This window comes from Dendropsophus ebraccatus, chromosome 14 (genome assembly GCF_027789765.1).
Source record: "Dendropsophus ebraccatus isolate aDenEbr1 chromosome 14, aDenEbr1.pat, whole genome shotgun sequence".
Lineage (NCBI taxonomy): Eukaryota > Metazoa > Chordata > Amphibia > Anura > Hylidae > Dendropsophus > Dendropsophus ebraccatus.
In genome coordinates, this window is record NC_091467.1 from 10,289,337 (window position 1) to 10,361,425 (window position 72,089).

At 44.4% G+C, this 72,089-nt stretch overlaps 2 protein-coding genes across 3 annotated transcripts; one reads left to right on the forward strand and one right to left on the reverse strand.

The window, feature by feature from the left end:
• The first annotated feature begins 4,261 nt into the window (after positions 1 to 4,261).
• AHCY (adenosylhomocysteinase) lies at positions 4,262 to 29,052 on the forward strand. Of its 2 annotated transcripts, none has more exons than XM_069952429.1 (10): positions 4,262 to 4,369; positions 7,468 to 7,658; positions 8,025 to 8,100; positions 15,426 to 15,578; positions 15,982 to 16,094; positions 18,402 to 18,609; positions 20,052 to 20,139; positions 20,306 to 20,423; positions 22,292 to 22,486; positions 28,784 to 29,052. In XM_069952429.1, the coding sequence occupies exons 1-10, from the start codon at positions 4,342 to 4,344 to the stop codon at positions 28,913 to 28,915; spliced, it is 1,302 nt and encodes a 433-aa protein (XP_069808530.1). In that variant the 5' UTR covers positions 4,262 to 4,341; the 3' UTR covers positions 28,916 to 29,052. The 2 variants fall into 2 exon arrangements, with proteins under 2 accessions (XP_069808530.1, XP_069808528.1); XM_069952427.1 differs by lacking the exon at positions 28,784 to 29,052 and adding an exon at positions 23,364 to 23,537.
• A 15,366-nt stretch (positions 29,053 to 44,418) lies between these two features.
• On the reverse strand, positions 44,419 to 58,546 carry LOC138772820 (agouti-signaling protein-like). Its single transcript, XM_069953538.1, has 4 exons — positions 58,509 to 58,546; positions 50,595 to 50,741; positions 50,166 to 50,227; positions 44,419 to 44,632 (listed from the first exon to the last, which is right to left on the reverse strand). Exons 2-4 carry the CDS (start codon positions 50,737 to 50,739, stop codon positions 44,465 to 44,467), a joined length of 375 nt encoding a protein of 124 aa, XP_069809639.1. The 5' UTR covers positions 50,740 to 50,741; positions 58,509 to 58,546; the 3' UTR covers positions 44,419 to 44,464.
• Between the last annotated feature and the right edge of the window lie 13,543 nt (positions 58,547 to 72,089).

Below are 72,089 nucleotides of genomic sequence, written 5' to 3' on the forward strand. Positions count from 1 at the left end.
AAAATACAAGCGGGATTCAGCCCCATTGACTTCTATAGGATTTCTCTAGCGGAATCTGCCCAAAGAATTGACATGTCAATTCTTTGGGCGAAAAGAGGATCTGCGGCAGAAAACTCTGCAGTGTGAACAACAGAACGGAAATCCCATTGAACACGATGGGACATTGCTCTGTTCCTATTTTACTGGAGGAATTTCAAGCAGAGTCGGCTGGAAATTAAGCACGGATTCTGACCTTTAGGGTATGTGCACACTAAGAAACATGTGCAGAATTTCAAGTGGAATCCACATGAAATTAGCCGCAAATTCCACTTCAAATTCTGCCTGTAAAATTTAAGCTGTAAAATTCTGCCTGTAAAATATAAGCTGCCCATGGTGAGACTAACAATTCCTTCCATACTTGTTATTATCTATTCAGTCTCCTTCCCCGAGTTCTGAGCTGCTGCTTTCTAATGAAGACACAAAAAACTGTGTGTGAGCTTTTCTTTCTGTCTCCACCTCCTCCCCCCTCCTTTTGAGACGGCTGATGTAAGTCCCTGACTGGCTTTATCTGCAACTTTATAGCTTCTTGTAGCTGTATAAACGGCACTCTGGCTTACACGTACACATGGCAGGCCCATTGACTTTAATAGATGTAGTCTATTTTGATTGAGATGAAAACCCCTTTCCAGGTACCTGGATGAACCTCGGCATTGTACCCTAACGTGATGTGAATGGAGCCTAGTGTGTATAGGGGTGAGATAGTAGACTTCATGATGTTGAATTGTAACAGGACTGATTCTCTGTTGCAAGGATCAGGGAATGTTCGTTACTTGTGGAGGAAACAGCAATACAGGAAAGGGTTCTTTACAGTTAGAGCAGCTGAGCTATGTATTGCCCTGCTGCCCCAAGAAGGAGTAAGGGTAGAGACACACACAGACTGTTGACCGCATGTAGCAGCCAATCGGTGCATGATTTTGGGTAAACATGTTTGCTGATTGGCTGCCTCATTCTGCCCCAGAGTACAGGTATTTCACTCATATAGGAGATACTAAGGCAGCGTCCAGAACGATAGATACTTACCTAATGATAAACGCCATTACAGGTCATAAATAATGGAACACTGAGTGATGTATAATTCAACAGAGGAAGGTTCAACTTGACGGACATGAGTTTTTTTTTTCCAACTTAAAGGACTATGTAACTATGACAACAAGTAGAGCTTGGTCAAGGATTGATAGTCACATTTTGCTAGAAATAATTATAAAATTATAAAAGGCGTCGTTCACCAACAAATATTTTCTGGTGTCAGCAAGTGCCAATGATTTGTAATTTACTTCTATTAAAAAATCTCCAGTCTTCCAGTACTTATCAGCTGCTGTATGTCATGCAGAAAACAGTGTATTCTCTCCAGTCTGACACAGTGCTCTCTGCTGCCACCTCTGTCTATGTCAGGAACTGTCCAGAACAGTAGCGAATCCCCATAGAAATCCTCTCCTGCTCTCCAGACTGAAAAAGAATACATCACATCATGAAGGACAAACAGCAGCTGGTAAGTATTGGAAAATATAAGATTTTTTTTAATAGAAGTAAATTGCAAATCTCTGGCACTTTCTGGCACCAGTTAATTTAAAAGATTTTTTTTTTTAGCTAAACTACTCCTTTAATGGGGTGAAAAGAAATTAAAATAAAATATTGACAGAAAGTTATACAGATTAGTAAATTACCTCTATTTCAAAAGCTCTAGTACTTATCAGCTGCTGCATGTTCTGCAGGAAGTGGTGTATTCTTTCCAGTCTGACACAGTGCTCTCTTCTGCTACCTCTGTCCATGTCAGGAACTGTCCAGAGCAGGAGAGGTTTTCTATGGGGATTTGCTGCTGCTCTGGACAGTTCCTGACATGGACAGAGGTGGCAGCAGAGAGCACTGTGTCAGACTGGAGAGAATACACCACTTCCTGCAGGACATGCAGCAGCTGATAAGTACTGGAAGATTGGAGATTTTTAAATAGAAGTAAATTACGAATCTATATAACTTTCTGACACCAGTTGATTTAAAAACATGCCCCCCCCCCTCCAGAGTAACTTTTCAATGTCTTTGTCCCCCTAACATGGACTTCTCTAGTAGCAGATGAGGCTGAATCAGGACACCGGATCCAACAGCAGCCATGGAGACATGTTCTTCAGGAATAGTATGTAACAGGAGCGCTGTAAGTGAGCTCAGTGTGTACTCAGGTACAGGATAGGCGGCACTTGCACTGGCTGTCATGTAATAGCCGCAAGGTGACCGTGTGTCCCCATCATCACCTATGGCTTCATATACTGTCATGCAGCGCTGACCGCGCACCCTGCGTCACCTCTGTCCTACAGTCTTCTGTTAATAGATAAACCTTTAAGCTAAGGTCACCTATATATTAGTATTCATTGTAGTGATGATGATGATGATGATGAATGAGGCGTGATAGTCACCCTCCGGCTGGTGACACAGGAGCCGTCATGTTGTATGATAAGCATCGATGACATCAGGGAGCAGGAAAAATGACATCTTACTGCTGGATTTTCCATCTGCTTTTAGTCAGACCCAGAACGGCTAATAACCAGGTGGCCGCTCAGAGAGATGAACAGCTGGATAAAAGGGCCCAGATCTGCAGGGACGCCTATCTATATATAGTGCCGAGCTGGAAGGGTAGCATTATCTCCATCATCTCCTGCGCTGGGCGGAAACACTGGGCATAATGTAAGATTATAGAAGTATATGTACGTCATAATGGAGAGAATAGGGGACAAGGGAGAATCTCAAAAACCTGCGCAATGCTGATCTAGGGGAAAAAAATAATAATAATAATAAAAAAAAATTACAATGGTGCCTTGGATTAGGAGCATAATTCGTTCCAGGACCGCACTTGTAATCCAATCCACTCTTATACCAAAGCAAATTTTCCCATAAGAAATCATTCAAATGCAGACAATTGGTTCCAGACCCCAAAAATAATGATTTATTATTCTGAATTACATGTAAAACAGATGAAAAACATTCAGAAAAAGCAGAATATGTGATATTATAAGTTACTGTACAGTAATGGAGAGGATGGGAAACACAAGGGCGGACAGAGACTGCAGGGAGCATGAAGGAATGAGCAGGGCAGATGTGGGCACAGTATAGCAGCACTTTGTCCGGGGAGAAAGGGGTTACAGCTATGGAGAGATTACCTCCACAGTCCTGTCCCCTGATGTAAGCCCCAGCCTGAAGTGGATCTGCTATGATTTGGAAGGTGAGGGAGACTTCCTGGGTCAGAGTACAGGGCTGTAGACCTCGCTATTCAGTGTGTCAGACTGGAGAGAATACACTTCCTGCAGGACATACAGCATCTGCTAAGTACTGGAAGACTGAAAAATTTTAAATAGAAGTAATTTACAAAGTTATATAACAAGTATATTTGTTGTTGGAATACCCCTTTAAGTGGCACTTTACATCCCACAAATGGCCCGCTGAGGGTTGTGAGCACTCTGGAGCTGTATAGCAGGGTTATACTGATACTGGATGACTATAGATGGAGTTCTTCTATTTATCTATAGGGCGGTGACTTTATTTGGCATTCTGCTTGTAATTAGGCCCTGTATACTGTATCAGTGCCAGTAACAGGTAGTACAGAGGGCATCACAGGGCTGAGTCTGATGCCCAGTGGCACTGTACTATGGTATTGTTGCCAGGATCATCACTATAATTTAAGGATGAGGAACCTTTGGCCCTCCAGCTGTTGCAAACTACAATTCCCATCATGCCTGGACAGCCGAAGGCTGTCCAGGCATGATGGGAATTGTAGTTTGCAACAGCTGGAGGGCTGAAGATTCCCCCTCCCTGCTATAAATGCTGCAGCTGTATACACTTGTCCTGGTGCGTTCACACCTACAGGAACCGCAGCAGATCCGCAGCAGATTTGATGGTGCAGATTTGATGCTGTATTCAGTTACTTAAATGAAATCTGCTGCGGATCCGCTACGGATCCGGTAAGTGTGACCGTACCAGCTGCAGATGAACAATCATTAATTGGAACACAAACACCGGCCCTCCGGAACCTTTGGACCCAGATCGTGACGTCACGACGAGTCAAGGTCCGCCGGTCCTAGCCAATCAGAGAAGCGAGGGCGGGGCCCTACGTCGGCGCGCTTCCCACTACGATAGGCTATACCGCTTGTCATTCAAACAAGCCAGACGCCGGGGCTCTCAGTCAGATGACACAAGCCCCGCCCTCTTTTTACCTTATATGGCTTAGAGCGGGTTATTCTTAAAGGGACCTCACCAACACGCCTTCTTTTCGGCTGCTGCTCCCCCCGGGTTCGGTGTTCGGTCTCCTCGCTCTTCATCATGTCTGATAAGCTGCACTACAAAGTCGGTAAGCGGCGTATCTCTTGTCATAGACAATCCATTCATTGCATTTTGCTGTCCCATTGATTGCGTTTGCCTGCCAGGCTGGTGGAACTACAACTCCCAGCAGGCACGTGACGTCCAGATTGCATCATTCGCAGGGAATTGCTATCCAGGTGTCATTGGTGCATGCTGGGAGTTGTAGTTCTACAACACAATCTAGACTGGTAGTCTCTCGCTAGTTGTGACACTATATAGTTGCACATGCTGGGAGTTGTAGTTCCACAGTACAGTGTAGACTCATCTCTCCAGCTGTTGTGACATTATAAATTGCATGCTGGGAGTTGTAGTTCCACAGTAGCTGGAGAGACCACTAGTCCTAGATTATGTTACGGAACTACAACTCCCAGCATCTTCAGTGACACCTGGACTGCCTCATTTCTTGTGACTTGCCCCGCTGACTGCAAATACCACCAAATTATGTGATCTAGATATCATGTGCATGCTGGGAGTTGTAGTCCCTCAACACAATATAGACTAGTGGTCTCTCCAGTTACTGTAGAACTACATTTCCCAGCATGCAAAGTGTCACAACAGCTGGAGAGAGCAGTCTAGATTGTATTGTGGAACTACAACTCCCAGCATGCACATGACCTCTAGACTGCATCACTTGCAGGGATTTGCCCCGCTGACTGCCAATCCCAACAATTGATGCGACCTAAGTGGCATTGGAGCTTGCTGGGAGTTGTAGTTCCACAACACAATCTAGTCTAGTGGTCTGTCTAGCCCTTGTGACTCTGCAGTTAACATGCTGGGAGTTGTAGTTCCACAACAATCTAGTCCAGTGGTGTCTCCAGCTGTTGTGGCACTACATTTAGCATGCTGGGAGTTGTAGTTCCTCAGCAGCTGTGTAATACTTTGTGCCGGTGTGATCACTGTATCCTAATGGTATTGGGGTCTGTGATGCTGCGTTTACACGAAGCGATATTTCACCCAATCGATCGTTTAACGAGTTTGAAGCAACGATTTGGTTTTTATAGCGATCAGCGTTTAGACGGAGAAAAGTTATTCCGATCGTTTTTAAGATCGCTTAAGCCCAACTCGCTCATAGGGCGAATCGGTGAACGACTGTTTACACGAAGCGATCTGCAAATTTTTAGTGTACGACCAGCGACAATTTGAGAACACGCTGAACAGTTTTTCGCTCGTCGCTTGATCGTTGGCTGTGTTTACACGAGCTGATTATCGCGAAAATGCGATCAATAATCATTCCATGTAAACGCAGCCTTATTGTTAGTTTTGCTGGTGCAGTCTCCTCTATTGTTTGCATTATATACAGACAGCTGCAGCATCCCAGGAATACACTGTAATCACTATGACAAAGCCCTGGCCTCCGGAGCTGTAATCATGGCTCTGCACTGCTTCATGTGCACACCACGCTGCCGCCTGACCAGCTCAGCACACAGCAGCCCCCTGGGACTTGTAGTTTCTCAGTAGATGCAGCTGGCGGTTTACCTCAGGCCGTGAGACTTCAATTCCCAGCATGCATTGCAAAGCACATGCTGTAATAGGAGCTGTCAGCCGCCCGGGAGCGGATCTCACAACCTGCTGCCGCCTCTTATACAAGAGATTAGGTTTATGTAAGCTAGATATATAACCGTGCCTGGATTACCGCACAGGGGTGTCTAGTCTGACGTGTAATCTTGTTTAGTCTGTGCATGTCGGCGGAATGAATGGAATCTACGCTGCACAAATAATTAAATTCTTCCAAATCAACTGATGCCGGAGATTTGTAATTTACCTCTATTAAAAAATCTCCAGGCTTCAAATACTTATTAGCTGCTGTATGTCCTGCAGGGAGTGATGTATTCTCTCCAGTCTGACACGGTGCTCTCTGCTGCCCCCTGTCCAGAGCAGGAGAGGTTTTCTATGGGGATTTGCTGCTGCTTTGGACAGTTCCTGACATGGACAGAGGTGGCAGCACAGAGCACTGTCAGACTGGGAAGAAAACAACACTTCCTGCAGGACATACAGTAGCTGATAAGTACTGGAAGACTTAGTGTTTTTTTTTTTTTTTTTAAGTAAAAATAATTTATAAATCTCTGGCACCAGTTGATTTGAAATATATATATATTTTTTTCTGACCCCTTTTAAGAGGAATGGGGAACCTTAACCCTCCACTGGACTTGCTAAGAGCCCTGATGGTGTCCTGTGGTGTACGGCATGGGATCCTTTACACTTTGCAGGATGAGGTCTCCATGGATTAGACTTGTTTTTCCAGCAAATCCCACAGATGCTCGATCACATAGACGTCAGGGGAATTTGGAAACCTAGTCAACAAAGTAAGACCGTGGTCACATGACTGTGCCTTCCAGGACGCCTATATGTCAGAATACATCATATACATCACAATGAGATGCTGCTGCCGCCCTGTGGGGGAGATTTATCCAACATGGTGTAAAGTGAAACTGGCTCAGTTGCCCCTAGCAACCAATCAGATTCCACCTTTCATTTTCCAAAGAGTCTGTGAGGAATGAGAGGTGGAATCTGATTGGTTGCTAGGGGCAACTGAGCCAGTCTCACTTTACACCATGTTGGATAAATCTCCCCCTGTGTGTTCTGTCTAGGGATGAGTGCAACCTGAACTCTGGTTGAGTTTTCGCAGCTATGCAAACGTCCGTAAATACGAACGAGTAATCGTCTTCCCCCTTCTTTGCTGATATGTGAAAAATATGGCTGTCTTCAACACTTATCAGCTGCTGTATGTCCTGCAGGAAGTGGTGTATTCTTTCTAGTCTGACACAGTGCTCTCTGCTGCCACCTCTGTCCAGAACAGTAGCAGTAACAGTGACCCTCCAGCTGTTCTAAGACTACAACTCCCATCATGCCCTGACAGCTGAGGAATACTTCATTCTAGACTGGCGGCCCCAATGTGCGTAGAAGCTGACTCTCTTGCTCTGGCTTATTGCCCTGCCATGTTCAGTCTGCAGCTTTCTCTGCCCCAGGCTGTTGACTCAGCTCTTGTTCATGTGAACGATATGAGACAGGCTGAGAAGCCTCTTTAACCTCTTCTTGTTCTGACTGTATAAAGAGAAGCTAATACCACAACCTCTCTCTCTTCATTAGCCGATATCTCCCTGGCCGAATGGGGTCGTAAAGCGATTGAAATTGCCGAAAATGAGATGCCCGGGCTGATGAAGATGAGGGAAATGCATTCCGAGACCAAGCCTTTGAAGGGGGCCAGGATCGCGGGATGCCTGCACATGACTTTGCAGACGGCTGTCCTGATCGAGACCCTGACAGCGCTGGGAGCCGAGGTATGTCACCTGGGGCTTTCCAGAGAATGTCCGGCACTTGATTACTGGTGGCTGAAGAAGTTGGATGCGGCCCTAGGGAGTCCTGGAAAACATGGATACAGTGTAGAGTTCTTGTAAGCCAATGTGCTCCGGGTTGTTACATAGAGCCGGGAGAAGCACTTGACTAAGTGCTTCACTCTGATCTTCATATTGTTTCAGGAGATCTATAGATGTACAATGGAAACGTGTCATTCAGCATAAGAATTAGTGGTGGGCGGTCTGACCACCCAGACCCTGACTGAATAACCGCACCTGTCCACTGTTCTGAGGTGACGGTGCCCATTAAGGTGCCACTTTGTATTAATGTTTGCGGTTTTCTCTGTATAGGTGCAGTGGTCCAGCTGTAACATCTTCTCAACTCAAGACCACGCTGCTGCAGCCATTGCCAAAACTGGTGTGCCAGGTGAGCCAACTCATAGCCTGGTAAGGGGTGGTGATGCACATTAACTTAAAGGGAATCTGTAATCTCCCGTGCCCTACCGAAGGTGCTGGCCGTCCCCTAGTGAGCATGGTGACTTTTGGTCATTTTCTGTGCAGTGGATTTTACACAATCTCAGGTCTCCTACTGTACTGAAGAGAAAAAGAGGAGGTTTGTGCCACACTCTGGCCGCCTCTCCACTCCTTCCTCCTCCCTCTTCTTCATGAATAATCAATGCTGCCCGGCCTCCTGCTCACTCAGCTGTCAGTGTCTCTGATTGCAGATCAGTCCTCTGTTTCTTTCAGACAAACTGCCTACACTCAGATGTAGTTATATCTCTGATCCCAAATGTGTATGGGCTGTGGTCTAGGGGTAACTCACCTGTCTAGTGACCTGCCAGCAGTTCATTCTCTGGTTCAAATCCCCTGATGGAAATGAAATAGAGGTCTTCATTATTATTATTTTTTTTTCGCATTATTGAATAATTTTTAAGGCTATGTTCACACAGTGTTTTGCAACCAGGAGTGGATTGAAAACACAGACTATGTTCACACACACTAATGAAATTGAGTGGATGACAAATAACAGGCATTGTTTTAAAACAACGGCTGTTAAATGGCAGCTATCCACTAAATTTCCATCAGGGGATTTGAACCAAAGAATGAACTGCTGGCAGGTATCTAGACAGGTGAATGACACCTAGACCACAGCCCCAACACTTTTGGGTTCAGAGATTCAGCTACATCTGAGTGTTTCTTTCAGAAAAAACCTGCCTACAGAGAACTGATCTGCAATCAGAGACACTGGGTGACAGCTGAGCGAGCAGGAGGCTGGGCAGCATTGATTATTCATGGAGGAGTGGAAAGGCGTCCAGAGTGCGACACAAACAACTCCCCTTTTGACTCCATTACAGTAGGAGATCTGAGATTCTCCGTGCAGTCGATTATGCACAAATTGCCCAAAGGTACCATGCTCACTAGGGGACTTCCAGCTGACCTGGGAGCTGACAGATTCCCTTTAAAGGGGGTTATCCATGATTAACCCCTTCCAGACCAAGGATGTAACTGTACGTCCTTGGTCGGATAGGGGTATTCAGAGCGGGGCCGCGCTGCGATCCTGGGTGTTATTACCCCAGGACAGCGGCTGTTAGTGGGCGCAGTCCTATCGCCATGACTGCTAATGAGCTGTTTAGATGCAGCTGTTATGGCTGTAGGCTGCATCTAAAAATACAAAATTACTCTCACCGGTAATTCACTTTCCACGAATCCTTCATGACAGCACCATGATTGGAGGATGCTCCGGTCGTCTCTATAGGGACAGGAACACAGACAAGTTTAAAAGGCCCCTCCCTAGGCACACCCCCAGTGATTCTAAATTATAAGTAGAGGTGCACCCAATTTCCTTCAACCCATCCATCGGGCGGGAATTAATGTGGTGCTGTCATGAAGGATTCGTGGAAAGTGAATTACCGGTGAGAGTAATTTTGTATTTCCACAGCATGCTCCTTCATGACAGCACCATAATTGGAGACCTACCATATTAGTAGTCTCAGGGAGGGACAACTGCTTGTAGGACTTTTCTGCCGAATGCACAGTCCTGATCTGCCGCGACGTTCAGTCGGTAATGTTTAATGAACGTATTTATGCTTGACCACGTAGCTGCTTTGCATATTTGGTCAGGTGATGCGTCCGCTTTTTCTGCCCAGGAAGAGGAGACCCCACGTGTTGAGTGAGCTTTGATGCCAGGTGGAGCAGGTTTATTTTGTGCTCTATAGCCCTCTGCTATTGCCTGTTTTATCCACCTGGCTATTGTATCCTTGGATACCTTCTTCCCCCTATTCTTACCCTGGTATTGTACAAATAGATTACCTCAATACAACCAGATCATGGAGAATTGATGATAGTGTATTATGACCCTTCTCACGTCTAAACAGTGAAATTTCCTTTCCTTGTGATTAGCTGGAGTGCTACAAAAAGACGGGAGTATAATATCCTGATTTCTGTGAAAATCAGTATTTACCTTGGGAGTAAATGTGTAGTCATGTCTTAGTACTATCCTGTCCTCTAAAATTTTTAGGAATGGTTCTCTAGAGGATAGAGCCTGGATTTCTCCGACCCTTCTAGCTGTAGTGATGGCGACTAAGAAGGCAGCCTTGATGGAGAGCAACTTTATGGATATTTCCTCTAAAGGCTCAAAGGGATCTTCTGTCAGAGCTACTAAGACCGTGTTGAGATCCCAGGAAGGAAACTGTTTCCTAGGGGCAGGTCTAATCCGAGATACTGCCTTGACGAATCTGCTAATCAGTTTGTTCTCCATCAAGGAAGTCTCAAAAAAACTAGATAAAGCCGAAACTTGTACTTTTAATGTACTAAGACTGAGACCCTTATCTAGGCCTTCTTGAAGAAAGTCTAGAATAGCTGGTACATCCGGACTTTCCAAGTCAGGAATTTTCGGGTTATACCAGTTCACAAGAAAGTTATCCAATATCTTTTGTATATAGCTGAGGTAGAACCTTTTCTACTAAGTAGAAGGGTAGATATTACTTTATCAGACAGGCCCTTACGTACTAGTATCTCCCTTTCAGGAGCCATGCAGCTAACTTTAGTTTTTCTACCCCTGGATAGACTACTGGGCCCTGGAGTAGGAGATCCTTCCTCACTGGAAGAGACAGAGGACCCTCTACTGCCATTTCCTCCAACATTGGGAACCAATTTCTCTTTGACCAAAGAGGGGCTACTAGGATCACCGTGGTCCGACTTTCCCTGATTTTTCTCAGTACTAGAGGAATTATCGGGAAGGGAGGGAAGGCATAAGCTAGATTCATGTTCCATGGAACCGACAGAGTCCAGCATCCAAGGACTGTCTACCCGGCTGAGAGAACAAAAGACCTCTACTTTCTTGTTTTTTTGAGATGCGAAAAGGTCCACCTGAGGTAACCCCCATTTCTGAACTAGCATCTGAAATACTTCCTGATTCAGGGACCATTCCCCTGGTAGTATTTGCTGGCGACTTAAATAGTCTGCCTTTACATTGTATATGCCTCTTAGATGGACTGCTGTAATAGATAAGACATTGTTTTCCGCCCAGGTGAAGATGTTGTCTGCTACCCTCTGAAGGTGAAGGGACTTTGTGCCTCCCTGGTGACGTAGATAAGCTACGGTTGTCATATTGTCCGAGAGTATCTTGACGTGCTGATCCTTTAGAGAGTCTTGAAAGTGTTGGAGTGCTAGCCAGGCCCCTAGAAGCTCTCTTAGGTTTGAGGAGCAAACTGAAATCTCCTGTGACCACTCGCCCTGGGCATAAAGTCCTAGACACTGAGCTCCCCAGCCTGAGCCGCTGGCGTCTACTGTGACCGCCACCACGGGTTCCTGAACCCATAGAACTCCTGCCTGTAAATTTTTGGGACAGAGCCACCAGGAAAGGGACTCCTTTACCTTCTGCCCTACCAGAACTTTCTTGTCTAATGACCTGGGATTCCTGTCCCAGGATGATAGAATCCGATTTTGGAGTATTCTCGAGTGGGCCTGACTCAGGCTACGCAGGTTATGGAGGTCATAAGGCCCAGTATCCTCATGCACTGTCTGAGGGAAGCCCTGTCTTTGGCTCTGAATTCGGAGAATTCCTGTAGGATGCGAGTCTGTTTCTCCACAGGTAGAAAAGAGGTCTGTAGCTGAGAATCTAGTAACACCCCCAAAAATACCTTCTGTCTGGTTGGAACTAGTTCTGACTTCGGAAAATTTATTATCCAACCCGGCTGAGTAATTAGCTTAATTACTGAGCTGAGTTGAGACAGGAGGTTTTCTTTTGACTGGGCTACCAGAAGGAAGTCGTCTAAATAAGGAAATAGACAAATTCCTTCTTTCCTGAGATGGGCTACCATCTGCCCATCTCTATCACCAGCTTCGTAAATATCCTCGGAGCTGAGGATATCCCGAAGGGGAGACAACAAAATTGGAAGTGGCGCACCACTCCCTGCCAGAGAACCGCAAATCTGAGATATTTGTGATATCTGGGGTGTATTGGGACGTGGTAGTAGGCATCCTTCAGGTCTATTGAGACCACGAAGGAGCCCGACGGGATCAGGGAAATGATCGTCTTTATCGTTTCCATCTTGAAACGGCGGTAGACAATCCATTTGTTCAGAAACTTTAAATTGATTATTGTTCTGTACGTTCCGTTCGGTTTTTTTACTAAGAAGAGGCTGGAGTAATAACCCTGCCTCTCCTCTGGAACTGGAACTGGCACCACCGCCCCTAGGGAAATCATATCCTCTACCCCCTTGAGGATTAGATTGTTTTGGTTTATAGATCCCGCATCTGTAATGAGAAACCTGGTCGGAGGGAGGCTGCTGAATTCTATCTTGTAGCCAACCTGAACAATGCTCAGGGCCCAGGGGTTTGAGGTGATGTTCTGCCAGTCCTGGGCAAACTGGAGGAGCCTTCCCCCGACCAGGGATCCGTCATTGTTTTGTGGAGGTGGACTGATTTGTGTTGGGGTTGAGAAGGAATCCTCTCCCTCTACCTCCCCCTTTGGGGTAACTCCACCTTCCCGTTTTTCCCTTCCCCCTATAGTCTTTAGGGGAAAAACGGGTTTTCCGAAAGGGTTGTTTCTTCCCTTTGGATTCGTCTGGTAAATCCTTCTTTTTATCTGCTGCCTTATCCAGGATTTTGTCTAATTCTGCACCAAATACATACTCTCCTTAAAGGGAATAGAGCATAGCTTGTTTTTGGACCATGTGTCACCAGACCATTATCTTAACCAGAGGGTCCTACGGACTGAATTTGATAAGGTAGCTATCTTCGCACCAGACCGAATAGACTCGGCCGAGGCGTCGGCCAAAAACCCGGTGGCCATCTTTAATAAAGGCAGAGTGCCCACAATTTTTTCTCTAGGGGTTTTGTTGGATAATAGGACCTCAAGCTGGTTTAACCAGACTGACATGGCCCTAGCTATTGATGTGGCTGCAATATTTGTTTTAGTTATATAGGAGGTGGCTTCCCAGATTTTTTTAAGTAAGGAGTCACCCTTCCTATCCATTGGGTCTCTCAATTGACTGGAGTCCTCAAAGGGGATAGAGGTCCTTTTGGCTACTTTAGCTACTTGGACGTCTATCTTAGGGATCTCATCCCAGATATTTGTTTCTGTTTTACCAAACATAAGGCGATTCTTAATCTCTTTAGAGACAGAAAACCTTTTCTCAGTTTGTTCCCATTCCTCCAACACCAAATCCTTCAGGTTTGCATTAATGGGAAAAACCGTCTGTTTTTTTCGCCTTCAGGCCCCCAAACATTTCATCCACTACTGAACTTTCCTGAGTAGTCTCTTCCAAGTTCATGGTCTCTCTAACCGCTTTAATTAGGGTTTCAATGTCAAGAGGAGTCAAAGAAGTATTTTTTAACGGCCACAGGAGTATGAAAAATGTTCTCAACCTCCTCTTCATCATCATTATCAGGCCTCTCTCCCTCCTCCAGCTCTATATCAGAGGTCACATGTACAGCGTCATCAGAGCTGGACGAGGAAGTAGAGATCTGTCTAATCCTCTTCCTAGGAACAGGATCTTTTTTAGGTTTAGAGCCAGAACTAGAGGGATTAACCCCCCCATCTCCTCCTTTACAATAGATCTGATGTCCTCCATAAGGGACTGTTTCTCATCTCTTAATACATTAGAGATACAGGAGGGACACAGTTGTTTGTTATAAGATAGCTCTAATGCGATGCTGCACATAACACATCTTTTTCTGGCTGACTCTCTCCTTGGGGTCTCCAGCTCTCCCTAAAAAAAAAACCAGAGGAGGAGACCTAATTACCCCCAGGCTAAGTCCACACAAGTCACATTTTGTGGGTAAGTACCCTACTCACTGCCGGCATCCCGGACTCCGGATTGCGGACTTGCTCCATAGCTGCAGGGGGAGAGACAGAGCAGACCTTGCAGCTGAACTTTATGGAGTTCTCCCGCGCGTGCCACCGTGCCGAACGCCGATTCCGGAAGTGTCGCGGAGAAGCCGCGGCGTCACTTCCGGTGACGTCACCAAGATGGCCGCCCCCACCGGAACGCGCGCGATCTTGCGTGGAGACTCCTGCCTCTCCGGAGTAGCGGAGGCATGGATACTCGGGAGGCCTCTGCCAGAGGGGCACCGAGCACCGGATGGCAAGGGAGGAAGGAGGCCCCACAGACCCCGATCGACCCGCTCACCAGGAGGCTTAAAGGGACCCCGCCGCCGCAGACCGCCTTGGTAAGACTTCCGTAAAAACGAAGTTGCTGTCCTCTCTGTAGGGACAGGAAGCACTGGGGGTGTGCCTAGGGAGGGGCCTTTTAAACTTGTCTGTGTTCCTGTCCCTATAGAGACGACCGGAGCATCCTCCAATCATGGTGCTGTCATGAAGGAGCATGCTGTGGAAAGCTATTTATCCCTCTCCATGGTGGTTTAGTGGGCAGATCTGTTCAACTTGCCGGGCCTCAGCGTCGGAATGACTCATATCCCAGCTTGGTAATCTACTGATCTGGTCTGCAGCAAACCAGACCAACAGAGCACCGATCTAATGGATTGGTGCTCTGTAATATACGCAGCATTGATCTCAAAGGGAGATCTATGCTGTGTATATAGAAGTTCCCCAGGGGACTTCTAATTACTGTGTAAAAGAATTTACATTTTCATAAAAAATCCCTTCTCCTGATAAAAATTTAAATCGCCCCCCTTTCCCATTTTATAAATAAACCTATTTTGTATCGCTGCGAGTGTAATTGCCCGAACTATTAAAAAAAATAAAAACATAGCTACTTTTTTGCAGAAAACAGCTTCCCCCCCCCCCCCATGTCCAGACCTTAAAAAAACGCAGCCTTATGGTTCTGGACTTGGAAAGGCTTTTATAAAGCCCATATTAACAGAGGTTCCTGATCACTCAGCACTTGGTTTAGTCAAGGTATTAGTTTGTCAAATGTTGCTGTCCCCTTAAAAAAAAACAAAAAAAAAAACATTGTAATACAGAGCCAGGAGAAGCGCTGTGCTGAGCGCTTCACTCCTTCATTAGCATTGTTGGAGAAGGAATCCATAGATAATTATAAAACCTGAGCCGGGGAGTGAAGTGCTCTTTAGGCTATATCTATTGATCAGTGGGGGTCCTGTATCCCAACCAATTAAAAATTCTCAAAGATTTTATATAGTATATAGTGACAGTAACTCTTCAAAGGATACCTGTCATCCTAACAAGACTTCTGCTATGTCAGTCTCTTATAGGGATAGATATTAATCTAGGGTTTAGGTGGGGATCCATAATATCCTGTATTAATGAAACATTCTGGTCTGTTACAGTCTATGCCTGGAAAGGAGAGACGGATGAAGAATACATCTGGTGTATTGAGCAGACCCTGTTCTTTGCTGATGGCAAACCCCTAAACATGATCCTCGATGATGGTGGAGATCTTACCAACCTGGTTCACACCAAGCACCCAGAGTTACTGAAAGGTGAGGACCCCATCAGCCTTCTGTAGGCGCTGCTCGTACTGGTGTTGTGACAGTGTAGGTTACTCTGTTACCACCAGGGGGCAGTGTTACACAGGCTGTGCAATAGAATGTGCTGAAATAACCTGCATGTGCTCTAGCTGGGAACCCTACTTAATAGTGTTTTGTGTGTGTGTTTTTTTTTTTTTTTTTTTTTTTTTTTTTCTATAGTTAACCTTAAAAAAAACACAAGAAACCCCCAATTCTTGATGATTATTATTTAGGGTGGTTATACACTTATAACTTAAAATAAAATGTTAGGAACTGTCTACAGCAGGAGAGATTTTCTGTGGGGATTTTCTACAGATCTGGACAGTTCCTGACATGGACAAATTTATTAAATATAATATTGGTTTTTATTTTTCAGGCATTAAAGGAATTTCTGAAGAGACAACAACTGGTGTTCACAACCTGTACAAAATGAAGAGCGAGGGGACCCTGAAGGTTCCTGCCATCAATGTCAATGACTCTGTAACCAAGGCAAGTACTTATTTTTATATATATATATATATATATATATATAATTATAATTTCTAAACCCTTTGGTGAGGTTAAGGTTCCTTAACCCCTAGATGACCTAGGGCGTACCTGTATGCCTTGAGTGACTGTCCCCAGATGACCCTGGGCGTACAGGTGCGTCCTGTGTTATGAAGCGCGCTCCGGTGCGAAGCTTGCTTCATAGCAGGTGGGGGCTGGCTGCAATCAGTAGCCGGGCCCTCTCTGTTAATGGCAGGCTGCACCGATCCTGCCACAGCCTGTCATTAACCCCTTAAAGTCACCTGTCACTTTGAGACCCTCGCAGTCAGACCGCTGGAGGTCTCTTACCTTCCTCAGTGCGGTCCGATCGGCAATCTACTCATTGAGTCTGCCACAGCCAGGCTCAATGAGCAGAGCGCCTATTACACTGATCAATGCTATGGCATAGAAGTGAACTGTGAATGCAATATAATGATGGCATGTAATAGTCCCCCAAGGGGACTTAAAATGTGTAGTAAAAAAGTAAATGTTTTAAAAATACCCCAAAGCCCCTCCCCCAATAAGTTAAAATCACCCCCTATCCCATAATATAAATAAAACGTATAAAAATTATATACTGTAGCGTGCATAATTGTCTGGTCTATTAAAAGATAACTATTGCCACCCCGTACGGTGAACGAGAGATCATGGTGCAAAAGACAAAAGCAAAAAAAAAAAAAAAAAAAAAAACTTGAACATTAGAAAATCTGTGTAAACCTGCATGGTTGTGTTCAGACTGTCCTATAGAATAATTGTATCATGTCGCTTTTACCATATAGTGCATTACATAGACACAGGAACCCCCCGGGAGGAGGGAAAAAGTGAACGTGCAAAAATGAATATTGGGGCCGTCCGCTGGGTCACTTTGAGCTTGGTCCTCAAAGGGTTAACCTCTTAAGGACATAGGACGTACGTCCTATGTCCTCATTAGCACTTCAAAGCGGGGCCGCGCGGCGGCCCCGCTTTGAAGTGCCGCGATCCCGGGTGCCGCGTGTAGCCCGGGACCGCCGCTATTAGCGGGCACGGTCCGATCGCCGTGCCCGCTAATTAGCTAATCGGAGGCAGCTGTCAAAGTTGACAGCTGCCTCCGATTACCGGAGGCAACGTTTCCCTGGTGTCTAGTGGGGGAGATCGCTCCTCCGGGACCTTGTCCCGGAGGAGCGATCTCCGTTACTGATGCCGGCCGGGGACGCGTCCAAGATGGCGCCGTCCTCGGCTCGGCACTCGTTTGTTTCCGGCTGCAGCAGCCGAAAGCAAACGAGTGCCGATCTCATGGATCTCTGCAGCATATCTATGCTGCAGAGATCTCTATGAGAGATCAAAGTGTATATACTAGAAGTCCCCCAGGGGGGCTTCTAGTATATGTGTAAAAAAAAAAAAAAAACGTGTTGTTAATAGTAAAAAGCCCCCTCCCCTAATAAAAGTCTGAATCACCCCCCTTTTCCCAGGTTTTAAATAAAAGTAAACAAATAAATAAATAAATAAACATGTTTGGTATCGCCGCGTGCGTAATCGCCCGAACTATTAATTAATCACATTCCTGATCTCGTACGGTAAACGGCGTCAGCGCAAAAAAAATCCCAAAGTGCAAAATTGCGCATTTTTGGTCGCATCAAATCCAGAAAAAATGTAATAAAAAGCGATCAAAAAGTCGTATATGCGCAATCAAGGTACCGATAGAAAGATCACATCATGGCGCAAAAAATGACACCTCGCACAGCCCCATAGACCAAAGGATAAAAGCGCTATAAGCCTGGGAATGGAGCGATTTTAAGGAATGTATATTGGTTAACAACGGTTTGAATTTTTTACAGGCCATCAGATACAATATAAGTTATACATGTTACATATCGTTTTAATCGTAACGACTTGAGGAACATATACAACAAGTCAGTTTTACCCCAGGGCGAATGGCGTAAAAACACATTTCCCCCAAATAAAAGAAATGCGTTTTTTTTTTCAATTTCACCACACTTTGAATTTTTTTCTGGTTTCGCAGTGTACTTTATGCAAAAATTCAGCCTGTAATTGCAAAGTACAATTAGTGACGCAAGAAATAAGGGCTCATGTGGGTTTCTAGGTGGAAAAATGCAAGTGCTATGACCTTTTAAACACAAGGAGGAAAAACCGAAAACGTAAAAACGAAAATGGGCCATGTCCTTAAAGGGTTAAATCTATTGGTCCACAATGTTGCACAGTGACATTATAGGATTTTCCTTGCACCATAGACGTGTCCTCTATAATATCTATATTCTTTCTTTCTCTTTACAGAGTAAATTTGATAACCTGTACGGCTGCAGAGAGTCGCTGATCGATGGCATTAAGCGCGCCACCGATGTTATGATCGCGGGGAAGGTTGCGGTGGTTGCGGGGTATGGAGATGTTGGGAAGGGCTGTGCTCAGGCACTGAGAGCCTTTGGGGCGAGAGTCATCATCACAGAGATCGACCCCATCAATGCTCTGCAGGCGGCTATGGAAGGTGCGGAGACTTTAGAGACTGACTATTTAAAGCGGACCTTCTGATATAGTGACGTGACTGGTTTAGTTTGGAATCTGAGGGTTATCCAGGAGCGACAAGCAAACCCCGAGCGTGCAGTATCTGATTACCGCTGGCTGGAGAAGTTGGATGCAGCCCTAGGGAGTCCAGGAATACATGGATACAACCTATGGCTGTATCATGCTCCTCAGCCAGTCTTAGGGCGGCATCCAACTTCTACAGTCTTTGTTAAACAAATGCTGCACGCTCTGGTTTGGACAAACCTGGGCATGTTGGAGATTCGCTCATCGCTATCTAGGGTTAGGAAAATGCAGCTTCTTTCTTTAAAGAAAATGGTGCCCCCCTGTCCTCAGGTTGTGTGTGGTATTACAGCTTGGCTCCATTCACTGCACTGGAACTGACCTGCAATAGACAAACTGAGGAGAAGAGTCTCACTGTCTAGATCCTAAGCCTGGATAACCCCTTTAAGTTCAATCTTCACTACTTCTCCTTTTAGCCACAGGATCGCAGGGGATCCGACCCCTGGGGATCTCTAGGATGGCACCTGACTCCTTTGTTTTAAATGGAGTTATGGGCTGGCGCCCCCACTCTATTCATTCTCTAAGGAGCTGCCGGTGATATGAATACAGCGCTCTATATCTGGTGGCTCCATACAGAATAAATGGGGCGGATAGTTTTCATGCAGACCTTTGGCTCCATTAAAAGTAAAGGGGTTGGGGGTCTGAACCTACCTGTGACCTCCTGTGGATTGGGGGCAAGTAAACCCCTTTTTAACAGTGTAACTTTTATTTAAATGTTTAGAATTTTCAATAGTACGAGTGATTATAAGAAAACTCTCTAGTTTCCTGCTGTACTAAAAAAAAAAACTGGAGAGGGGAGGGGTCAAGGGGGATGAGTGAGCACAGGGAGGAGAAAAGGCAGCCCTGCACAGTACATCATCCTGCAATCTTCTCGAACCAAGTTCCCAGACCAGCACTGACCTTTCTGACCTGTGAATCCAGCGTTTATGTGCCCAGTCTCCAAACTGCACAGCTGCTTGTCTGCTCTCCCTGCTCACTCATCCCCCTCAGCCCCTACACGCTCCATAAGTAATTATTGACTCAGCAAATCAGTCTTCACTTTTCCACAGATAAGATGGGAGGGGGGGGGGGGGTGAAAAACAGCTTTTTGAGTACAGTTTTTTTTTTTTTTTGCCTAATAAAACCTATTACAGAGTTTCGCTTGTACTACTGATTTCTGAAAAAAAATTAAATGACAGCTACACTTTAAGGTAATAAACATTCTGCTCAAAGTTAGGAGATTTAAAAGTTCTGTAATACTGAGCTTTAACTTGGATGGGGAGGATAGATGTTAATGGCCGCGCTGCCATGGACGTTAATGGACGTGCTGCCAATGACTGATCAGACTTGTCTGTGTCTCGTCAGGTTACGAGGTTACCACAATGGACGAAGCTTGTAAAGAAGGGAACATATTTGTCACCACCACAGGATGCACCGACATTGTGGGGGGAACGTAAGGACAGATCTTCAGCTTCTTGTTGTCTTCTCTTCGGGGCTGTGGCTATAATCATTTTGGGCTGTTCCATTCCGTTCTATGGGGGTGGGGGGTCACTGCCCACCCGTCATCTCTCGCCCTCCATCGCCTGCCTCCATACTAACTTCCCGCTTTCATCCCTCAGACACTTTGAGCATATGAAAGACGACTCCATTGTCTGTAACATCGGCCACTTTGACTGTGAACTTGATGTGAAATGGTTGAATGATAACGCTGTGAAGAAGGTCAACATCAAACCCCAGGTACTCAATGGTATATAGTGCGCCATATGCCTTAATGGGGGCCTAATGGGAACCATACGCTGATGTGTCAGGACACGTCTGTTGTAGAAGTGTACGGAGACATAAGGCTTGTCTGATCGCTTGTGGGGCTGTAAACCCCTTTATTATGCTTTTTTTTTTTTTTTTTTTTTTTTTTTTTTTTTTTCTTTTGACTGGTGTTAAAGTTATAGATTTGTAAATTACTTACCATATATGTTGTAGTCTTAAGTTCAGTACTTATCAGCTGCTGTATGTCCTGCAGGAAGTGGTGTATTCTGTATCCAGTCTGACACAGTGCTCTCTGCTGCCACCTCTGTCCATGTCAGGAGAGGTTTTCTATGGGGATTTGCTGCTGCTCTGAACAGTTCCTGACATGGACAGAGGTGGCAGCAGAGAGCACTGTGTCAGACTGGATACAGAATACACCACTTCCTGCAGGACATACAGCAGCTGATAAGTACTGGAAGACTGGAGATTTTTGCATAGAAGTAATTTACAAATCTAAATAACTTTCTGACACTGATTTTAAAAGAACAACATTTTTTGCAGGACAACCCCTTTAAGAACTTTGTGGTGCATATTTTAACACTTTCTATTTTACATGATGAAATCCAGACATCTTGCAGTTTTCAGTCTCGCCACTAGGACTAATAATAATCTGACACTTCCTTTTGTGAGCACTTTTCAGCAGTCTCCTACTTATCATACACAGTGACACCAACATGCATAGAAGACAGGACCAGGTCACACACGATAGGTGATTGTTAGAGCTTAGCCTAGTCATTGTCTGCACAGGTCACAGAGCATGCCTAGAAACTTTTCCCATTGCAGTCAGCAGGGTCCTCTCCAGTCTGTTGTACCCATGTTCGTTGGGATGGTGTGGACCACCTATTCGTACTATAATCAGAGATTTTGGCTCATGGTTTTTCTGGAACGTTTAGGCCAAATCAGAGTCTGAAACTGATAAGAATTATGATGCAAGTCAGGGTTTTTTTTATTTTGTTTTTTTTTTCCTGGCGCATTTACTATAGTAAAACTCCCCATAAGGTTATATTGATGTCATTACCTGAGGTTACCCGGCTGGAGAACACTCCTTATGGGTCGGGAGTCCCACTGGCTTAACCCCTCGTATATTAGAAAAAAAGATCCTATTATGGAGAACATTCTAGAAGGTTGTAGTGTCTGCACCTGACTTGTTTCCCCCCCCCCCCCCCACAAAAGTTCATGAACCGATCATTTTTGCCAATTTCTAAAAAAATAAAATGAAACTAAAAAAAATCTCAATCCGTTCAGTGTTTCGGTGCCATAACCTTGTCGGATATAGATGGATTGTTTCTGCTTGGCGTACGTAGCCGCTTGCTTCACCTAGTTTACAGCTAAAATTCAAAGAAACTTAAGTGAAAACAAGACGCCCCCAAAGTTCAGATAAAGTGTAAAGAAATTTTAAAGTGGTCCTATTTGTTCCATTTTGTATTAATGTAGACCTCTTAAAGGGGGTACTCCAGCAAAAATAATTTTCTTTGAAATCAACTGGTGTCAGAAAGTTATACAGTTGTAATTTACTTCTATTTAAAAAAAATAAAATCTCCAATCTTGCAGTACTTATCTGTTGTATGTCCTGCAGGAAGTGGTGTATTCTCCCCAGTCTGACACACTGCTCTCTGCTGCCTCCTCTCTCCATGTCAGGAACTGTCCAGAGCAGCAGCAAATCCCCATAGAAAACCTCTCCTGCTCTGGACAGATCCTGACATGGACAGAGGTGGCAGCAGAGAGCACTGTCAGACTTTAGACCACAAGCACAGAACCCCTGAGTGAACTTTGGACTAACTTCTAACCACATTTGTCATCAGGTGGACAGATACCTCTTGAAGAACGGGCGACACATTATTCTCCTGGCTGAGGGGCGGTTGGTGAACCTCGGATGTGCTATGGGTCACCCCAGCTTTGTGATGAGTAACTCCTTTACTAACCAGGTCATGGCTCAGATCGAACTTTGGACCAACACTGACAAGTATCCTGTAGGAGTATATTTCCTGCCCAAGAAGGTAAGTCCGGTGGTTTCCTACACTACTGTGCTGGCCGTCAGCGTCAGCCAAGTGTTCCTCACAATGACTGCTCGGCACGGCTGAATGTTCATGTATTGCGTTTGGGGAGGGGTAAGCCGCAGCCACACTGCTCTGGCACAGACTTATCCCTCCAAGAACAACCGAGTCGGCTGGTGAAGAACTGTTAAGCCCTGAGTAGTCTTCCCATTGACATATATTTTATTTTAGAGAGTCAGGTTTGTCCAACTTTAGGCTTACATGGTGGTGGTCTGATGTTGCTGTTTGTCGGATGTTATGTGCATATGTTTTTTTTTTTTTTTTTTTATAAATCCTATGAATAAATGGATATGTATTAAAGGGGAACTCTGGAGGAAACTTGTTTTCAAATCAACTAGTATCAAGTTATACAGATTTTGTAAATTCTATTCTTCCAGTACTTTATCAGCTGCTGTATGTCCTGCAGGAAGTGGTGTATTCGCTCCAGTCTGACACAGTGCTCTCTGCTGCCACCTCTGTCCATGTCAGGAGCTTTCCAGAGCAGCAGCAAATCCCCATAGAAAACCTCTCCTGCTCTGGACAGTTCCTGATATTGACAGAGGTGGCAGCAGAGAGCACTGTCAGACTGGAGCGAATACACCACTTGCTGCAGGACATACAACAGCTGATAAGTACTAAGTACTGGAAAACTGAAGATGAATAGAAAGTTTATATAATTTTAGAAGACTTGTAAATTTCTGCCACCAGTTGATTTGATTAAAAAAAAAAAGTTTTCCCCACTGAAGTACCCTTTTAAGTGTGAAACATATCCTTACATACTGTGCATATTCTTAAAGTCCAAATCTCCATTGCCTGACGTCCTGTCTTCTTGCTTGTGCAGCTTGATGAAGCCGTGGCCGCTGCTCATCTCGACAAGTTGGGAGTAAAATTGACGAAACTTTCTGACAAACAAGCCAAGTACCTCGGTCTGGACAAGGAGGGCCCCTTCAAGCCGGATCATTACAGATACTAAGAGCTGATCCAAAGAGCAAGACCTTCCAGCACCCGTATCACCGCTGACGTCTTTGGCCGTTGTTAAAGTGGCTGCTTGAACCCCTGGAGCGCTGTGATACGCCTCCCCTGCCGTGTATGAACACTTGTACCTCCATGTGCCTGCGCCCCCCCCCCCCCCCCCCCGGGCTATCTGCACAATAATGGAGTCCTGTAATGTCTGGAGATTTGAGGCATTAAGTTGTATAAAAACGATATTGTTTCTACCTCTTGTGTGCGTTTCTTCATATCGAGCTCTAGGAAGCAATAGGACAGGCAGAACGTTAAGCAGACTCTGCATGTAAATTCAGCCACTTCTCAGTGTGCACAGGCGCTAAGAGCTAGGGTGTGTTTTTTTTTTTTTTTTTTTTTTTTCTTTTTTTTTCCCAGGAGCAGGTGTACTTTGTAATGCTGCCTTTCAATCTACCATAAAATGAATGGCAATGGAAACTAGATCAGTTTGCCCCCTGTTATAACACGGTCTATTTTGGGTGAATCAAGTAAAATGAGAGAATCCGACCTCAGCTCAACCCCATTGTATTTGTGCATCAGGTTGTATTTTGTTCAGTCAATTATCGACACACGACTCATTGCTGCGCATGCGCGGCGGGAGCTTAGCTCTACTCAGTAGGTATATCCATGGACACAATGCATTCCATCATATGATACAGATGCTCACGTGATTGGCACACCTGATGCCATATTCTTAGCATAGCAGCCAACAGGTGTGCGCAACTTATGATCTGCGCATCAGGTGGTTCAGCACCTGATCGAGTGACTACCATGATCCGGAAGTTTTCTGCCATCCGGTGGCGTCACTGCGACTGTAGACCATAGTGTAGTATGATTGAGCTACATTTAGCATCTGTGACCGGCCTCCCCTCACTGCCCAGAGGGAAGACATGCGTGGTTAACCCCATAGGCGCCGCGGTCGTTGCGACTGCAGCGTCTATGGGGAGATTCTCCGATTGATCAGGTGGCAGGAAGAGGCTGCAGCACGTCAAAACGTCATGTGTACCGCTAATAACATCAGCTTGTGCCGCAAAAAAAAAACCTTGCATAACATGATCAGGATCGTGATCAAGGTGTCACATGTCCCTCAGAAATGGTACCGATGGAAACTTCAACTTGCCGGAGTCGGTGGAATCACTCCACTATAAGGAGTCGGTGGAATCACTCCACTATAAGGAGTCGGTGGAATCACTCCACTATAAGGAGTCGGTGGAATCACTCCACTATAAGGAGTCGGTGGAATCACTCCACTATAAGGAGTCGGTGGAATCACTCCACTATAAGGAGTCGGTGGAATCACTCCACTATAAGGAGTCGGTGGAATCACTCCACTATAAGGAGTCGGTGGAATCAGGGGCGGATTAACATTACCATAGGCCCCGGGCTGATCACCAAGCCTGGGCCTCTCCACCCCACTGTAACTATGGCAGCACTACCCTGGTGTTCATAGTTCAGTATAGATAATGTCATGATGTCCTGATTTGTGCAAAATTGCCATAAAAAATACTGTTTTTTTTTGCAAATCATGGCAGAAGTGTAGTCAGGAGACAGTACACCACTGAAAGTATAAGTTTTTTTGGGTGGTCATGGGCCCCCCAGGAGCTCAGGGCCCCGGGCTGCCTCCAGAAACGCCCCTATTCTAATCCACTACTGCAAGGAATCACTCCACTATAAGGACTCCATGGAATTACTCAACTAAAAACATGCAATATTCTCCTATTCCTGATGGAAAGAAACTGGAGATCTCGCCGAATATCTGCATGAAATATGGAATAACTGTCAGACTTCATGAAACAACAAACCTGATATATAACGCTGTGAAATAGTATTTGCCTTGATTTCTTCTATATTGGCTCCTTCCTCACATTTACCTGTTTTAGATCAGAGATGGCAAATCTGTGGTCCTCCAGCTATTGCAAAACATCTGTCCAGGCATGATGGGAGTTGTAGTTCTGCAACAGCTGGAGGGCCACAGGTTACCCTTCTCAGGGCTGTCTTAAATGGGTACTCTATAACTGGTTTCTGAAAGATGTATAGATTTGTAATTTACTTCTATTTAAAAATCTCCAGTCTTCCAGTACTTATCAGTTGCTGTATGTCCTGCAGGAAGTGGTGTATTCTTTCCAGTCTGACACAGTGCTCTCTGCTGCCACCTCTGCCCATGTCTGGAACTGTCCAGAGCAGCAGCAAATCCCCATAGAAAACTTCCCCTGCTCTGCACAGTTCCTGACATGGACAGAGGTGGCAGCAGAGAGCAGTGTGTCAGACTGGAAAGAATACACCACTTACTGCAGGGCATACAGCAGCTGATAAGTACTGGAAGACTGGAGATTTTTAAATTTAAGTAAATTGCAAATCTATATAACTTTCTGAAACCGGTTCATTTGAAAGAAAATATGGGCCCCTAGGCAGAGCTGTGAACTGTCCCCCCCACTTACCAACCCCCCCCCAATCTTGCAACTCCTTTTACCTTCCCAGCCATATTCCAAAGCCACCCTTCTCCTTACCCTGGACTGCCCCTAGCCAAGAAAAACTGCACATTAGACACAGACAACTACACAGGACTTGCCCGCTCGCTTTCCTGCAGAGCTCTAGACCAGGGGTAGGGAACCTACGGCCCTCCAGCTGTTCCAAAACTACAATTCCCATCATGCCTGAACAGCCAAAGCTTTAGCTCCAGGCATGATATGAATTGTAGTTTGGAGGGGGGAAGGTTCCCCATCCCTGCTCTAGGCTGTACTATATTGAGACCCCACCCGGCCTATGCACATTATGATGATACAATGGTACGGTGGATGGGTCAGACGCTTCTTGTCGCAGGGATTTGTGAAGCGCAGCCTCCAGTAGGAGCGTCAGGGGTGGGGGTGGGGTGGATGAGGAAGACAGGTCCCTGCGGTGCGGGCCGGGGCCGCATTCTTACAAGAGAGAATGACACTGACAGACAGAGGAGTGAATTGCTTATCCCTGCTTTGTCTGTCAGTATTTTACAGTCAGTTCAGAGCACAGAGGGGCCCCCTATGGGTACTATTACGTGAAGTGATTACCAGCCCTACTTGGCCAATAACCAGCTGTTCCAGCCAATAATCGTTTGGTGTAATAGCTCATGCAGAAAGGCAACGATAACGATAGCAGCGGTCTGCCGGCCATTGCTCCGTGTAATAGGAGCGGCAGCACCAGACCGCTGCTGTTTTCCATGCGCAATCTTTATCTGCTCCACGATCTTTAGCTGCTCCTCGCGTCCCCCCCCCCACTCCTCCCACTCCATAATAGCATCTAATACGGCCCTAAGAGTGATGGCCCCCCCGGGCAGCCGCCTACCCTCCTGCCCAATGAGAAAGACCACCCTGCCCCTTCCCTGTTTTAGATGATCTGAGTAATTTTAATATGAGCAGCGACAATGGAAATAACACAAGATACAGCTGAAGGTAAAGATTTATTATTAACCAATTGTTAAAGGGGAACTCCGGTTAAATAAGGTTTAACCGCAGCCTGAATTCCAGAGAGGATGAAGTACATGTGTGCCAGCCAATGTATATTCAGCACAGTATTAGCAGTGCCTGCCAGATGTGGAGAGGAGGAAGATGGTGATGCCAGATGCGGAGAGGAGGGTGCCAGGTATGGTAAGATGGTGATGCCAGATGTTATAGATGGTAATGCCAGATGGTAGATGATGCCAGTTGTTAGGTTGATGGTAAAGATGGTAATACTGCAAGATGTTTCAAATGTGCCAGATGGTAATTCTAGATGGTGATGCCAGATGGTAATTCTAGATGGTAATGCCAGATGTTGAAGATGTTCCTATAAACCTGTATGGAGCAGAGAGACACCAAACAATGAAGCAAAAACGTGACGGATACTTTATACTTCTATTACAGCTCACATCTCATGGCTCTGATGAAGAAATGAATAATTTCCTACAGAATATTCTGGGACTAGAACTGAATAAAATGTAAAAAATCTTTACAAATTCTAACAATACAGTAATGGCCGATAGGTGGAGGCAACCAGCCATAACTATAGAGGGTCCATTTCTGGGCACTCCATACAGTCTCCACCGCACTACTAATTCCTGTCACTATAAGGTCTATGGTGTATAGCAGCTTCTCGGACGTTGGCCCTTGTCAAACAATGGCCTTAAAGTGCAAACAAGTAACACTGTGTGTAACTGTAGGACAATAAGTCCCTTTTACATGGGCTGATTATTGGCAAGGATTGTTGCTAAAATATACGTCCAATAATCGGCAGACGTAAAGGTTTCAGCGATCAGACGAGGAGCGGGAAAACGGCCACTCAGCGGCTGATCACATCTCTTGTGTGGGTGGTAAAATCTATTGCTGAGCAGTAAAGGCCCTATTCCACGGAAGTATTGTCGGCCGTATCCTGCCGATATCAGCCGTTGCGGCCGATAATCGTCCCGTGGAATTGACAGCAATGATCAGCCGACATCGTTGATGTTGGCTGATCGTTGCAGTCGTTTGTTTTTCAACATGTTGAAAAGCAAACGACTGATACAGCAACAATCTGCTGCCGTCGCTCCGTGGAATAGTGCCTAGTCCGTGCCGGGTGGGGGGTGGTGGTGACGGAGCGGCCGGGAGAAGGAGCAGGATGGGCAGGCAGGCTGGTTCCCTCCCCCCATGCAGTGCGAGGTCTGGGGTGCGAGGCAGGGGGTGAGAGGCCGGAAGCTCACAGCTGCAGCCCCGCGGTCCCGGATCTTCTCTCCTGCTCGGCGGCACTCACGTGATGTGACGTCATCGCCGAGCAGGAGAGAAGATCCGGGACCGCGGGGCTGCAGCTGTGAGCTTCTGGCCTCTGTCAGACTGTGTGTGCCGGAAGCTCAACACCTGCCCCGCACCCCGGACCCCGGACCTCGGCGCTGCATGGGGGGAGGGAACCAGCCTGCCTGCCCATCTTGCTCCTGGCTGCCCCGTCTCCCCCCCAGCCTCTCCCCCCTGCCCCACAGCGTCTGCCCGCCCCCCGGCCCCCCTGCATCCTCAGCTGCTCCCCTGCTGGGGGGCAGCCTCTCCCCCTACCCCCAGCCTCTAGATCTACCTTGATAAAATTTTGCACTTGGTAATAAACATATAGCAAAAATCCATAAATAGCTTTAAAAAAAAAAAAAAAGAGCAATAAATATATAAAAAAAAATTAAATCAATAAAAATACTATAGCATAATCTAGACGGGCGGAGGTTTTTACAGCTGAGGACTTTTTATAGTCCTAATTTCCATTGCCTGACGTCCTGTCTTCTTGCTTGTGCAGCTTGATGAAGCCGTGGCCGCTGCTCATCTCGACAGGTTGGGAGTAAAATTGACGAAACTTTCTGGCAAACAAGCGAAGTACCTCCGTCTGGACAAGGAGGGCCCCTTCAAGCCGGATCATTACAGATACTAAGAGCTGATCCAAAGAGCAAGACCTTCCAGCACCCATATACCCGTATCACCGCTGACGCCTTTGGCCGTTGTTAAAGTGGCTGCTTATACCCCGGGAGCGCTGTGATACGCCTCCCCTGCCGTGTATGAACACTGTACCTCTTCTGTGTTCCCTTAATGGACTTTATGGTAAAACTGACATGATATTTTTATTTTATAGGTCAGTCTGAATACAGCCATATGCTGGTTCTATAGCTTTTCTAATGTTTTGGACACCTACTCATCTATTCAGATTGCTGCATTTATACTCTTATAGACTTTTCTAAGGTTTTACTATTTTTATTAAAGGGATAGTGCAGCGTTTAACTTTTATTCACTAAATAACACACATTACAAAGTTATACAACTTTGTAATGTGTGTTATGAAAGTGAATGGCCCCCCTTCCCCGTGTTCCCCCCACACTGGAAGTGTGGTGCAGTATACTCACCGCAACGCTATGGACCCCGGCCGCCATCTTGGGACAATGATAATCTTCAGGAGGCTGGCGGACCGCTCCAGCCCTCCCTCATGCCGGCCCCTCTGCCGCGTCATCAGCTGCTCAGCCGCGATTGCCTGAACATAAGAATAATGGGTTAAAGTCTTTGGCTGCCTGCATAATCCTGAGGCTTTTTAATTTTTTTTTGCTTAAAGGGACAGTGTCATGACTTATTGTTTAACCCCTTAAGGACCAGGCCAATTAGCATTTTTGCACTTCAGTTTTTTTCATTGTATCTGATGGCCTGTAAAAAATTCAAACCATTGTTAACAAATATATGTTCCTTAAAATCGCTCCATTCCCAGGCTTATAGCGCTTTTATCCTTTGGTCTATGGGGCTGTGTCAGGTGTCATTTTTTGCGCCATGATGTGTTCTTTCTATCGGTACCTTGATTGCGCATATGCAACTTTTTGATCGCTTTTTATTAAAATTTTTCTAGATTTGATGCGACCAAAAATGCACAATTTTGCACTTTTTTTTGCGCTTATGCCGCTTACCGTGCGAGATCAGGAATGTGCTAAATTAATAGTTTGGGTGATTACTCACGCGGCGATAGCAAACATGTTTATTTATTTATTTTTATTTATAACCTGGGAAAAGGGGGGTGATTCAAACTTTTATTAGGGGAGGGGGCTTTTTAATTGATAATAACTAGAGATGAGCGAACCTGGAGCAGCTGGAGTCGATCCGAACCCGAGCGTTCTGCATTTGATTAGCGGTGGCTGCTGAAGTTGGATAAAGCCCTAAGGCTATGTGGAAATCATGGATATAGTCATTGGCTGTATCCATGTTTTCCAGACAACCTTACAGCTTTATCCAAGTTCAGCAGCCCCCGCTAATCAAATGCCGATCGTTCGGGTTTGGATCGACTCAAACCTGAACCTGGTTCGCTCATCTCTAATGATAACACTTTTTTTTTTCTTTTACACTTATACTAGAAGTCCCCCTTGGGGATCAGCGAGTGCCGAGCCGGGATCAGCACCGTTACGGCACAGACCCTGGCCGGTGCAGGCGGCGTGGATCGCTCCTCTGGGACAACGTCCCGAGGGGGCGATCCACCCCACTAGACCACCGGGGATGAGGCTGCATAAGGTTTCAGATGCAGCTGTCAACTTTGACAGCTGCATCTGAAAACTTATTTAGGGGGCATGACAATCGGACCGTGCCCGCTAATAGCCGCAGTCCTGGGCTACATGCAGCACCCGGGACTGAGGAGGTTCAGAGCGGGGGGGGGGGGGGGGGGGGGGGGTCGGTGCTGGGAAAGGAGTGGGAACAGGGCCAGACCGCTTAGTAACACACATTACAAAGGTATATAACTTTGTAATGTGTGTTAATTAAGCAGCAAAAGCAAAACGCCGCACTACCCCTTTAAGAACAGCCCAGGCAAGATGGCTGCCCCCATAACAATGTACAAGAAGGAAATAAAAAAAATATAGAAGTCTGTTCAGGCATGATGGGAGTTGTATGGATATAACCTGTGGGCTATGTCTGTATCCATGTTTTCCAGGACTCCCTAAGGCTGCATCCATCTTCTCCAGGCAGAGTGTTTGAGGTTTCCTCATCTCTAATTCTAATAAATTATCACTAATATAGAGAACACTGTACAGGACAATGCGCAGTGGAAATCTTTGGCAGTGAAGCCCTTTGTAAAGACGGCAAATTTAGCGCTCAAGAATCCCAATCCATGTGTTATGGACATAAATCGTATATGTCGTTCTGGCTTTGTTGCTTATGATGACGTTTCTGGCATCCGAGGTGAAGTCTGCGTATTGTGTTTTACGCTGTGGCTTCATCTTTTAGTTGTAAATCCTGCGCTGACAAAGCTGAGAATAAAGACATCAGACGATCTCATGGTTTATCCCCTATGTGTATCAGATGAAGCCGCCTGCAACCTCATTCACTGCATTGTGTTAGATAAAATACATATTAAGGCTATGTTCACACGGCGTGAGAGACCGGCCATTCCGTGACCCCAGCCGGGTCACGGAACAGCCGGTCTCTGCCCAGATCATCGCAGCCGGTACTGAAGTACCGGCCGGATGATCTGTCCAGCCGCAGAGTTCTGATGCGGGCGCATCAGCACGCGCCTGCATCAGAGCTTCCCCCTGCTTACTATGAAGCGAGTGGCCGCTTCTTAGTGCGAACTGACAGGGTTTCCTACGGCCGCAATTCATTGAATTGCGGCCGAAGAAAACTGACATGTCAGTTATTTCTGGCCCTGTACGTGTATACGCTCCGGCCGGGATCCCATTGAAAGTAAGGCGCCAAAATTGCTTTTACGTAGTGTGAACGTAGCCTAAAGGTTATTAAAGGAGTAAAAAAAAAGTTAAATCAACTGGTGTCAAAGTTATAGTTCTATTTAAACATCTCTAGTCTTCCAGCACTTATCAGCTGCTGTATGTCCTGCAGGAAGTGGTGTATTCTTTCCAGTCTGACACAGTGCTCTCTGCTGCCATGTTAGGAACTGCCCAGAACAGGAGAGGTTTTCTATGGGGATTTGCTGCTGCTCTGGACAGTTCCTGTTCTGGACACAGGTGGCAGCAGAGAGCACTGTGTCAGACTGGAAAAGAATACACCACTTCCTGCAGGACATACAGAAATTGATAAGTACTGGAAGACTGGAGATTTTTTAATAGATGTAAATTACAAATCTATATAATATTAGACACCAGTTGACTTGAAATAAATATTTTTTGGCTGGTGTTCCCCTTTAATCCTTCAAGGAAGTACTTGATTTCAACTACCTAATTCAACCAATTCTTTCTTTGCATCCATCTTATTTTTTTTTATGCAATGTTCACAATGTTTTATATTTCCCCTGATCCTAAACCCTGGCTTATTGTCTCCTGTCTCCTATGCAACACTTTGTACAAAAAGCCTGGGACTTGTAGTACTCCACCTGATCCTGCTCTGTAGACTCCGCATGATCTTTACATCTGGCACTAAGACTTTGTAAAATACAAGCAGAAAAATCTCTCCACCATACCTCAAGGCAGAGGCGCTTCTGAAATACATCAGTTTTACACCTGTTTTTTTTTTTTTTTTTTTCATTTTGCAGGGTTTTTTGTGTGTTTTTTTTTTTTTTTTTTAGAATGCCACCCAATACAAGATGTACAGAAGTTGCTGTTTTTTATACCTGTAAAAATGACATGTGTAATATATACTGCTGTGATCTGTGCAGGGTTTTCTAATTGAATGTAACTCAATTGGAAACACATTATCATTGAATGTTAAAATGTAATATAAATGTTTTACACTTTAAAATAAAACGCTTTTGCCTGATCCCCTGCTGCTGATCCATTAATAGGTCCACATTTATTACCACCCCCTGGTCCCATCTGAAACATGGAGATAGCTGCTGCAGGGCGGCAAAGTAATGATCGATAGGGTAGTGCTGTGCTAGGAATGTTGCTGCCACCTAGTGGCTACTTTATGGTAAGACCAGAGTAAGTGTTTATGTATACATTAAAGGGGTTATCCAGCGCTACAAAAACATGGCCACTTTCCCCCTACTGTTGTCTCCAGTTTGGGTGGGGATTTCAAACTCAGTTCCACTAAATTAAATGGAGCTTAATTGCAAACTGCACCTGAACTGGAGACAACAGTAGGGGGAAAAGTGGCCATGTTTTTGTAGCGCTGGATAACCCCTTTAAAGGGGTACTCCGGCAATTTTTTTTTTCTTTAAATCAACCGGTGTCAGAAAGTTATATAGAGTTGTATAGTCTTGTATGTCCTGCAGGAAGAGGTGTATTCTTTCCAGTCTGACATAGTGCTCTCTGCTGCTGCTGAGAAGCGTACACAAAAACGTGGTCGTTTTTTTTAATATTTTTTTTTTATATTGGAAGCCAATGGAAAAACAGGTCTAAAAGGATGAGCACAAATGCATCAGTTTTTTCATCCGTTTTGGAAAAAACAAAAACAAAGGTTGAACCAACCTTTTATGTACAGAAAAAACATGCTTAACCAACCCGTCATCATCCATTTTAAACCAGTTTTTTTTTTTTAAATAATGAATGTCAATGGAAAAACAAATCCAAATGGATGTCGCACAATGGCATCTGTTTTTTCTTCCAAAAAGCAAATACATTAAACGGAGTGCTAAAACGCAGGGTGAACCCAGCCTGACCTGTGCCTGGCTGTGGAACCTCGGGACACAGCCTGCCCACAGGAACCCTGTCCGCTAAGCCAGGGACGGGGAACCTTTGGCCCTTCAGCTGTTGCGAAACTACAATTCCCATCATGCCCGGACAGCCAAAGCTAAAGCTTTGGCTGTCCAGGCATGATGGTAATTGTAGTTTTCCAATAGCTGGAGGGCTGAAGGTTCCCCATTCCTGCTCTTAACTGTTTTCCTTCGGGGGTTGCGTGGTGACCCGGGCCGCCAATAGGGCAGTACAACTGGTACTGCCGTATGGGGCCCGGACCCTAAGAGACATGGGGGGGGGGCCCGCCGGCCGCCGCCCCCCGTCTGATACGCTAGGGGGGCCCGCACGGCCCCACTTGCCACCTGTTTTTGAGCATCCCGAGAAGCTGCGGCCGCGCAGCTTCTCGGGATGCACTGATCGCTTCGATGTTCCGCCCGCACAGTGAGCACAGTGAGCGGGCGGAACATTAAAGCGATCAGAATACAGGAGAAGGACCTGGCAGCGTCCTCCTCCTGTATTCTCTCCCATAGGCTGCCGGCACTTCATACCAGCAGCCTATGGGAGGCCGGGACGTGACCTCTCCGGCAGGCGTGATCATGTGACGTCATCACGCCTGCCGGAAGTCCCGTCCCTGTGGCTCGCAAGATGGAGCCCGAAGAGGAGGAAGAGCTGCTGCCTGCAGCTACACAGCGCCGATTAGGTGAGTAGGATGTTTGTTTTTTTAGGGGCACCTCTGGGGGCATTATTAGCTCATGGGGGCATTATTAGTATATGGGGGCACCTCTGGGGACATTATTAGCTCATGGGGGCATTATTAGTATATGGGGGCACCTCTGGGGGCATTATTAGTATATGGGGGCACCTCTGGGGGCATTATTAGTGTATGGGGGCACCTCTGGGGGCATTATTAGTGTATGGGGGCACCTCTGGGGGCATTATTAGTGTATGGGGGCACCTCTGGGGGCATTATTAGTGTATGGGGGCACCTCTGGGGGCATTATTAGTGTATGGGGGCACCTCTGGGGGCATTATTAGCTCATGGGGGCACCTCTGGGGGCATTATTAGCTCATGGGGGCACCTCTGGGGGCATTATTAGTATATGGGGGCACCTCTGGGGGCATTATTAGTATATGGGGGCACCTCTGGGGGCATTATTAGTGTATGGGGGCACCTCTGGGGGCATTATTAGTATATGGGGGCACTTCTGGCGGCATTATTAGTATATGGGGGCACCTCTGGGGGCATTATTAGTTCATGGGGGCATCTCTGGGGGCATTATTAGTTCATGGGGGCACCTCTGGGGGCATTATTAGTTCATGGGGGCACCTCTGGGGGCATTATTAGTTCATGGGGGCACCTCTTGGGGCATTATTAGTTCATGGGGGCATCTCTGGGGGCATTATTAGTTCATGGGGGCACCTCTGGGGGCATTATTAGTTCATGGGGGCATCTCTGGGGGCATTATTAGTTCATGGGGGCACCTCTGGGGGCATTATTAGTTCATGGGGGCATCTCTGGGGGCATTATTAGTGTATGGGGGCACCTCTGGGGGCATTATTAGTATATGGGGGCACCTCTGGGGGCATTATTAGTGTATGGGGGCACCTCTGGGGGCATTATTAGTGTATGGGGGCACCTCTGGGGGCATTATTATCTCATGGGGGCACCTCTGGGGGCATTATTAGTTCATGGGGGGCACCTCTGGGGGCATTATTAGTATATGGGGGCACCTCTGGGGGCATTATTAGTGTATGGGGGCACCTCTGGGGGCATTATTAGTGTATGGGGGCACCTCTGGGGGCATTATTAGTATATGGGGGCACCTCTGGGGGCATTATTAGTTCATGGGGGCACCTCCGGGGGCATTATTAGTTCATGGGGGCACCTCCGGGGGCATTATTAGTATATGGGGGCACCTCTGGGGGCATTATTAGTTCATGGGGGCACCTCTGGGGGCATTATTAGTATATGGGGGCACCTCTGGGGGCATTATTAGCTCATGGGGGCACCTCTGGGGGCATTTTTAGTGTATGGGGGCACCTCTGGGGGCATTAATAGTATATGGGGGCACCTCTGGGGCATTATTAGCTCATGGGGGCACCTCTGGGGGCATTATTAGTATATGAGGGCACCTCTGGGGGCATTATTAGTATATAGTGGCACCTCTGGGGGCATTATTAGTATATAGTGGCACCTCTGGGGGCATTATTAGTATATGGGGGCACCTCTGGGGGCATTATTAGCTCATGGGGGCCACCTCTAGGGGCATTATTAGCTCATGGGGGCACAGCTGGGAATCCTACATACAGGGGGCACAGCAGGGGATCCTACATACAGGGGACATCCCACACAGCGCAGTTACTATGGGAGCCTACAGGGGGGAGAAAGGAAAGGAAGCTGCTAGAAATGTGCGGAGCCTAAATTGTTTGTCTCGCAGGTTCTGAAGAGATGAAACGTATCTGGAAGGAATCATCATGGAGGTCTGGGCCGGATGGAGAGGAAAAGGGAAAGTGACGCCTCAGATCAAAGAAGACGTCACCTGTGAGTCCCTGTATGACACTTTTCTTATTTTGTAGAACATCATTTAGTAGGGGCGCCCCGAGGTGACAGCTACTACATGATCTGTACTCAGAGATATCACTGTGTTATCTGTAGTGTTACATAGGACTGCAGGTGACTACTACATTATCTGTACGCAGAGATATCACTGTGTTATCTGTGCTGTTACATAGGACTGCAGGTGACTACTACATTATCCGTACGCAGAGATATCACTGTGTTATCTGTGCTGTTACATAGGACTGCAGGTGACTACTACATTATCCGTACGCAGAGATATCACTGTGTTATCTGTGCTGTTACATAGGACTGCAGGTGACTACTACATTATCTGTACTCAGAGATATCACTGTGTTATCTGTGGTGTTACATAGGACTGCAGGTGACTACTACATTATCTGTACTCAGAGATATCACTGTGTTATCTGTGGTGTTACATAGGACTGCAGGTGACATCTACTACATGATCTATACTCAGAGATATCACTGTGTTATCTGTGCTGTTACATAGGACTGCAGGTGAAATCTACTACATTATCTGTACTCAGATACCACTGTGTTATGTGGTGTTACATAGGACTGCAGGTGATATCAGGTGATTTCTCCAGGTTGCAGAAGTTCAAACTTCATGGTGCCCTGGTGTGCTGGTGTCTGTATACATGTGTGCTGGTGTCTGTATACATGTGTGCTGGTGTCTGTATGTGTGTATACATGTGTGCTGGTGTCTTTATACATGTATGCTGGTGTCTGTATGTCTGTATACATGTGTGCTAGTGTCTGTATACATGTGTGCTGGTGTCTGTATACATGTGTGCTGGTGTCTGTGTGAGAGATCAATTCTAGAGAACTGGCTCATATACCCCATTTTCCCCAGTGGCTTAAAATGTAACCTCTGTTATACAGTTATAAAATTGTAGAACCTAAATGTGAACAAGGTGCAATTCAAATAGACGCTTACTTGTATAGCTGCCTCTTGTGCTCTGTATGCAGTGCATTATATTCACCCCTGCAACGTACAATTTATAGCGTGTCTACAAGCCCAGCGGGGCTCATTATGATGGAGACTAAAACTTATACAAGAGTGGGGTAGGGGTTCCCCTGTATTCAGAATGCTGTTGAGTGCTAGGCAATGCCCCGTCTATGCAGAGCAGGATAAAGACACCTCTGCTGCACAAACAGGATCTCCTAGAAAGCGTTCTCACCGCCATGTATTCGCTATCACTGTCTTGGGTGAGCTAAACTAGTCTGCCTGGGGGGGATGATTTGTATATGCTCACTAACATGGAACAGCCTCATTATATTAGCCTTATCAACATATTCTATGTTAGTGAGCATACCGGGGGGGGGGGGGGGGGGGGGGGTATATTGGTGAACATATACAAATCAAACAGCCCCCCAGACCCTCGAAATTCAATAACCCCAAACGGGGCATTGCCTAGTACTCAACAGCATTCTGAATACAGGGGAACCCCTACCCCACTCTTGTATAAGTTTTAGTCTCCATCATAATGAGCCCCGCTGGGCTTGTAGACACGCTATAAATTGTACGCTGCAGGGGTGAGTATAATGCACTGCATACAGAGCACAAGAGGCAGCTATACAAGTAAGTGTCTGTATGGTGACATTTAAATTGCACCTTGTTCACATTTAGTTTCTACAATTTTATAACTGTATAACAGAGGTTACATTTTAAGCCACTGGGAAAATGGGATATATGAGCCAGTTCTCTAGAATTGATCTGAACCAAATTATACCTCCCAGGGGAGGGCCCAGACACTTTGGTTGTATGGGGCCCCGAAATTCCTGATGGCGGCCCTGGTGGTGACCCCCGGAGGTGTTGTGTCGGAGGATCGGCTGGTCACTTGCTAGATGGTGGGGTGTAACGCCACTCCGGTGGTGGATGGCCGAGATACAGCCGGACCTTAGGATGTTATTCTGTGACGCCACTCCGGTGGTGGGTGGCCGAGATACAGCCGGACCTTAGGATGTTATTCTGTGACGCCAGTGCCAGTGTCCTGCCGGGTTGCTTCGGGGTCCCTTGGGATGATATGACGGATGGCCTGAGTGGTGTAGTGACTCCCGGACTATCGGAACTGCCACCCACAGAAAGGGGAAGTGTCCCAAGGCTGTAGTGTACACTGTGTTGGTGTGAGATGAAGAATCACAAAGTCTTTTTAATTGAGAGATACTTGTGTGCAGCAAGTTATAAGCTTCGCCTTGGCAGTATACGTCTCTCTTGGTAAAGCACTTGAAAATACACTCGATAATACTTGTGGACGAACTCTTGACAATACAACAGCCATATCTGTGGTAGGAAGGTAGTAAGGAGAATAGTTGTGCTGACTGAGTGGCGTGTTGAGATATACAAAAAGCAGAGTAGCAGAGAGGAGGATGTCGTGAGAGTCCCAACCCAAGTAGTACTGTGCTCTGCCGGGATGTTGGAGGATGAGGTAGAAGAATACTTAGCAGAAGAAGAAAATCCTTGTGCCTGTGTATTGACCTTTGGGTCTTTGCACCACCTTATGCCCTCTAGATTTGGCTGAGCCGTCCTAGGGAGTGACACAACGCCCAGACCTTGTTACCTGGGATGAGCGGAATGCTGAGGGTTCCCTGCTGACAACCTCGCTGCGAGATAGAGTTCCTAGGCTTATTGCAACTTTGCTCTATCTGGATCAGTTCCTAGCTTACACTGCTGTCTTTGGATACTGTCCTGCTCTGTGACTCTCCTAGTCCACGGCGTGTGTTGAGGTTGTCTCTGACTTATCCTCTATTGAAAGGGGTTTAACACTGCATAGTGTTGTGTAGTGTTTCTGAGAAGAAAACTGTTGGGGTTGTCCTGTCTGACGTCCTACCCATGTGGGGTTCTGACTTTGTCACTACTTTTATTACCACAAGTACAATAAGTACAGGCTTTTACGAAGGGTGTATATAATAGTAATATCCGTGGTAGGACACCACAGTTGCGTCATATAATCAAAAACATCAATATGACCGGATGCTCCTAGGAGCAGGTAAACTGTAAAAAAGGACGACAAGATTGACAATGTTCAAGAACATATTTTGCTGAGCTGCAAATAACTGTGGAAAGGAGAAGGAATATGTGGTTAGTAATTCAGAACACGTTTACGGGGTCTCAGCCATTTCTCCTCTTCACATACAGGGTCTGCTTTGTGTCAAGTTGCGGCCGAGTATGAGACTTTCTGAGAGCTGAGTGCGTCTAAGTGTTTGAGCAGATCTGGTTCTTCTCAGCGTCAGCCCATCACATGGCCACTTAAGAGAAGCTTCTGAAATGTTCATGGGAAGAAGAGACATGAGGTGCCCAGATCTCCAGTCCCTGCCCATTGTGCAAAGCATCGAAATCGAGGCAATAAAACATGAAGCCGCAGAGTAATGCGATCAAGAGTCCCGTCCATTAGACGACATCTGGGCCTAAATGGGCAACGTCATAAAAAAAGATTTCATTTTGCTGTTATATAAAAAATAATAAAGAAGCCATTCTTAGCTCTCCATGCTCCCCCAGTGTCTTCCCTGCTGACCGGAGCCGGAGCTGCCGCCGGGAGTGATAGCCTGCTCAGCTGAATCAACCAAAAGTAACAACAAAAGGCAAAATTGTGCTGATTTTTGGTAACATTTATTAAGTGAAATGGAATAAAAAGTTAAAGGGGAAGTCCGGCCGTATGAAGGATGATACAGGTGGCAGGGGAGATGTCCATGATCTGCCGACCCCCGCCAGAAGGCATTTTCCCCTGAGTTCTGATGACGTCACACGGAAAATGCCCGTCCCGGCTGATGGACTGGTCGCTCAGCCAAACAGTCATTGATTGGGATGAAACAGGCGTAGGAGCTGCGCCAGTGCCATCCCGCGGCAGGTCCCGGCTATCAGTGATAACCGGGAACTCACCGCAACTGTCAGCATCGGAGCTAACCCTATAGATGCTGCAATCAGTGCGATCGCAGCGCTTATAGTGCAAGAGAGAGGAAGGATTCTCCTCTGCTTACCATCAGGGGTTTGTGGAAGCGATTGGCCAGCCCCGATGGTTGCTATGACAACAGAAGGCTTCCCTGAGGCCTCCTGTGTCATAGCTATGGAAGCTAAGGCTAAGGGCGATATTCAACGATCTGCTAGATTGGCGCTCGTTTAGTGGGCCTATTCCACGGCCCGACAATCGTTTAGTGAGGGCTGCAGGGAGGGACCCACCGTGGAATAGAGAGAACAATCAGCCGATGATCGTTGTCATCGGCTGATCGTTCATTTAGGTTCAAACCTAAAAACATCGTTGTCATCGGCTGATCGTTCATTTAGGTTCAAACCTAAAAACATTGGTCGCCACCGCGTATCGCTATGTGGAATAGCGGTGCACATCAGGCAACCGACGTTTTGAAAATATACTTTACCTCACCAGGCTGCAGGTCTTCTCCCATTCCCGCGCGGCAGCATCAGCTTCAGAGCGGCCTGTCTGAACTGACAGACCGCTCAGCCAATCACTGGCTGGAACCGCTGCGGCCAGTGATTGGCTGAGCGGTCTGTCAGTTCAGACAGGCCGCTCCGAAGCTGATGCTGCCGCGTGGGACCGGGAGAAGGAGAAGACCTGCAGCCTGGTGAGGTAAAGTATGATATTTTCAAATCGTCGGTCACCCGCTGTGCACCACTATTCCACAATGTTTTTAGGTTTGAACCTAAATAAACAATCAGCCGATGACAACGATCATCGGCTGATCGTTCTCTCTATTCCACGGAGCCATAATCGCCCAAATCGGGCCGATTCGGCCGATTATCGCTCCGTGGAATAGGCCCCTAAGCCTCATGAGCAATGCCTATCACAGGCAGGTTAGGGTATGTTCACACTGAGTAAAATCAGGGGAATTGACAATGTCAATTCTTTGCGCGGAGAGCGGCGGGAGCAGAGGTGCGTGAGCCCTCCCATAGAGATACTGTAGGACACTGATGTAGGCGGGATTCCGCGGCGGAGCTCCGCCAATTGTGCTGAGTGTGAGCTGTCCCTTACAGTGCAATGCAGATCAGCATTGCACTGTAATCTGTCTGTCATCAGAGTACACCACTTCCTGCAGGACATAAAGCAGCTGATAAGTATTGGAAGACTTGAGATTTTTAAAATAGAAGTAAATTACAAATCTCTGGCATTTTTTGGCACCAGTTGATTTGAAGGAAATTTTTTTTTGGGTGAAGAACTTAAATCAAACTAGCTTCATTCCATCGGCCACTGCAAATACATGTTCTGTGTTTTATATGCTGTTTTAATGCATAAAGTAGTGGTGCCAGACTTTTTTATTCTCTCTTTATTGGATGTGGTATAGCTGACCTTGCTCTTATTTTGGTTCCATTGAGAGTTCAGTATGAATGATGAACCAGTCACACAGCTGTATCATTTACACCATGACACCTATATGTGTATCACTGACCCCCTTAAAGCTGCTGCAATCCATGAACCCACTACATAAGTATCCGTGTCATGTTCAAGATTATTCCTAGACATCCCTTATAGACTGGGAGGAACCAAATACTATATTTCCTGAAAAGATGCACAATCAGACATTGAGGGATTGATGGTTTTTTATTGTAGCTTGCATATTTCGACAAAAATAGTATTAATAATTCAGTTTACAGAAGAAAATACCAGGAACATTCTGTGTATGTGTCTTTAAATGAAAATGATACATTAATGGTGCGTTCACACCTACAGGATCTGCAGCTGATTTTCTGCAGCAGATTTCATTTAAATAACTGAACACAGCATCAAATCTGCTGCAGATCTGCTGCAGATCCTGTAGGTGTGAACGCACCATAAAGGGGTATTCCTGCAAAAAAACAAACAAAAAAACTTTCAAATCAACTGGTGTAAGAAAGTGCCAGAGATTTGTAATTTACTTTTATTGAAAAAAAATCTCCAGTCTTCCAGTACTTATCAGCTGCTGTATGTCCTGCAGGAAGTGGTGTATTCTTTCCAGTCTGACACAGTGCTCTCTGCTGCCACCTCTGTCCATGTCAGGAACTGTCCAGAGCCGGAGAGGTTTTCTATGGGGATTTGGTACTGCTCTGGTCAGTTCCTGACATGGACAGAGGTGGCAGCAGAGAGCACTGTGTCAGACTGGAAAGAATACACCACTTCCTGCAGGACATTCAGCAGCTGATAAAGACTGGAGATTTTTAATAGAAGTACATTACAAATCTCTGCCACTTTCTTACACCAGTTGATTTGAAAGAATTGTTTTTTTTATTAGAGTACCCCTTTAATGGGTAACCTATTTTTCCGAAGCAGATGCTGTTCAGGTTGGTTTAGACATGTCCCACACTGGTCAAGCTCTTTGCACCAGCCCTATAAAAAGGAATTGGCCACTTTATACTAAATTGATTCACCGTAAATAATACAGAGCCAGGGGACGAGTAAATATACCCAGGGATGTCTAACAAACATGAGCTCTCCCCTAGCCATCCTCTGCTCCCCTGTTACTCCTCCTCTCCTGGTGCATACTCTCCTCTTCTGTCTTCCAGCACAGGCAGTGTGTGTTACAGACGCTGCCTGCTCCGGAAGTCCCAGCTGTATGTCAGCGCCCTGTCAATTGTGTGTGCACCTTAAGAAGGTGCACACTTAATTAAATAGTGTGATTGCCTGGGAGTCCCAGGACGGCGCTGCAGTGCAGCACATCACTAAGAGGCCCATCGGAGAATCCTCTGGTAGGGCCCCTGAGTGATGTCCTGCACTGCAGTGCATAAGGATGTGGGCATGAATTTGAATGGCCTTAGGCGCCCCCCAGGCCCTGAGTGGCCCCCCAAACCGCCCACATTATCATCTTCCCCTATATTGGGCTTGTGCACATTCAACTTAGCTGGTAGGGGACGTATCCAAGGTATCCCAAATGCATCTACATGCTGCTCCAAAGACTTCAAATATGTGGCAGGTGCTCTTTAAAATACATATCATGCCACTAATATAATATACAAGTATCCAATGACCTAATTCCTGATTACTATTACATGCATTGATTTATTCAGTCCCCTCTATTTTATCTATATCTTTCTGTAGGTGAGATCTCCAGAACTGGACACAGTATTTTAGACGTAATGTCACTAGAGCTCTATACTTCCTGCTGGTTATACCTCCAGCTATACAGCCCAGTATACCATTATATATACACAGCCCAGTATACCATTATATACACAGCCCAGCATACCATTATATATACAGCCCAGTATACCATTATATATACAGCCCAGCATACCATTAGCTTTCCCTACCGCCTGGCCGCACTGGGTTTATACCACGTTATGCCATTGTATACCATGACATACCAGCATCCAGCCCAAATGCCAGTACCTACATAGGCAAAATGCTGAGACCATCCATACTGGTGTTACCACTAAATGTCAGTGACACACTAGACGTTCCAAGGTGGAAAAGGGCCTGACACCGGAGAGAGAGGTCTATGTAGCCAGTCTGGATGTAGATCAGGGATGCTGAACCTTCCGCCCTTTAGCAAAACTACAATTCCCATCATACCTGGATAGCCAATGGGATAGATCAGGAGACTGCAGCAGAACTAAGCATGTGTGACCCACCTTAGTGGATGCCTGAAAGCAGCTCGTAACCAAGGGCAACAGGTTAAAGGACAACTCCAGCCAAAAGTATTTTTTTTTATATGTTATCACTTATGGAAAGTTAGACAAATTCCTAATGTACATTAATTATGGGAAATGCACATATAGGGCTATTTCCCTTAATTTAGTAGATCAGGGAGTCTTCAAATTCTCTCAAAAACTGTGACATCACGAATCAGGTGTAATTCTCGTGGAGTGTCCAGCAGGGGGCACAGTCTTTGTAGACATCTAAGGACTGTATTAAAGTATATGGAAAATGAAATGTAATGTAAAAACTACACTTTATTAATGGACTATGTGTATGGAATAATTTGGGGAGCAAGGACATTTGCTGCTGCTCTGGACAGTACCTGACATGGACAGAGGTGGCAGCAGAGAGCACTTTTTCAGACACCACTTCCTGTCGCTGAAGCATGCCCCACTGCAAAGATGACCAGTCTATAGGCCTTTCTCTCTATTAACCATCAATCTGTGTATTCACGGTTTGATCTGATTTCCATCACACATCACAAGCACTGGCTGCAGCGTCAGTCACTTACAGTTCTTCAAGTTACTTGGCTTTCTGTCCCTCATTTTATTAGCAGAGAAGACAGCAAGGAACTTGGTTTTGCCAGTATGTAAAAAAATTTTTTTATAGCCCAATCCAAAGCCAATAAAAGGACTGTAGCTGAAATATGACCAGGTCCCATGATTTGTATTGCTATAGTATACTGGATCCTAGCAGTGTGGATAGCCCATCTTATAGATGCAGACAGTCTGGAAGATATGGCAGTGGCAGAAAGCGCAGGGCTCACAGCAGGGGGGTGCCGGCGGCTTACAGCTGGATTTAAGAGGCACACAGTTTGGGGGTGGGGTCCGTGGCTTCTTTTTGGGTATTTCCTTTTTCTGCAATACAAGTAAATAACTCTCATCAATTTCAGCCAACACAGAGATCTTAATTGTCTCATACAAAGTTATAAGCAGAATGTGACGAAACCTACTGTGTTCCGAAAAAATCCTGCTATTACATGAATTAATTACATAAAATGTTTTGAAGATTAAGTAGGAATAAAGTTGTTTTATGCTTAAAGGGAGTCTGTCACTAGGTTTATGCTGCTTTAAACAGAGACAGAAATGCTGAACAGATTGGTGTATTACTTCCATCATTCTGTTCAGCCGTTCTCCTAATATGCAGGAGAATAGAATTCTTGCCACACCCCTTCCCGATTTCCAGCTGCTGATTGACAGTTAACTGCCTATACACAGCATGGATAGATAACTGCCAATCAGCAGCTGGTGGGCGGAGTTTTCTGCTTCTCATGAATTTCCAGGACTACTGAGCTCATGCACTTAGAGAGTACTACTTATTGTCCATGGTATTCAGGAGGAGATCTCAGGATCAGCTGCACAGAACAATGTAAGTGATACATCATTCTGTTCAGCTTCTCTGTCACTAGTTTATGCTACCCTGAGATAGGACGGCATAAACCTGCTGACAGAGTCTTAAATGGTAAGGCCTTATTTTCACGCTCTGTAATTCATGGAGGTTATGGAGCATAAAGCTGTACAGTGGATCTGCAGTCCTCCGGCATCATGTATCAATATGATGCCAGGAGAGCTAAAAGTGTTTAAATCTTTGTGGGACTGTACTGATACAGCCGCCCTGCTTTATCAGTAAAGTCCCATGAAGATTTAAAGGGAACCTGTCACCAAGACAATGCTATGTAATCTATCACCATCATGTTATAGAGCAGGAAGAGCTGAGCAGATTGATATATAACTTTGTAGGAAAAGATTCTGTATAACTTGTAACATGTTGATTGAAATCCCTGCTCATCCTGTGATAAGGAGTCCAGTGGGTGGAGTCACTCAATGGACTGGACTCTTTAGCCTGGAAACATCAGAGGTTTCAATCAATAAATTACAAGTTATACTGAATCTTTTCCTATAGAGATATATATCAATCCGCTCAGCTCCTTCTGCTCTATAACATGGTGCCGATAGCTTAGGTAGCATTTTCATGGTGACGGCTTCCCTTTAAACACTTTCAGCTTTCCTGGTATCATATTTATATAAATGATACATGATGCCGGGAGGGCTGAAACTGCGCGCTCAGTAAGGTCCGTGGATCAGAGTGTGAGAATAAGGCCTTATTATTTCCTCCATGGAATAGCCAATGGGGTTCCTAATGTATTCGCAAATCACTTCATTTACCAAAAATGACTCCTTACTATGATGAGAATGCTGGAGTCCATTTGTTTGGCATTTGATTATCCTTGGCTGACAAAGCATCAGTCGGCAATTGCCGGTATACTGCCGGAGTTCAAATGTGTTAGCAGAAACCTATGAAACGCTTGAAGATTATTCTATTAAGATGCTGTTTGACTTCTTCTATCCGAATCCCTGACTTGTCAAAAGTTTTTTTTATAAAGACAGTGACACTTTAAATGCTCAAGTCTCACATTGATATCAATAGGCTTCGTTACTTGATTCGAGATAAGTCGGGCATTAAAAAATACTCGAGTAACGAGCACTGAAGCATTTTAGTGCTCACTCAACACTAAGGGCCCTATTACAAGGCCTGATGACTTTCTGCAAGCGAGTGTCAATCTTCTAGATCGGTACTCGCTTACTGAGCCCAAACACTGCCCGATAATTGGTCAGCAAGGGCTGCACGGACATCGTTAGCGATGTCTGTGCAGCCCTTGTAAAGAAAATAAACTCCTACATACCTGGCGATCGGCTGATCGTTGTCTCTATTACACGGAGTGATGTAATAGGACCCTCATATATAAATATATATACAGATATCTATACCCTCATGTGTACATTTGGCATTGGCATGAGCCGCTCCCATGGATAGTTTAGTTCTACGCTGGAGGGATAATTGTAGAAAACAAAGTTAAGATTTACCAAATGTGATTGTTTCGACAGAATAAATAACTGCAGTTTCCAATTCTGGATGTCAGATATATCAAAATAACAACATGTGCCAGTGAGGAGAATTCTTAAAGGGAGTATCAAGTATCAGATAAGAGAATCCTATCAGTCAGCGTGATTACGGACAAGACAACAGTGTCATTCCAGATGGGAAGGAGACGGTTTCCATTTGATCCCTGATAATATGATATTAGTCAGAGTGGAGAAAGTTCCGGCTCCCCAGGTATTTTCACGCTGTCAGAGAGATGTAAAATATCACAGATAACAAGCCTATATTATGGCCAGCCAGGCCCCATGTAACCTCTTATATTCTTCTTCACACACAATTTTTCAATTAAGTTTTTTTTTTTAACTTAACTATACCGCCAAACTGTGCAAGAAAAAAAACAAAAACATAAAACAAGGCAAAGGGAATATGAAAAAATCAGTTTGGCTGCTCAAATGCAGAGAAAAAGAAAAAAACATTTTTTACCTGGTTAAAAAGGTGCAAAAATGGCTTCATTTTATGGAAAATTGAGGTGTTTTTGGGGCGTTTTTCTAAACTAGTGTCTTTTGGTATGTACGTATTTGTTTAGAATTAGGGATGGTCCGAACCTGGCGAGGTTCGGGTTCGTATGAAACTGAACTCTTGGTAATGATTCCCGCTGTCTGCCCGCTCCGTGCAGCGGGTGGATACAGCCGGAGGACCGCCTGGAAAACTGGGATACAGCCATAGCCATAGGCTGTATCCCAGTTTTCCAGGTGGTCCTCCGGCTGTATCCACCCTCTCCACGGAGCGGACAGACATCGGGAATCATTGCCGAGGGTTCAGTTTCATACGAACCCGAACCTCGCCAGGTTCGGACCATCCCTGTGGGGGCTATGTTCACACTACGTAAGTTTCCGGACGCTGCGCGTTCCGTGAATAAGCGCCCGGAGATTTACGAGTTTGCGTACAATGGAAAGTATACGATCTACGGCTGCAAATGAAGTTTACACTACGTAAGAACTTACACCAGGATCGTACGCGGCGCCGTAAAAAATTAACCAGACCATTGTTTGAGGACGAAAATGCTGTAACTTACGCCCGTAGCGTAACATGCGGTCCCGTACATAGTGGTGATTTCTTCATTTTTGCACTTTTCTTTGCCGATCCAAAAGGTTCTGTGGGGTGTCCGGGGCTAGCCGAAGATTTCCAAGTAAAAGACCGCTGTCAGATCGCTACGTAGGGCGCTCGGGAAGCGTAAGTAGACTGCGGGCGTAAGGTTATTAGGTGGTGTTCACCTATCGCGTTTCTCTACATCCCACCTGTATCTATGAATGCAGCTGTATACATATCCTCTGTCATCCCCTCGCTACAAAGCTCTGATTCCTTTCCTCCTAGCCTGCCACTCTGAGCCGCTATCCCCCTTCCCTTTTATCGGTGGACCCTTCTGCCTCTGGGAAAAGAGATTGGCATTGGTTGCTGCTATGATCACAGGACACAAACACAGTTAAAAACTGTGCTGCCACCTGAGGACCCACTGCCAGATGGGAACTCAAGTGCACCATTTTCTCTATGGTTAAAGGAGAAATCAGGGACCAGAGCGGCGGTATGTGGGCACCAGCGCTGGAGATAAGGGGATAGGGGAGATAGGTGAGAACAGGTTATTTCTTTTATCCACCCTGGCACTTGTGAAGAAGAGGTCTCCCCGGACTTCAGACTTCTCCTTTAAAGCATTTGTACATGAACATTTTTTCCAGCAAGTTTCTGGTCTTTGAAAGGTTGCCGTCCTCTTGATTATTGTTTTGCATGCTGCCCTGGGGTACAGACTGACCCACTACTCATTTACTCTATTATTAAAGGACAACTCCGGCCAAAACATATATTTTTTTTAATATGTTATTACATAAGAAAAGTTAGACAAATTCCTAATGTACATTAATTATGGGAAATGCACTTATACTGCTATTTCCCTTAACTGAGTAGATCAGGCAGGTTTCAGATTCTCTAAATAACCGTGACGGCACGAATTAGGTGTAATTCATATGAAGTGTCCAGCAGGGGGCGCACTGTGCATCTAACTACCTCCCTTCTCCCTCCCTGCTCAATGTGTGGGACAGATACACGCTGTACTACTACTCACCCATCATCTGCTCTTACTATGAGCGCTCCTGACCCGTGCTCATGAGCGCTCATAGTATGAGCAGAGGATGGGGTAGTAGTACCAGGGCCGACCCCCTTCAGGAAACCCCTCTCTCCCCCACCGCCGCACAGCCCCGGCAGCTCTCATCAGCCGCCTCTTCTCCCCCCTGCGATAAGCTAACTTTTGGCCGGGGAGCTGCCGGGGGTGACATCAGGGACCAAGTCGGCAAGATGGAGTGCTTAAAGTATAAGCAGATGATGGGGGAGTAGTTGAAAAGACGTGGGGGTGGCGGTAAGCACTACTGCCGCACAGCCGTTTACCTCCCCACTGTCCCAGTGACTGTCATTGTCCGCCTCTCCCCTCCTCCCCCCCCCCCCCGCGACAAGCTAACTAGAGGCCGGAGAGCTGCCAGGGGTGAAATCGGCAAGACGTGGGGGTGGCAGTTAGCCGCACAGCCGTTCACCTCCCCACCATCCCGGTGACTGCCCCACTTACCGCCACCCAGGCGTCCTGCCGACTAGGTACCTGATGTCACCCCCGGCAGCTCCCCAGCCTCCAGTTAGCTCGTCAGGGGGAAGGGGGAGAGGCAGATGATGAGAGCTGCCGGGGCTGTGCGGCGGCAGTGGGGGGGGGGGGAAGGGGAGTTTCTTGATGGGGATCTGCCCTGGTACTACTCCCCATCATCTGCTCATACTATGAGTGCTCATGAGCACGGGTGCCAACACCGAGCAGGGAGGGAGGGAGGGGGGAGGTAGTTAGATGCACAGGCACCTCTCTCCCTCCCTGCTCTGTGCCATCTATCTCCCTCTCTCCCAATGTGAGCCTGGGCATCGGCAGCACAGGGAGGGAGAGGGATGTAAGTGTCCCTGTGATAGTGTACTGTAACTCACTGTAACACTACATTACATACAGTTCCATATACAATACAGTTCCATAGATTTCTACATACAGTGCGCCCCCTGCTGGACACTTCATATGACACCTGATTCGTGACGTCACAGTTTTTTTAGAGAATCTGAAGCCTGTCTGATCAATCTAATTAAGAAAAATAACACCATATGTACTCTTCCCATAATTAATGTACATTAGAAATTTGTCTAACTTTTGTAATTACATGTTAAAAAATACGTTTTGGCCGGAGTTGTCCTTTAATCACTCCCCATTGTACTCATAACTAGTATTGAGTGGAGAGGTAGAACTGTCCGGATCTTGCAACTTTCTCTGAAGTCAAACACTTAGCATTTGAAGCCCCATGGATCTGACTTCTTCAGCCACCGGTAATCGAATGCAGAACAATAAGCCTCGCACATGCTCCAGTCACCCGTATCTCTAGTAATAGACTAAGCACACTGTACTTTATCATATAACATACCACCACATATTGTAATATCTACCTTTGCCAGCTTATTCCTTTCAGCATCGGTTCTGCTCACCCTCCGAGAAGACCTCTTTAGATCTGTGGACATACAACACATGAGACGATGAGGAGACCATTTACAATAAAACTGTCCCTGTCACTTCATGACACCTTTGATATGTCAAGAAGACATGAGTGGGGGTCTGGGTGTTCAGAATGAGGCGGGAGAAGAATGTAGCTGAGCGCTTCTCTTTTCTGCTCTGTGCACTACATGGGCTCATATACGTTCTAGAGTCCATCCTGAGTACTTTCCATACACTATATGAAGTAATTGCCAGGGGGGTCTCCATGACATGTAAAATGTTTTTTTTTGGAAGTGACAGTGCCCATTTAAAGAGGCTTTTCAGGGCTAATAGATTGAAAAGGTGCTGTATTTAAAAGTATAAGACATATGACATTTACTCACCAATAATGGATATGGGTGGAAGAATCTCCGGGAAACGGACAATACTGTCACCGGTGACTTTTTCTTGTTTTTCTTCTTGGACAATATGAGACTGTACGACCCATATAATACAGGCTAGAAGAAGACTTACATGTACCCCATTCATGTCTGTGGAAAAGAAAGCGTACATGTGCGCAGAGTATGATGAGTGTATATAATATAATAACATATAGTATAAGTATATATAGTATAATAAGTATATGTAATATATTATATAAATAATAACATAATAATAGTATATAAGTATATATAGTATAATAAGTATATGTAATATATTATATAAATTATAACATAATAATAGTATATAAGTATATATAGTATAATAAGTGTTAATAGTTTAATAATTACATATAGTATAAGTATATATGGTAAAATAAGTATATATAATATAATAATAATATAGTTTAATAAGTGTATATATTATAATAACTATATATAGTATAATAAGTGTAGTATAATAATTATATATAGTATAATAACTGTATATAGTGTAATAATTATATATTATATATAGTATAAGTGTATATAGTATAATAATTTTATATAGTATAATAAGTGTATATAGTATAATAAGTATATATAGTATAATGATAATAATAATAATAGTATAACTATATATAGTATAATAAGTGTATATAGTGTAATAATTATATATAGTATAATAAGTGTATATAGTATAATAATTACATATAGTATAAGTATATATAGTATAATAAGTATATGTAATATAATATTATATTAATAATAACATAATAATAGTATAAGTATATATAGTATAATAAGTGTATATAGTTTAATAACTATATATAGTATAATAAGTGTATATAGTATAATAATTATATATAGTATAATAAGTGTATATAGTATAAGGCCCCGTTCCCACTGAGCAAAGGTAGCGGAATTCCGCGACGGAATTGTCCGCCGCGGAATGCCGTTAGCCTCCCGCTCATAATGGGAGTCTATGGAAGTGTATATAGTATAATAACTATATATTGTATCATAATTATATATAGTATAATAAGTATGGGATATTCTAGGAGATGATAACAGAATGAAAGGCAAGGCTTAAAGGAGACCACCAGAGTCTGGCAGCAGTATATTCCCCTCTAGTATATTCCCCTGTAGCGTGAAGGTTTTTGCAGGTTAAGGAGAAGTTCGCCTGACAGTTATCTAGGGTGTAGGGTCACCTATAGAAGCAAGACTGGCATACAGGGCATTGTGTGCTAAATTTATGGTCACTTGCCAGATGGTGTTGTGTGACGCCACTACAGAAGTGGTTGATCGGGATATAGCTCAGCCAGATAGTAGATTGTCGTGATGCCAGTGCCAGGGGGCACACATGTATAGTGGCACACCTGCTTTTAGTTTAGGGTGGTTGGCTATGTACTTTCCTCTGTGGTCGGTCCCCTGCCAGGCTGTGAGGGGGTCCCTTGGGTACTCATCGCGGTGGTCTGGAGTGGAGCTGTGACTATCGGTACCACCCCCCACAGAAAGGGGAGATGACCCAAGGATGGAGTAATGACTGTGTAGGTGCCGGAAGAATGATCACTGAGTCCTGTTGTCATAAATAAAATCTTCTTTACTGTGAGAATACTTTGTACAATAGCTGATCATAGACTGTAAACGTGACAGAACAGAATCTGCGCTAAGAGCCTTTGGAGCAGAAGAGCTGAGCTGACTTGGTTGTGTGCTGCAAGTTCAGAGTAGTGGAGAAGAGTTTGTGCTGAGAGTCCCAACCCAGGGTAGAAGTGTGTTCTGCCGGAACTTCAGAAAAAGAAGTAGAATACTGAAAAATACTTGAAAATAGAAGTATACTTGTGCCCGTGTTTCGACCTTTGTTGTTAAAATACCACCTGTTGATTCGTCCTACTAGGGTGACACAAGCCCCAGATTTTGTTACCTGAGTTGAGCAAGGTGGCCAAGTTTAACTGGTTACACCTCCACTGCGAGATAGCGTCTAAAAGAAAAGTCTCTCCGTCTCCCATGTGCATCCATTCACTACCACACTCCTGACTAGACTACAGTGGACACTGACTAGAGGGGGGACCTGGCAAAGCCAGGGCCCAACTGGTCTACAGCAGGGACTGTCTTGCGTCCTCTCTCCACCAAGACTCACTAAGTGTGGGCGTGCATTTCCTCTTCCCATGTGGCAACTTCCTACAGGAGGTGTAATGTCCCCTGTGAGTGATGGAGAAAAATAGTGTAAATAGAAGAAGGAGAATAGAGATAGGTGAAGAAGAGAAAAAAGCTGTTAATGGTGTGCAGATCATAGACAAAAAATAACCCCTTGTTCACTACAGCTATGCATCATACAAGTGCATATACAGATAATAGTGACATCTAGTTGTAAAACTTAAGTATTACTTCATTACCATGTTAACTTGTAGTACAGGCTTTTGCGAGGAGTGTATAAACTAACACCTGCTTCTGAGAGTATACTATAGAGATATAGGGAGCAGGTTCCCCTTTTCTGTGTGTATACAGTATATGGAGACGTCATAGCAGCTAGTTTCCTGCTTCCCAGGGTGTACTATAGAGATATAGGGGAGCAGGACCCCCTCTTCTGTATATACAGTGTATGGAGACATCATAGCAGCTAGTCTCCTCATTCTGAGGGTTTACTATAGAGATATAGGGAGCAAGACCCCTTCTTCTGTGTATATACAGTGTATGGAGACATAGTAACTAGTCTCCTGCTTCTGAGGGTGTATTATAGAGATATAGGGGAGCAGGACCCCCTCTTCTGTGTATACAGTGTATGGAGACATCATAGCAGCTAGTCTCCTGCTTCTGAGGGTGTAGTATAGAGATATAGGGGAGCAGGACCCCCTCTTCTGTATATACAGTGTATGGAGACATCATAGCAGCTAGTCTCCTGCTTCTGAGGGTGTAGTATAGAGATATAGGGGAGCAGGACCCCCTCTTCTGTATATACAGTGTATGGAGACATCATAGCAGCTAGTCTCCTGCTTCTGAGGGTGTAGTATAGAGATATAGGGGAGCAGGACCCCCTCTTCTGTATATATACAGTGTATGGAGACATCATAGCAGCTACTCTCCTGCTTCTGAAGGTGTACTATAGAGATAAAGGGAAGCAGGATCCCCTCTTCTGTGTATATATACAGTGTATGGAGACATAGCAGCTAGTCTCCTGCTTCTGAGGGTGTACTATAGAGATATAGGGGAGCAGGACCCCCTCTTCTGTATATATACAGTGTATGGAGACATAGCAGCTAGTCTCCTGCTTCTGAGGGTGTAGTATAGAGATATAGGGGAGCAGGACCCCCTCATCTGTATATACAGTGTATGGAGACATAGCAGCTAGTCTCCTGCTTCTGAGGGTGTAGTATAGAGATATAGGGGAGCAGGACCCCCTCTTCTGTATATATACAGTGTATGGAGACATCATAGCAGCTAGTCTCCTGCTTCTGAAGGTGTACTATAGAGATAAAGGGGAGCAGGGCCCTCTCTTCTGTGTATATACAGTGTATGGAGACATCCTAGCACTATGTGTGTGGTGTATCAGAGACATCATATACTAGTTGAAAGAAAACTGAAAATCAAAGCTGTTGCCTGAACAGCAGAAATCCAACCAAAAATTTCAACTATGGCCAAAATAGGGCTCCTCCTGATCTCCACATGCATCCTCACAGATAGTGTTTCAGCTACCCTTTAAATCATAGGTTTTTATAGCTTTTTCCATGAACACTAGAGTTTATTTTTGCAGCTGCTGTTTAGTTTACTGATAAGCAGAACGCCATAGCCCAGGCCCCCAGCTTCTCTACAGACTCTCTATTACTTGGCTGTATCACAAATTTATGCCCTGCTCCATGGTCGGGTAGAGTCCCCCTTTACATGTCCTGACCCCATCCTCTCTGTACTGGTGACCGTCTGTAGTACACGCCTCTGACACAACATTCACCCGGATTCCTGACAGTTCCTTTATAAATAATTTATAGACCATGTGATATTCTACCTATAAATAATTTGGACGATATAGCGAGTCCAGCTACTAGTCCTGCATCTAGTTAGGCACTCATCTATAGAGACTCTTCCCTTTTATAAGGCGTCTGTAAACTCCAGAATTTAAAATAATTCCAACATCTAAATATATCCCATCCCCCACACTAGTAACATCAGAGGTTGCACATGGCCTTGTTATACAAGATTATTATGCCGGTCTGTTTGACATAAATCACTCCTTGTTAGATTTTTTTTTTTTTTTTTTTTTGTACCTCCGGTGAAAACAAAGTGCTTTCAAATCAACTGGTCCCAGAAAGTTATACAGCTTTGTAAATTACTTCTATTTCAAATCTTCCAGTACTTATCAGCTGCTGTATGTCCTGCAGGAAGTGGGGTATTCCTTCCAGTCTCAAACAGCGCTCTCTGCTGCCACCTCTGTCCGTGACAGGAAATGTTCAGTTCAGTAGCTATAGAAAACCTCTACTGCTCTGGACAGTTTCTGACATGGACAGAGGTGGCAGCAGAGAGCACCGTCTCAGACTGGAAAGAATACACCACTTCCTGCAGGACATACAGCAGCTGATAAGTACTGGAAGGCTGGAGCTTTTCTAATAGAAATAAATTACAAATCTATAAATTGACACCAGTTGATCTGAAAGAAAAAGATTTTCACCGGAGTACTCCTTTCAGTAGTTTTTCAGGACTGTATAAGAAGTCTGTAATTTTTTTCAAAAACAAAAAAAATATATACTCACCTGTCTGCTCTCCCCCGGTGTCCTCCTCTGTGTTATTGCTGAAATTACACCTCGCTCACTGACTGGCTGAGACGGGACAGTGCTGCAGCCAGTAATTGGTTAAGTGAGGTGTCAATGTGTTTTGAAAGTGGCAGCCTGCTCAGCCAATCACTGGCCACGTTGCTGTCCCTCAGTCAGTGATTGGCTGACCGGGGGAGTGTGGACAGGTAAGTATTTATGTCCACAAAGAGGTATTTTTAGGGTATGGCCGGGGAGGGGTGAATATAGAGCATCTGGTCACTTACCTCTCTGGTTCCAGCATCGGGTCCCGGATCGCACCGCCCCGTTCTCCCGTCCCGCCGCTGCTTCCTTGTCTGAGCTGCGGCTTGAGACGTGACGGCTCACGGCAGCTCAGCCATTCAGAGGCTGAGGAGGGACCCCGCTACGACCGCTGAATTGCTGAGCTGCCATGTCTCAAGCCGCAGCTCAGACCATGAAGCGGCAGCGGGATGGGAGAACGGGGAGGCACGATCCAGCACCCGACACTGAAACCAGGAAGGTAAGGGACTGGCAGCCTCTATATCCAACCCCTCCCCGGCCATACACTATAAATAACCCCAGCCTAGAGTACCCCTTTAAGGTCCGGTTTAAAAGTTTGTAAATTTTTTCGCTCATGTCTTATGTATTGCTGTTATTTGTAGATACACACGTCGGTGATTACTGTAACCTGAGCTATTGCTGATTCCCTTGGATATCTCTGTTGGTTTGGACCATTTTAGTGAATATCTAATAAAAGTTATGTGTTAGTTACCATAGTATAGTGCAGTCATGTTTTGTCATTATACTGTCAATTTACAAAAAAATAACTAATGGCAAATATTGTTATATGTCACAAAACAATGTGCGTCTCCAATAGTGGTTGAGTTCCAAAAAAAAAAATAAAAAAAATCATAATCTATACAACTACAAGGAGAAAAAAGATTATTTATTGTCCGTTTTATCCCCCTCCATTTCTATATAACCACAATTATTTTTCTATTTAGATGAATATTATACCTTACTTATCCGAAAACAATACAATTCATAGAAGAAAAGCGTGAAAACATTCTGAATGTGATAAATAAATATTATATGACGGCAACAGTTACAGTGATTAAAATAATTTGAAAATAATTTCTTTCCTCAGTTTTCTTTTAAACTTTATCACGTTTTATATATAACTTTTTTTCATTTACAACCAAAAGCAGGCGAATAATCTTGTTGTTCAGCAATAAAGTGTGCATTATAGGAAATTAGGAAATTAAATCGAAAATTAAAAATTTTAAATTTACTCATTTTTTTTTTTTTTTTTTAGAATATAGTTACAATGAAAAAATATTTATTTATTGTGCTTATTCTCTAACCTTCCTAGTTGATAACATATCATTTCATATCATATGTGTTTGAACATTTTTTTTTTTTTTTTTATCCGAGTGTCTCTTTTTGAAGAACGGTATTAAAAAAAAAAAAAAATATTAATATAATAATAATGTAAAATAATATAAAAATATTAAAGCAAAGTCTAGATAAAATACTGTTGAAAATTTTCAAATATTAAACGTAGTTACTTTTCTAAACATTTCCATTTCTTCTGCTTGATTTAAAATTTTAAATAAAAATGCATTTTAAATAAAAAATTTAGAACAGTAGAATTTTTTTCAATAATATTTCAATTAATTCTGTAAGAATTATATAATGTAAAAATGTAATCCCCATCTAAAAGAACAGTAATAATTATACATAATATAATACAGTGGTGCCTTGGATTACGAGCATAATTCGTTCCGTTGTAATCCAAATCCACTCTTAAACCAAAGCAAATTTTCCCATAAGAAATCATAGAAATGCAGACAATTGGTTCCACACCCCAAAAATAATGATTTATTATTCTGAATAACATGGAAAACAGATGAAAAACATTCAGAAACAGCAGAATATGTGATATTATAAGTTACTGTACAGTAATGGAGAGGATGGGAAACACAAGGGCGGACAGAGACTGCAGGGAGCATGAAGGAATGAGCAGGACAGATGGGGGCACATACATGCAGCACTCTCTGTCCGGGGAGAAAGGGGTTACAGCTATGGAGAGATCACCCCCACAGTCCTGTCCCCTGATGCAAGCCCCAGCCTGAAGTGGATCTGCTATGATTTGGAAGGTGAGGGAGACTTCCTGGGTCAGAGCACAGGGCTGTAGACCCCGCTATGCAGACCATGCCCCTCCCCCACTCCCCCTCCCACCCAGTACAGGGAGCTCTTAAACCAAAGCAATGCTCTTAAACCAAGTCACAATTTTGAAAAACTGTGAGCTCTTAAACCAAAACGCTCTTAAACCAAGTTACTCTTAAACCAAGGTACCACTGTAATTATAAACAATATAATAAATGATATTCAAGTTTATAAATATATATTTTTTTTAATCTATAATAATTTTATAAGAACTATAAAATATATTGAAAAAAATTGAAATCTATCTAAAAGAATTAAAGCATACTTTCTAAATTTTAAAGTTATAAATAATATCAGGAATATAAATAATATTACAAATAATATTCCTGTTTACAAATGTTTATTTTTTTTTAAATATATAATAATACATTTTGAAAGGAATTATAAAATATATTAAAAATAAAGTGAAATAAATTAAATTAAAATATACTATTTAAAATTCATATTTATAAATAATATACTAATACTTATAAAGAATATAATAAATAATATTCCTGTTTGAAAATGTAATTTTTTTTTTCAAATATATAATAATTAATTTCAAAGGAATTCTAAAATATATTAAAAATAAAATAAATTAAAGCATACTGTTTAAAATTTATATTTCTAAATAATATACTAATACTTATAAATTATATAATAAATAATATTTCCGTTTAAAAATGTTTATTTCTTTTCAATACATAATAATTTTATACGAATTATAAAGTATATATTTCTTTATAGCCACTTCTAAAAGACTTAAAGGATCCTGTTTACAATTCATATGTATAAGTGGTATATTATATTATGAATAATATAATAAATAATATTCCTTTTTAAAATATATTTTTAAATATATCATTTTATAAGAATTATAAAATATATTAAAGATATTTTTTTTTTATATCCTGACTATAAATCTGCTTACCTGTATACCTGTAAAGCAGACTGATAATTCTTTAGCTGATACCCAACAGCACTGTGCCCGCCGCCAGACCTTGGTGTCTGTCTTAAGTAGAGTAATACTGGGCACTCAGCCACAAGTGGGATTCCTTCATAAGGAGTAACACTTCCGTGGAGATGATGGAAGTCTATTGTCCTCTAGTGTTGGGGGCTCCTCGCTATACGCACCACAGAACGACTACTACTTTGTCAACCGGCAAAACAGCCTAAACATTATTAGGTGTCCTGATGCAGCAAGACAGGCCCCTCGCTCAAGTCACTGCCATAAATCTGCATTTAAAAATGCAAAGATTTCATTGTAAAACGATATACTTTCCTCATCTGCTACAGGTTAGTGGCCGCAAATTTACGGAAGTGCTCGGATACGTAAAAATTCTCATAATTCCATGATGTTTCGTAAGCAAAACGCAACAAAAATCCTGAAACGAAAGTATCCGTCGCTCAGGGTACGAGAGCTACCAGCGCATTTGTTTCTAATTGTCGGCATCATCGCAACCGTCCATTACTCCTTTATTAGATTTCTCGGTAAATGAGAAAGAGCATTGACACATGTAACACGATGTATGTTTTATTGCAGCGCAAAAATAACATAAACAAATTCAAGGATAGCGCGCACATGGCCGTAAAACTGGGACGGAGGACGAGCCGGGTGTACGCAGGCAAAGGTTTGTCTATCGCTAATGAATCACATTTGTTTGTCTCCGCTTGTTAGGGTGTAATAAATCAGCCAGCGTGGACTGTTTATTGTGCCTCTTCAATTGGGGAGGAATCGCTCTTCTTGGCCGTTTCAGGATGTAAATAGCATGTTTGTAGCATATGTGAACAGTTCTGGACTTTCTTAGGGTAGTAAGCCAGAGCGCTTTCAAAGGTATTTTACTGTTTTTACTGTTTTTTTTTTTTTAAATTAACCCCACAATGATTCCTCAATGATGAGCTGATGTTGGCGTGACTAATTCTCGAGACGTTTCAACAATAATGTTCTACTTCTCCGATTAATATAATTGTATACTTGTCCAAACCACCATAAAAATGTAATCAATTTAATCAAAAATTTCACATTTCACCAGTACAAAATGTATGCACTAATTATGTTCTGCTTTTGGTTTATTTTTATTTATTTATTTTTTATATAATTTTTGCCAATTTTTTTTTTTTTTTTGCTGTAAAGAAGAAGGAAAAAATTATTTTTGTGTTGGTTGTGTTAAAGCGACTCTGTACCCACAATCTGACCCCCCCAAACCACTTGTACCGTCAGATAGCTGCTTTTAATCCAAGATCTGTCCTGGGGTCTGTTCAGCAGGGGATGCAGTTATAGTAATAAAAACAACTTTTAATCCGGCAGCGCTGTGTCTAACGGCCAGGGCTTACATTTGTATATGCATTAGGCTACCACACCCTCTCTGTCCTTCCTCCCCACCCTCCTTAGCATTAGGATTGCTCCAGGCAGATTGCTTCCTATTCCCCACCTGTGTGTATAATGAACATGGGCTGGATCGTTAATACACCTGTGCAAAGCTCAAACAGCAGTAAATGTTCCTGGATCATTCCTAATAATGAGGAGGGTGGGGAGGAAGGACGGAGAGGTGGTGCCAGCCTTATGCATATACAAATGTAAGCCCCGGCTGTTAGACACAGCCCTTCAGGATTAAAAGTTGTTTTTATGACATAAACTGCATCCCCTGCCAAATGGACCCCAGGACAGATCTTGGATTAAAAGCAGCTATCCGAAGGTACAAGTGGTTTGGGGGGGACAGATTGTGGGTACGGAATCAACTGGTGTCAGAAAGTTATATTGATTTGTAAATTACTTCTATTTAAAAATCTCCAGTCTTCCAGTACTTATCAGCTGCTGTATGTCCTGCAGAAAGTGGTGTATTCTTTCCAGTCTGACACAGTGCTCTCTGCTGCCACCTCAGTCCATGTCAGGAACTGTCCAGAGCAGCAGCAAATCCTCATAGGTTTTAATGAAAATTAAAAAATGTAACATGTTGGCGTCCTCGCTGTCTGCTACCAGGCAAGATCCATGAAACATTTTTCTAAGACATAAAATCACATTTGCAATGGTGAGTTCCTTTGAACTTTCTTTCTTGCACAAGTTTGTATGTTGGCATGTTGCAGCTATTAGCACTCTTTAAGTGACTATAGAAGTTCAGAGGGAGCACTCCACTTATGCTTCTGATTGACGTCCTTAGTGGGAGTGGAAGTGTCCATTGCTTTACCTATTGTTGCAAAGGATTTCACACTACAACTTTTGCACTAAAATCCTGCTGTGATACTGATTACCATTAAAGTCTATAGGAGAGATGTATCAAACATGGTGTAAAGTGAAACAGGCTCAGTTGCCTCTAGCGACCAATCAGATTCCACCTTTCATTCCTCACAGACTCTTTGGAAAATGAAAGGTGGAATCTGATTGGTTGCTAGGGGCAACTGAGCCAGTTTCACTTTACACCATGTTTGATAAATCTCCCCCTATGGCTCTAGGATTTTAATTGCGTTGCAAGAATGGAGTGCCATAGCGTTGTGAAACCTTAGATATAGAGCTGCTGTTATAGTAAGGAACAATAAAACAGCCATGCTTACCTGTCCATGCTCCCCTGATGCCCTCCGACACCATGCCAGGTCCCACTAGGTGACAGCCTGCTCAGCCAATCACTGCGCTGTCCCATCTCAGCCAGTGAGACTATGACTGAGCAGGGGGCCTGGAGATGGCGCCAGAGGGCATCGGGGGAACATGAACAGGTAAGCATTGCTGTTTTATTGTTTTTTACTAAAACAGCAGTACTATATCTTAAAGGGATATTCCGCTCAAACATAACTTTTCATATATTGCTGCCCATGGTGAGACTCACAGTTCCTTCCATACTTGTTATTATCTATTCAGTCTCCTTCCCCCAGTCCTCAGCTGCTGCTTTCTGTTAAGGACAAAAAAATCTGTGTGTGAGCTTTTCTGTCTGTCTCCCCCTCCTCCTCCCTCCCTTCTGAGACAGTCCCTTGCAGGCTTTATCTACAACTTTGTAACTTCTTTGTAATGCTGAAAGGGTTATTCTGAGGTCAAGTTGCTAATAAACTCACTGTGATTATCCCTCCTGGCATTACAAAAAAGATACAATGTTGCAGATAAAGCCTGCCAGGGACTTGTTTACATTAGTCATCTCAGAAGGGAGGGGGGGGGGGGAGACAGAGAGAAAAGCACACACACAGATTTTTGAGTCTTCAGCAGAAAGCAGCAGATGAGAACTGGGGGAAGAAGACTTAATAGATAATAACAAGAATGGAAGGAATTGTTAGTATACTACATCAAAATATGGAATGAAAATCCACTGCGAGAATGGAGTGCCATAGACTTCAATGGTAATCACAGCATGAAATGGCCTGCAATACCTTACATGTGAATGTACCTTTAAATAGGGTTACAGCCATCTGCATTGGTTCCCCCCTCTCCTTTGGGGCCCAATGGTAGCCACCTGGTCTACCTCTATGGTACATATACCCTTGGCTGACTTAAGTGTTATTTAAGGTGGAATTAAAAAGATTACTGTAGTGATCTGTACAGTTAAAATAGATCTAAAAGATAAAGAACACCTATGATACATTACTTTGAAAGAGTAAAATTTTGGCCTGTAATCACACAGACTTTCACTGAACCCCCTGCTTTACTTTGCTTTCATTACAAATTGCCTGTCCCAATGGATTCTCCTTATTTTCCCCATTGTCTGGATACAGTAGTAATTCGACTACAGCTAGAGTTTTCCATCAGTTCTCACCAACTGCAATGACCTCCGACTATGTGCACTGCGGATGGAACTAACAATAGGGCTGGGTTATTTTCTCTTGGAGAAGATAGTTTCGTCTTTTTTTTCTTAAAAAGCAGAAAAAATTATGAACAAAGGTAGGAAAATGGTGTCATCACTATGTTTATGGGGCCCTAAATGAGGGCAGCATAAACTATTGACAGAATTGCTGAACAGATGGGTGTATTACTTACATCATTCTGTTCTGCCGTTCTCCTAATATGCAGGAGAATAGGATTCTTGCCGCACCCCTCCCCCCTCCCTCCAGCCGCTGAGTGACAGTTGACTGCCTACATACAGCATGGATAGATAACTGCCAATCAGCCGCTGGTGGGCGGGGTTTTCTGCTTCTCATGAATATCCAGGTCTACTGAGCTCATGCATAAGGAGATCTCTTTAAAAGATTGCTTCGACTGAGCGTTCCTGTGTTCTCTGTGGGGAGGAAAAAGCTGAAGTGAGAGCGCTCACGTTGCGGCTTATCTCTCTCTGAACACAGGGGTCGGCTGTGATGGAAAACCATCTGTTGGCGGTTGCTTGGAAGAGCCCTACACACCCTTGATTGGTGGCTGAGTCTGCCAAGAATGATGGGTTGGGTCAACTAAAGTCCAAGGTGTATGGGGACCTTAAGGGTGCCCCCCCCCCACCTGTGCCTGAGCAACCTTCTGGTAACTCAAGAGCAAAGGTGTTCTGTATTCCTGGTACTTTGTGCATTGGTTTGTGTTTGTTCACCTATCCCTGATCCTCGTGTACCTAACTGGCTTCCCTGTGCTTAAGCAAAACCGCTGACCCTGGGACTGTGCCACCTGCCATGACCCATCTGCATGTTTATGACTATGGTGTCTTTCTGCTTGCCCATGACCTAGTCCTGGACCTCGATTTGCCTTGCCTGACCCCTCAGTGTCTTTTATTCCTCTGGACCAGCCAACTCTAGAAAGACCAACCTGTTAGGGCTGCGGCTGCGTCCCTTGTCCCGGGCCACCGCCACACCCGCTATTCCTTTTCCTGTCTTCACGTGGACACCAAGGCCCCATGTGCCTGGGCATGGCGCCGCTTCCTACTGCCTGTGGTCCCTACTGCCTGCAGTTCCCGCTGCATGTGGTTCCATCCGTGAGCTCTGCTATGTTCCTTCCTGCCGTCGTGTCTCCAGCTGCCACTCCCCATCGCTGCTAGCACGCCAAGCCAGAGGAAACGACCTGGGGGTCACCTGCCGCAGCAAGTTCATCCCGTTTTGTGGTGGGCTCTGGTGAAGACCAGTGGCCCCTTAGACTTCACTCCCTGGTGCGGCTTACGCCATCGCCATCACAGCAGATCCACAACTCCAGTTGCGACACAACCATGTAGCAGCAAAAGTCCAGATAAAGGATGAAAATTAGATACCATGGCCCAAAGCAGACCAGTGGTTAACAGTTATCCCGCACCCGTTGTCTTTTTTTTTACGAGGGCAATGCCAAATATATTTGATACTTTTTTGCAAAATAGGAAAAATTGGGTCATTTAGATTTTTATTTGGGGAGGGATTTCCTGTGATCTGTATGGAAAAAGTGTGAATGCTGAAACATTATTTAAAACTCCTCTCGAATTTGATCGGTATAAGAACCTTCAGTTGCTGCAATCTTTTCTCAGAAATAAAGGAGGCCGTGCCACGTCTGGAAATATTTTGAGATTGTTAGTGACCTGTTGTATGTCAAGTTGTTTAGAGCTTTTAGTGATAGTTCAAGGTCCATATGGTTTCAATGCAGCAATTACTGTAAATGTTATACTTTGTAGTTCCACAAAATAGCCAACAGAGCTTTGATTTAATCCCAGTTCTCCAGATATTGAAGGATAGAATATGCTTTGATCAAATGATCGAGTGTGATGGTCCACTTAGTCCCCCCCCCCCGCCAGTTATTGTAATATTACTTAGGGATATTTAATAACAAATATTTATCATCTGGGACAATAGTATGTAATAAATAGAGATGAGCGAACCTGGAGCAGCTGGAGTCCATCCGAACCCGAACTTTCGGCATGTGATTAGCGGTGGCTGCTGAAGTTGGATAAAGCCCTAAGGCTATGTGGAAATCATGGATATAGTCATTGGCTGCATCCATGTTTTCCAGACAACCTTAGAGCTTTATCCAAGTTCAACAGCCCCAGCTAATCAAATGACGAAAGTTCGAGTTCGGATCGACTCAAACCCGGCTCGCTCATCTCTAGTAATAAAGATTGTTCTAGAGCGTTGTCATTGGTGTCATTGCTGGACTTCCTTTCTTCTTTGTATGACCCAGCAACCTTTACTTAAAGGAGAAGTCCGGCGAAAATTTTTATTAAAGTATTGTATTGCCCCCCAAAAGTTATACAAATCACCAATATACACTTATTACGGGAAATGCTTATAAAGAGCTTTTTTTCCCTGCACTTATTACTGCATCAAGGCTTCACTTCCTGGATAACATGGTGATGTCACATCCTGGATAACATGGTGATGTCACTTCCTGGATAACATGGTGACGTCACTTCCTGGATAACATGGTGATGTCACTTCCTGGATAACATGGTGATGCCACTTCCTGGATAACATGGTGATGTCACTTCCTGGATAACATGGTGATGTCACTTCCTGGATAACATGGTGACGTCACTTCCTGGATAACATGGTGATGTCACTTCCTGGATAACATGGTGATGTCACTTTCTGGTTAACATGGTGATGTCACTTCCTGGATAACATGGTGATGTCACTTCCTGGTTAACATGGTGACGTCACTTCCTGGATAACATGGTGATGTCACTTCCTGGATAACATGGTGCCATTACATAGATTTACTTACATCACAATCACAGGGAGCTAATCAGTTAAAGGGGTACTCCCTGCTGCCACCTTTGTCCATGTCAGGAACTGTCCCGAGTAGTAGTAAATCCCCATAGAAAACCTCTCCTGCTCTGGACAGTTCCTGACATGGACAGAGGTGGCAGCAGAGAGCACTGTGTCAGACTGGAGAGAATACACCACATCCTGCAGGACATACAGCAGCTGATAAGTATTGGAAGATTAGAGATTTTAAATAGAAGTAAATTACAAATTTATATAACTTTATGGCACCATTTGATTTGAAAGAAAAATATTTTCACCTCTTTAACCCATAGCTGCACCAGGACGTTATTGAACGTCCTCGTGCCGCTATGGGAGTTCAGAGGGGGGTCGCGCGGCGACCACCCTCTGAACTGCCGCGATCCCGGGTGCCGCGTGTAGCCCGGGCTCGCGGCTATTAGCGGGCACGGTCCGATCGCCGTGCCCGCTAATTAAGTACTTAGAAGCAGCTGTCAAAGTTGACAGCTGCTTCTAAATACTTGCTTTTATTCATACCTGGTGGTCTAGTGGGGGGATCGCCCCCCTGCGGCGCGATTGCGGGGGGGCGATCCCTGCATCCATCCCGGGCCGGGGTCTGCTCCGTAATGGCGCTGATCCCGGCTCGGCATTCTATTGCTTTTGGCTGCAGCAGCCAAAAGTAATAGAACACCGATCTCATGGATTCATGCAGTATAACTATACTGCATGGATCTCTATGAGAGATCAGAGTGCATATACTAGAAGTCCCCCAGGGGGAATAACCCTAACCCCAGGGGGAATAACCCTAACCCCAGGGGGGCTTCTAGTATATGTGTAAAGTAAAAGAAAAATGTATTTTTAATAACACAAAACCCCCTCCCCTAATAAAAGTCTGAATCACCCCCCTTTCCCCATTTTATAAATAAAAATAAATTAATTAATTAATAAACAAACATGTTTGCTATCGCCGCGTACGTAATCGCCCAAACTATTAATTAATCACATTCCTGATCTCACACGGTAAACGGCGTCAGCGCAAAAAAATCCCAAAGTGCAAAATTGCGCAATTTCTGTCGCATCAAATCCAGAATAATTGTAATATAAAGCGATCAAAAAGACGTATATGGGCAATCAAGGTACCGATAGAAAGATCACATCATGGTGCAAAAACTGACACCTCACACAGCCCCATAGACCAAAGGATAAAAGCGCTATAAGCCTGGGAATGGAGCCATTTTAAGTGACGTATATTTGTTAACAACGGTTTGAATTTTTTACAGGCCATCAGATACAATATAAGTTATACATGTTATATATCATAGTAATCGTAACGACTTGAGGAACATGCATAACAAGTCAGTTTTACCCCAGGGTGAATGGCGTAAAAACACATTTCCCCCAAATAAAAGAAATGCGTTTTTTTTTTTCAATTTCACCACACTTTGAATTTTTTTCTGGTTTCCCGGCACATTTTAGGCAAAAATTACATCTGCCATAGCAAAGTACAATTAGTTGCGCAAAAAATAAGGGCTCACTTGGGTCTCTAGGTGGAAAAATGCAGGCGCTATGGCCTTATATACACGAAGAGGGAAAAACGAAAACGCAAAAATGAAAACTGGCTGTGTCCCCTAAGGGTTAAATTCCAAAAGCCTGAATGACTGCAATGACAAATCTACTATACAAGCCTGTAATAGTCAGGCCGTATTAGTAAATCACTCATCATCACTCATCATCTGACAGTTAACAGCAATATATACGTGAAAGCAGCTTCTGTTTTCTTGTATTGATCAGTTGCTTGAAGACTTCTTAATTTAGTGATCAGATGGACAGGAGCCAATGAATACTATATAAAGGACAAGTTCTATTCAGGGAGAGGAATGATAACAAATTGCAGATTTCCCCACAATCTTTTTATAACCATATAAAACTCCTTTTATGCTTATGTTAACGCGTCCGCGATGCAGATGTTACTCGCTTGAGTATAAAAAGATAAGTAGCCGCATCTTTGTAAGGAATGCTATAGAGTGAAACCTTGGATTACGAGTATAATTCGTGCAGGGAACGTGCTTGTAATCCAAATCACTCGTATATCAAAGCAAATGTTACCATAAGAAATAATGGAAACGCAGATGATTCGATCCACAATCCAAAAATAAGGTAGGTGAGATGTTCTGTATCAATAAAGAAGACTGCATCAGTAAGGAAGGGGTTAATCAGTTAACTCTCCCTCCACACATAACTCCCCAAGGTGGCTGCAAACCTGCTGGTGCTGGCACTAGTATTGGCTGCCAGAAGCAGCTATGGGTGAAGGGGTTAATTCAGGGGTTAGAGGGAAGCACCGGTCATAAATCATCCAGTGCCACATGTAGGCAACATGGCGGCAACACGTCTGTGGTAGCTGCAGGAGATGTCTGGACGAGGCCCTGGGGAGTTGAAGCACTCACCGCTTGGGTTACGTCTGTGCATGGAGGGTCTAGGCTGCCTGAACGCCAGAGTAGGAGGGCGCCGCAGCCTCACTCACACTCAGTCCTCCGGTAGCAGTGATAAGTCTGATCTGCTCGCTTCCACAGGAGGATCTCCGCAACTGACTCAGATGGGCACCGAAGGACAGCCGGAAGGCGTCTGATCACCGGCAGAGTTGACCAGGTGGCAGTGGGTTAATATAGGAGGGTTTCTACCCAGTACAATATCAGGATGGGGACACAGGGGGCTCGTGTTACCAAATCTTGCTCAATTATCAAGTTTAGAATTATTATCTTGTCTTGCAAATCGCTCTCAGACGAAGTTACATGGGCTGGGTTCACACTGCGTTTCTGCAATCTGTTTTTTGAAAAAAACGGATGAAAAAAACGCAGTGTGAACCCAGCCTAATCTAAGGTTTCACTTGATGTGGTTGTTACAGTACATCCCCAATTTCTCAAACTTATCCCTTAAAACTAAACTAATACATTTCTTCACTAGTTAGCCCCAACCATTCCTTTTAACGTGCTCCAATATGATATGTCACATCTTAATGCCATATACTATGCCTGTCCTATTGTGGGAGCTGCCGTGCTATCGCTGCTGCATGCGCTTTACTGGAATACCATATTAAGATGTTTGAGGGTCCTATTACACGGAGCAATAACACTGGCCAACAAATTATCAAAAGTTATTTGGTTCAGAAATAAAATTATCCATTTCTTAATGATTTTTATTTGCTGAATCCAAATATCAAAAGGAAAAATGTGAATTGTCTCTAGTTTCTATGATATGGAAGAGTTCTCGTTACTGTTTTGTGATTTGTATAGAATACAGTATAATAGCCGACAGATTTATTACTTCTGCAATCATAAGGAAGCTCGGTTACTGTTCATAAACTTTTGAAATATATTCATAGGAAACTTAGTTCTATCAGATATCAACTACAATTTACAGGCAGATCCAAGAATTGTTACAAATTAATTATGTTTATAGAACTCTAGAATGTCGCTCCTTATTCAATGGCTACTCGCTGCATTTACACGTCTTTTGTATTCATACATGGGATTGTCACTGATAACTGTCCAACAGTAACCTGCAAGCATTGATGGTTTCCATTTACCCCGATACCTTAGGCTGTGTTCACACTGCATTTTTGCAATCCGTTTTTTTTCATCCGTTTTTTGCAAAAAACAGATGAAAAACGGATGTATTTGTGTGCATCCGTTTTTCCATTAACTTCCATTGTAAAAAGAAAACGGATCCGTTTTTTTTAATGGACACAAAAGTAGTGTTGACACTTCTTTTGTGTCCATTAACAAAACGGATCCTTTTTTTTTTTTTATAATGGAAGTCAATGGAAAAGCAGATCAAAACGGATGCACACAAACGCATCTGTTTTTTTTTCATCCGTTTTTCGCAAAAAACGGATGAAAAACACGGATAGCAAAAACGCAGTGTGAACCCAGCCTTATACAATAACTATTGGCCATTCTAAGATGATGTAATATACCAGTTGATGATGCAAACGTTTTCCAGTATTGTATCACAGGCTGTGAGAAATATAGAAAGTATATCTATATCTTGAAAATTAGAGCCAATTTCTAAATTTGAACACCATCTCAGCACCCCAAAATTTGTTAAGTTCAACTGTTTTCATGTCGGAACCTTTTTGGCTGTTGACCCGTGTTATTGTCCGAATCGGCCCGATTCGGCTGACTATCGCTCCGTGTAATAAATACAACGATCAGCTGATAACGATCATTGGCTGATCACTCATATAGGTTTGAACCTATAATTGTTTGGCGCCGACCGCACATCGCTACTCGTAATAGCGGTGCGCGGCCAGCGGCTGATGATTTATTCTACCTATCCACGCTGCAGGGCTCCTATTGCGGTCTTCTTCTCCGTGGGTCCCGCGCGCTCCAGCTTCAGAGTGGCTGACAGGCTGCTCAGCCAATCACTGGCCAGGTCAGCTGAGACAGGCCGCTCTTAAGCTGGAGCACGCGGGACCCGGGGAGAAGACCGCAAAAGGAACCCTGCAGCCTGGACAGGTAATGTATAAAGTTAAGCAAGGGCTGCAAGGACATCGGCCCGTGTAATAACACCCTAAGTTTGTTTGGTTTCCATGCATGAATCTCCTCGGATATTCTGACTGTCTGCAGCTTATTAGACTGTAACCATGAACGGACACATTTACAGCTTCACTACAAAAGAGAGATTATTAGTGATGACAGAGACAACGTGTTCCTCTGCCGGCAGAATGTTCCTTACCATTCCGTATGGTTTCATGCTACTAATGTGCCTCCTCGTCTTTCACATCATGGCCTTCTTGCCGGGTGGTTCTGGTAGCAGGGAGACAGTACTGATGCTTATTAGAGATGAGCGAACCTCGAGCACACTCACGTTTGTCCGACCCGAACGCTCTGCATTTGATCACCCGCGGCTGAAGAGGTTGGATGCAGCCTTAGAGAGTCCTGGAAACATAGATACACAGAACAGCTGGTTTTATACTACGTGTGAACATGGCCCAAGGCTGTCTCCACACAATGTACTATTTTGGAAAGGAACATCTTTTTATTTCCATTAAAACAATGGCCGTTCTTTTCATACTGCAATGAAATGTATTAAAGTCAATCCAACAACGGCCATTGTTGCAGTATGTAAAGAACAACCGTTGTTTTAATGGAAAGCAACGGCCGTTCTTTTTAAAAATAGTACGTTGTGTGAAAATGAAATCTGATTGGTTGTTGTTAGTTTCTATAAATCTGCCCCAGTGAGTCTATCCTCCTCCGGTCAGTACCACGGACAGGGGAGTTATAATAAGAAGATGCAAACTAGGGATGAGCCAATTTACAGTAATAACAAAGCGAATCGGCGGTCGGCTTGTCAGCCTGCTGCCTTTTACCTCAGTGCCGCTCCTCCCCAGGTACCAGGAAAAGCTAGATCCAGTCCTGGGAATTTTTACGTTTTCCAGGACTGGATCCAGCTTTTCCCAGCACCCGGATGGACACTGAGTTATAAGGCTGCAGGCTGACAGGCCGACCACCGAAACTAGCAAAGCGATTTATCTCATTATTACTGTAAATTTGCTCATCGCTCATACAAAACTTTCTTTATTTTCAAATTTACTAAACTAAATGTTCTCCCATTGTTTTCTACAAACTCCCTCTCTCATTCACTGTGTAGAGCAGACACTGATCAACTGATCAGCAGGGGTGTGTGGTACCAGCACCCTGTCATTCAGTGACTGTGGATAGTTGTTTTGCCCAGAAAACCCCTTTAAGGGCTAGTCCCCTTTAATTAGCTCCCCCCCCCTTTAAGTGTGTATATAAATACATTTGCACAGACTATATATATATATATATATATATATATACTGTATATGTAAAACACACATGGGCTTTACAGCGACTCTGTACCCACAATCTAACCCCCCCAAACCACTTGTACCTTCGGATAGCTGCTTTTAATCCAAGATCTGTCCTGCGGTCTGTTCGGCAGGTGATGCAATTATTGTTCTAAAAAACAACTTTTAAACTTGCAGCACTGTGCCAAATTGGTGTGGTCTAGAGTACCTGTGCCCTAGACTTGCACCGCCTCTCCGGCCCTCCTCCCCACCCTCACCACCGTTCTGAATGCCCCTAGGCAGGTTTTTTTTTCTATTCATCACCTGTGTGAACACTGCACATTGGCTTTACCAATCCAGCATATGTGCTGTGCTCAGACAGGTGCAATCCTAGGCCACAAACACTCTAGGCCACGCCAATTTGACACGGGGCTGCAAGTTTAAAAGTTGTTTTTTAGGACAATAACTGCATCACCTGACGAACAGACCCCAGGACAGATCTTGGATTAAAAGCAGCTATCCAAAGGTACAAGGGGTTTGTGGGGAGCAGATTGTGGGTGCAGAGTCGCTTTAAGGCCGTAATGGTGCTAAGTGGTGTATTCTCTCCAGTCTGACACAGTGCTCTCTGCTGCCACCTCTGTCCATGTCAGGAACTGTCCAGAGCAGGAGAGGTTTTCTATGGGGATTTGCTGCTGCTCTGGACAGTTCCTGACATGGACAGAGGTGGCAGCAGAGAGCACTGTGTCAGACTGGAAAGAATACACCACTTGCTGCAGGACATACAGCAGCTGATAAGTACTTGAAAACTGGAGATTTTTCTATTTGAAGTAAATTACAAATCTATATAATCTATCAGGTGATTTTTTTTTAAAAAGCGTTTTTTTTTTTTTGTTTTTTTTTGGGGAGTACCCCTTTAAAAAACCCAGACATCCGTCATTTTGCTGACAAAAATTGTCCGGTTTATACAAATTATGCAAATTCTTCCTCAACATTCCAAGCACTATAGGAACATGGCAGCAGGTTCGATTCTTCTGTTAGTTTCCCTTTAAGCAGGGCATTACAGTACATGTTGTGCAACCAATGGAATTCTTCCATTTGTCTAAAAGTCTCTTTGCTTGATCTCTGATATAG

Bases quoted from the DNA above. Each gene is read 5' to 3' on its own strand.
- AHCY (XM_069952429.1), top strand. From the start codon at position 4,342: ATGTCTGATAAGCTGCACTACAAAGTCG. The intron at 20,140-20,305 runs GTAAGGACAGAT...TTCATCCCTCAG, and splicing joins ACCGACATTGTGGGGGGAAC to ACACTTTGAGCATATGAAAG. The intron at 20,424-22,291 runs GTACTCAATGGT...ATTTGTCATCAG, and splicing joins AGGTCAACATCAAACCCCAG to GTGGACAGATACCTCTTGAA.
- LOC138772820 (XM_069953538.1), bottom strand. From the start codon at position 50,739: ATGAATGGGGTACATGTAAGTCTTCTTCTAGCCTGTATTATATGGGTC. The intron at 50,228-50,594 runs GTGAGTAAATGT...GTATGTCCACAG, and splicing joins TCCACCCATATCCATTATTG to ATCTAAAGAGGTCTTCTCGG. The intron at 44,633-50,165 runs GTAGATATTACA...CTTGTATTGCAG, and splicing joins AAAGGAATAAGCTGGCAAAG to AAAAAGGAAATACCCAAAAA.